Source organism: Channa argus, chromosome 9 (assembly GCF_033026475.1).
Source record: "Channa argus isolate prfri chromosome 9, Channa argus male v1.0, whole genome shotgun sequence".
NCBI classification, from domain to species: domain Eukaryota; kingdom Metazoa; phylum Chordata; class Actinopteri; order Anabantiformes; family Channidae; genus Channa; species Channa argus.
Window position 1 is genome coordinate 27071695 of NC_090205.1, and position 72089 is coordinate 27143783.

General features: G+C 41.4%; 2 protein-coding genes across 3 annotated transcripts; both read right to left on the reverse strand.

Annotated features, from left to right (window-relative positions):
• Positions 1-20658: 20658 nt before the first annotated feature.
• efnb2a (ephrin-B2a) lies at positions 20659-46855 on the reverse strand. Its single transcript, XM_067516046.1, has 5 exons — positions 45987-46855; positions 35432-35715; positions 28152-28244; positions 26485-26595; positions 20659-24694 (listed from the first exon to the last, which is right to left on the reverse strand). The coding sequence occupies exons 1-5, from the start codon at positions 46097-46099 to the stop codon at positions 24288-24290; spliced, it is 1008 nt and encodes a 335-aa protein (XP_067372147.1). The 5' UTR covers positions 46100-46855; the 3' UTR covers positions 20659-24287.
• A 3412-nt stretch (positions 46856-50267) lies between these two features.
• Positions 50268-58422, reverse strand: arglu1a (arginine and glutamate rich 1a). Of its 2 annotated transcripts, none has more exons than XM_067515612.1 (4): positions 57855-58422; positions 55363-55588; positions 52433-52516; positions 50268-51718 (listed from the first exon to the last, which is right to left on the reverse strand). In XM_067515612.1, exons 1-4 carry the CDS (start codon positions 58184-58186, stop codon positions 51554-51556), a joined length of 807 nt encoding a protein of 268 aa, XP_067371713.1. In that variant the 5' UTR covers positions 58187-58422; the 3' UTR covers positions 50268-51553. The 2 variants fall into 2 exon arrangements, with proteins under 2 accessions (XP_067371713.1, XP_067371712.1); XM_067515611.1 differs by having other exon boundaries at positions 55363-55609.
• Between the last annotated feature and the right edge of the window lie 13667 nt (positions 58423-72089).

A 72089-nucleotide genomic window follows, 5' to 3' on the forward strand; every position in this document is an offset into this window, starting at 1 on the left:
GTATGAGTGTACACAACCGGGTCACATTGCACCTCCCAGAGAGCCTATTGAAATTTTAAGTAGGTTATACTGGGCTAATATCTGCAAAAATGCCACTATGAGCAATGATCTCACTTATGATCTCCTAAGACACATCTATTAAAAGAAAGGAAGAAAGAAGAGAACAAAACAAAAACACTTTGTTCGGGGATTTGCATGTCTCTGTTTTCACCAGCTTTCTATGCTCGTGTGTATATCAAAGTTATTGCAGGAATGTTTTCATTCTACATTCAAGTAACACAATGCAGATGTTAATGCTGGAGTCCATCACAGCTCATAAAAAGATCTATATTCTCTCTACTGGAAGAGCATCTGAAGTGAAGTGTTGAATGCCAGGATCAGCAAATGAAAAAACTTTTAAACACACTCAAATTGAATAATCTTGCTTTGATCTCATTTCGTGTGAATTATTTATTCTATAACTCGGTTTCTATTTAATGGCTGGTGTTTTACTGTCTGTAAATGAATATAATGTCGGCTGGGGAAATATAAGAGTCTCATTATGTTAATAGTGACCTCTGTGTGCCCTGGCAAACTGCTGTTTACATATCACACATGTACAAACTGCAGCCTTGGCACTAAGAACATTAAGACACCTCACGTCAATCGATAAATAACATACCAGAACATAAATATTGGCTTTTTTTAACCACATTGTACCAGCTCAACATTAACTCAACCTTAACTCAACATTACCTCTTTGCACTTGAAACCTTGACTGAGATCATGGCAAACAAAACTACCAGCTACTATCTATCATTGGTTTTGCTAAATGGAAACTAAAAAAAGGCAAGTAGAGTCAAGTCGGTACCATGCAGTGGATAAACAACATACTAAACACTGGTTACAGAGTTTGAACAGGAACATCCCATCAAGGCACCTATGTTTCATCTAAACTGAGCTGTGTCTTTCACTAAGGAGCCCTTTCCAACATAAAAGATGGGGGAACCACTGTAAACACCTTCACCACTGCCAATACACACAAGCTAAAAGTGTTGCTTGCGATAATGATTTTTTTTTTTCATTCGACACACTGGAAATATTAGTTCCTGAGTTTGCTCCTGAGCTAAGTCCTGAGCTTGCAACAATGTTTTTGGCTACTATAAATTCTCAAGATGGAGTCAAACAAAGGTGAACTTTGACCTCTGACCTGTCAGAGTTGTCTGAGACATCACACAAAAACAAGAAACGTATTGTAAGTATTCTTAAGTTGGACATGCTTTGCTTTATGTGGATAGGATATTCAAATATTTGAACAATTTAAGTGAGAATCACCTTTGCTTGCTCTTTACTCAGGGTGTGATAATAAGACTGTGCTAATGGTCCAGTGTCCAGACTTTGGCTTCTCCAGGGTGATTGGCAGGTTTCTGATCCAGTTCCACAAGTGGAAAGTCAAGTCATTAGAGGTGAGGAGGTCTTGTAATCACGTTGGACTGTCCTTAAATTTAGACAGACAGCTCGCTGTCCAGCAAGCATACACACACACACACACCAATTATTTATCCATCCCACTACACGGTCTCAGTTGGAAAGGGTGCTTGCTATATGTGTCTCGCATAGATTAGATTGTGCCAGCGCTGGTCAGGAGTAGAGAGAGGAACAGTGGTGGAGCTCAGTCAGCCATAGCCACAGACTGTCAGACACAAACCTGTCAGACATTGGACGGATAAATTGGTGAATCAGAAAGTGGGGAAAGTTCCACCACACACAGAACACACACATAAAGTTTCATTGCATTTGCCATTTCCAGTCTTTTTCAGAATCCGCTGTGGCCAACAGCACAATTATTTCCTGTCGGGCACCATGAGAACTTGGGATCTGCTTGTAATAAGAAAAGAACATTTTCCTTATTCAATAAAATAACAAGAATAACACAGGTTCTCTCGTTCTATCTTATCATCTTAACTATTTTAAATACTTTCTTCTTGTCATGTTTTGCAGTTTGTTTACTTTCGAAGTGCCTTCTTTATTCCCTAGAGCTTTTTTCTCACACCAAATCCAGTTTGTAATGTTTCCTTCCCTTCTCTTTGCTTCTATGTGTGTGTTTGTGTAGGTTTGTGTCGCTGTCGTTCTAATAAAACATTTTCATAGAGTAAACTCAGTCTGGCATGACATTGCAACGAGAAACAGCCTAAACAAAGATGTGTTTTGTCCTGGAATGGAAAAAGGACAGGAACAGAAAGAAAGAGCTGTGTGTCATCAGCATAGAAACTGTAGGAAAAGCTATATAGGTGAATGATAGAACCAAGGGATGTGGTACAAACGGAGAAAAGAAGGGGACCATGAACTGACCCTGCAGCGCACCAGTGGAGAGGCAGTAAGATTTAGAAATTTGCCTTTGTCAAGAAACATTAAAGATTCGTCCAGATAAGTATGACCGAAGCCAGATAGACTGAGGCACAGGGATTCCACAACCATCAGGAGTGCCGCTCTGTAGAATGATCACTCCTCAAGCCGGACTGGTTGACATCAAGGAGATTTTTTAGAGAAAGAATATCTGACCTTTAATTGAAGACTTGAATGAAAAGAGAGACAGGTCTCCAATTTTCAAAAAGGGAGGGGGTAACTGGAGCCTGTTTAAATGTGGTGGTAAAGATGCCTGTTGTGAGAGCTGTATTATTGACTTGAGTAGTGGCTGGGATGTGTGTGGTTTTAGTTGCTTGTAAGAGAGTGGAGGGGATGGGATGCAGTGAATAGGTGCTAGGACAGTTTAAGGTGGATGTTTCATCCTCAGTCATAGTGGAGAACTGGAAGAGTAATGTGCAGTTTGATAAAGTAAGCAGGATGTCTCCATCTGGTTTGGAGAACTGTGAGCTAATAGCTGCCATCTTGTTAGTGAAGAAGCTGACAATGTCATCAGCAGTAACAGAGGTGTAGGGGAAGTTAGTTGGGGGTAGAGGACCAATTTCAAAGTGGAAAACAGCTTCCTGGTGTCAGTGGTGATGTTAACCTTGTCCAGGTAGCATTCCATTTTCGCCTTGGCGATGCTATGAGAAAAAGATGGGAAGGAAGGAAGATAAAGTTCTGTAAACCTCTAACGAGCTAGAGATTTCAATCCGGAAATAGGAGAAAATTGGTTGCATCACAAGATGGTGGAGACCACAACCAGAGCTAAAAGTCAGGAAACACTGAAGCAACATTTCTCAGGTGCCCAGAAACACATCTCCAAATCACTGCAAAAATGTATCTGTATATGCTTCATGAATAAACATGAGATTATTTGCTATCAAGTTTCCTGTAGAATTCATAAAGTGAAAATACGACAATGTTATATTTGGATTTTGTTCTTCTGCCCCAAAATAGCATCTGCTAATCCAACAACAAGTCTTATATTGGTAGTTCTGGAAGCTGTAATGCTGTCATAGTTTATAGAAGTTGGTTTATTGCAACCTGAGTTTGTTCACGGCTGTGTTACTGGTTGGTGCTATCCAAACCTCAACGTGCTGCACTCACAGTCAGTGAGATTTTTGCATTGCATTTCCCAGAAAGCATCTCTCATTAATTCAGGCACATTTAATGACTGGAATCTTTTAGATCCATAATAAAATATTTAACCTAATTTGGGGTAAACAACTTTTTTTTTCCTTTGTAAGCTCCAGTGGAAATTTTCCAGATTCAAAGAGCCAGTGCTTTTAAACACAAATGAGATTCTGAGTCACACAGTTTGTTTATTAGAGTTTTTCATAACCTGTCATCCTACCATAATTTGTCTTCTTTTACCCATTAGGCCTCACTTGTTTGGTGTTGTTTCTACTATTGGCTTGGAAAAAATCTCTGTTTTCCTGGAGGATAACTGAAAGCTGACTGGATCCGGTTATTTATGGGAGCGTTGGAGATTGAATAAACTCCAAATCCCCATATTTGGTGTAAATGTGGCATAACTCTCCAGTTTGTCTCCAAATTATTCTCAGTGGAGCATCTCACCATTTCATCTTATGGCTGACAACACAAATGAATTTTGGGTTCTGTGAACTCCAGCAAGAGAAGAAAGACTTGTTTGTGTACTTATTAAAAAAGGCCTAACTCAACAGAGTAATGTGTGCAAACCCAGCTATTTTCACTTCAAAGTTACAGCATGTTACATGTTTAAAACATTGTTTTGGGCAGAGATATTCTTCACGACTTATCCGTGTCCTGGATGGATTGATCTGGAGTCTCATGCTACAGCTAGATTGATTCCCATATGTAGAACATTCAGGGTTTGATCAGGGTTTGATTTGATTTTTATTAAGAGCAGTAATCTTGTTGTCTCCTCATAATTTTTAATAGGGTGGCGAAAACATTAGAACAGCGTCTTTTTATAATGCACTTCAGTAAAACTCAAATACCCACTTTGACCTTAATAATAAACACATAGTAGAATTATCACCATTCTGAAAGTTGTAACCCAAAAGCTGAGAGATTCTAACATTATTAAAGTAGAGTTGATGGCAGAGCTGCTGTATCGGTTTGCATTAAATTGCACATTTTTCTCAAATTGATATTGCTTATCGATAAGTGGCAGTGGTGTTGACCGCACCCTTGTTTAGTTTGACATCGTACTAGTTGCTTGTATCTGTCTAGAGTTCCTATCTTGGGCTACTAGATATTAAGACTGGCAGCCTGAGAAATGGCATCACTTTGGTGGGAGACCCTGGCTTACTTGATCAAGCTCTTGATCTGTTACGCCCCTGTCTAGGGGGTAGGGACGCAACATACAAAGATAAATAAGGCTGTTACCTCTACGGCCCCCAAACCAAAATCCAGGATCCAAATGTTCCAAAAGTACAAAATTTCTTTTCCTCAAAAGAAAATGTCATACAAACATGACACTATAACTCAGGGTGAACCACTGGCTAAAATAACCATCCAAATAAGCTATTTCGAAAAGAAAGTGCTAGTTGGCCTCTAGAAAGAAACAAACAAAAAGACAGTCACTAACCCTCAATCCCTAACGTGAAAACAAGAGATAACAGTCGAAAGAAAATGGCAGTTCACCCCTACAGCTTCAATACAATTTACAAGTATGTACAAGGTGGCAATGGTAAGGAGTAACACTATTTACAGAATATACAATAACGATACAAAGCCTAACAATCCAAAAACGCTCAAAAAGGTTTGGAGGCCAAGGACAGAGAACAGGTGCTGCTGCCAGAGAAGCCAGTGTGGCTGGTGGGAACCGTACTTTTTAAACTGCAGGAAGTGTAGGATAGACCAATCAGCTTCCGGTACTGCCCCCCAATCCAGCCAATCAGGCAGGGATCCTATAACTCAAACACACAGATCCACACAACAAGAAAAACCCTCACTCTAATTCAAAAACACGCAAAATAAAACTCAAAAGGAACAACAAATCCAACACATTCGGCCAGGGCCGTAACAGGTTGCCAGAACATTAGGACAGCGTCTTTTTATAATGCACTCCAGTAAAACTCAACTACCCACTTTGACCTTAATAATAAACACATAGTAGAATTATCACCATTCTGAAAGTTGTAACCCAAAAGCTGAGAGATTCTAACATTATTAAAGTAGAGCTGATGGCAGAGCTGCTGTATCGGTTTCCATTAAATTGCACATTTTTCTCAAATTGATATTGCTTATCGATAAGTGGCAGTGGTGTTGACCGCACCCTTCTTTAGTTTGACATCCGTACTAGTTGCTTGTATCTGTCTAGAGTTCCTATCTTGGGCTACTAGATATTAAGACTGGCAGCCTGAGAAATGGCATCACTTTGGTGGGAGACCCTGGCTTACTTGACTTGCTGTTTGCAAGAGCCTCATGAATTTTTTGTACTTCAACTAATGTTCTATTCACTTAAATGAAGAAAACTTCATCGGGTGTGTCCCTTGGATTATTTATTCCACCAGTGTTGTCATTTAATGCTGACAACTCAAACCATTTTAAAAAAACTGAACATGTTAATCAATTTGCTTTCAGAGCTGTTGAAAATGTGTATGAACGTTTTCCAAGCTCTTCATTCAATAAGAATTACCCACAGAGGTCTTGACCCAGGCAGCAATGACAACAAATAGTAGGTAGACTAGGAATGTGTTGAATACTTGACATAAAGAGTCTAATCGGAGCTAATTTTTATCATTTATTGTTATGTGTCATAATGTTAAGACGTTGGACTTTATTTACTTGATTTGTTTAATGGCTTCTGTGTTCAGTTGGTTATTCTAAGGTTTGATTCAAGTGTTAAACAATATTAACTGTGCATTTTTTATAATAAATTTTTTTATGAAAACACTGTATAAAAAATTGCTAACCAACACACAAACACATAATTGCTAAATTAGGTTAAAATATAAGGCTCCAAGTGATACTAAATTAGGAGCCATTAGGTAGCTGTCGGGACCTCCCATCACTGCTACAAACACTACTGGTGCACAAACAATATGCAAGTCAACCAAACTATTAATTCAAACGTTATTTGTATGAGACAGTATGAAAGCTGCTATATCAACAACAAAGTGCCTTACAGATGAGGCCTGGTGCCTCAATGGATAGAGCATCGGGTTAGGATGCAGAAGGCCACGGGATTGAATCCCGCCCGGCCAGGTGTAGCCCCGCCCATCCACCAAGCTGTTTGAAAGCTGTTTATTTTACAGATGATTGATAAGACAACAAATGTTAAAAATGTGACTAATACACTGAACACACAACAAAACAAACAAAACAGGAGAAAAATTAAAACACACATTGTGAACAAAAGAGACAATGACAAAGTGATAAGTGTTGGGTTCTAACAACCACAACAGCGCTGGTTACACCTGGAGATACAGTTCAACAACGGTGAAATAACAAAACGAGTCGACTTTTGTCGACACATGGTGTCACTAATGACATCATCAGTGCATAGACACATCACAAACATACATTACACACAGTTGGAAACAATTAACAAACCCTAACAATAAGAGATAATTAATTAAATACATAAGCAAATATTACAAAAACAATAAAACCACTGAATAAACAGCATGGAACAGATCCAAAGTAGTTTGTAAGTTTATTGTAGGTTTAAAACATGGACACTTTTAGCTGCAAGGCCCCGGAACATTCACGAACATGACTGGGAGAGAGACTAAAGCACCTTGTTGAGCCTGCTGTCATTACAACGCAGGAAAGACAATGGATGGATGGACAATAGGGGGGTGGGCAACAGTTGCTGTGGCTTCCCCTGAACAGTTAAGCTGTCTCTGATGGCACATTTTGAAGTCACAAGAAATTCCTCCTTCATGCTCAGATCTCTTCTCTTTTCTTTCCCAAATCAACCTTATCTCCCCTCTTTGTCATCCACCGTGTATCCTCTCATTATTCCACCATAATATACAATCCAGTCGTCCGCCATCCTGTTTGTGATTAGCACCGCATCCCGGCTCTCCCCTCATGTGTGCGCGCATTAGACACCTTATCATCAGCCAATCATACGGATCAGTGCAGATGATCCGGCTGGGCCGCAAGGCAAGAAAAGCAAGCTATTGTTTTTGGACTCGCTCCTCATTTCTCTATCTCCAACCACAATGGACCAAACCTGTCACTAAGGCTTTCGGTCTTTGAGCCCAAAGAGCTAATTCATCCATTTATATGTATGTATGCAAAACCCCATCCACTCTCCCATTAAAACAATGCAAATGAAATTGAGTCGCTTTGTTAATTTGTCTCTTTCATCATCCCCAAAAGCCTCATATAGACCTGGATGAGAACATTTGTGCTTTAGTCATGCACCACTGAATTTTAGGAAATAACCAAAATACTGATAAACGTGACTAAAAAACTCTTGACAGAGAGAAGTGACAAGTACAGCCAGAAATGGATCGGCTTAAAAAAAATGAATAATGTGACCTTGAAACCTGGACAACTAAATTGATTTTAGTCATGTGGAAAAGATTCTAAAACACAAATGTGACCGGGTGACGCTGACATCTCTAATGAGAGCGATGAGATCTTTTAAAACACAATGACTTCAATTATGAGTTTTTCCAACCTGTATCAACACCTGGAATTTTCCACTGTGACCTAATTAGGACATTGATTCAACACAATTTAACATTATGCAGTGTGTTAGTGTGCATGACAGAGCAGTAATAGAGATTTGCCTTATAATTTAACGATAACTGTATTTTTAAGGCCCTTAGCAGGACAGACACGAGGTACAGTCAAAAGTTAGTACCCCCCTATTTTTTACAAAAATAAAACCAAGCATTTCCCCCTCTACAACAGCTACATATGATTTATTACAAAACTATCTATTACAAATGTTTCTTTATTAAAGTAATTTTTCATTAATATCTTAAGCACAATGCAAAGTTTTGCACTTTTTTATTTTTATATACACTCCTTGACTTTTTTGATTTTTGATTGACATTTTTTGTAGTAGCCAAATATGCAACGTTATTGTGTTAAGTTTAGAGTTATATTTGCATGCCAATAACAATAGCGATTAAAAATATCGCAAAGCAATATAATCAAGCAGAAATAATTGAAATTCACCGATTGGTTTCTCAGAACTTTACAATAAAACTAAATACCTGTGCACTGCTACTAGGGCTCTTCTGTGAGTGTTAATGTGGAAAGGTGCAGTTCATGCCTCCTGTGAAGTATGGAACATATTTTTACTTTAAATAAGGTCTGTCAAGTTATTATAAAAAATCATTTATTTGATTACATGCTCTGTGATTAATGTGATTAAATTAACCTGATATATCAATTTTTGCTGTAACTTTTCTGAAAAAAAATTCAATTCAAATACATTTTGGCAGATGAGTGAATCAGTAAATAATTAAAATAGACATTAAAGTTCAGCATTTTGATTTCAGAATCAGAAAATTCTAATTTGCAATTATGGCATTAACAGTCATATAATTTATCTAATATGCTAAGAAAAAAAATTCAAAATCGCATCAGCATTTCATACGTTTTTCAAACACCACAGAACATTCCTTTTTTCCACATAAGGCTCCATCTGTGTCAAATCAACATATTTGACACAGATGGAGCCTTTTCCTGACACAACCCTCACCAATCTTCAACAGACCTGGGACCAGCACTCAGATGTGTGCTGCCTGCTCAGCCTCAGCAGCAGGGGATGGGTAGTTTAGGGGTTTCAGTGAAAGGGGTAGTTGGGCTGTGAACCACTGACCCTACAGTCACCAGGTGGCCAATATACTGAGCCCCCAGAATGTGTGATTAATCAGTTTTTAATTTTTAACTTGCTATTTTGTATGTGATTAATTATTAAAAATCTTAAAATTGATTAAATAAAGTGACATACTGTAGCTTTAGAAAGTGCTGATGTGTCTAACGTTTATTTATACAATCTCTATAAAAATCTGAACTTTAATTGTTGGCAGTTGAACCTGGATTGCACATGTTCTAGGGGCTTTCCAATGAAAAGCAACATGTGCTACACTGACTACTCTGTTCAGTGCAGAATAGGTAGTTTTCAAAACATCTAGCTGTATAGTCACTATATGTGAAACATCTTTTGTAATAATAAAATATGTGAATGAAAACTATAATTCTCATTACTTCAGTAAAACTTTAATAGGTCTGTAGGAGCTATACTCCACCTGACCTGCCTACCTTTGTACCTAAATGTGTTTCTGGGGTCCAGCTTCCTGCCAGAGTCTCTTTAGACTTGTCAAATCCTGGAATTCAGACATAGCTGGTTCTCAAAATTTTGATTTTCATGCCTGACTAGATTGTTCACTCCTACTGGCCCTGGGGTTATTATACAGCGTGCAGTGGTCAAAGTTTAACTAAACTGAACTTTGAACTCTGTGTGCACGAGGTTGCCAAGCGGTGCAATGTGCAGCTGGTGTATTTTGCCCGCTGGACACAACAAGTTGGAAATATTAGGTTTCAAAGCGCAGCGTGTTATTTCTGAAATCCTCACCTGTGTGAGTACAGACATACGAGTTCTAACAAAGTCCCCTTTTACTTGCTTTTACATCACGGCTGCCCTTCCTTCCTTTCCTGTGTACTTTTAGGTTGTTGCTTCTTGCACTTGGTTTACCCTGAATAAATTGGAGGTATAGTAAGATGCTGCTCAAAGGAGGCCAGGCACCAATCAACAATGGATTATTGATTAGCTTTGATCTATATTGTTTGTTGAATCCATTTTGCTCCAACCACCACAAATGGAAAACATTGTTTTGATGTTTTTTTGTCTCCCACCAATAAGAGAATGGCTCTGTGGTGCTGAACTGGAGTAAGAAGGTCAATCCACTTTTTGAAATGAGGGGAATTTGAGGCTACACGAAGCTGATTGGTGGGGTTGTGGTTCCAAAAGAATTCGTTTTCTCTTCATGCATGAGGTTTGGAACAGTGAAGGGCTGACTTTACAGTGCAATCCAAGCACAAGGTGTGATCAGTGGTCAGTGGTCTGTTCAATGAATGGGAATCAAAAACTGCACATTTCCACGTTCAGATACATTTTGGAGCATATTTCTGCCAAAGTTTTTAGCAAAAAAGTTATATACTCAAAGCAAGAGACAGCTGTTTACAGCTCGGCTAAGCTAAATTAAGTAAGTGTCACTCAGCTCAAGTTTTATATTTATTGGACAGATATAAGTGTGGTTTTGATTTCTGCATGTCACTCTCAGCAAGAAAGTAAAAGCTACATGATTTCAAAAATATCAAACCATCCCCTTAGGATCTTTTTAAGTATAGCTTAAAAATACACTTTTATTTCAATTGCAACCATTGGTCAAAACTGAAGTCAAACTGACAAAACTCTTCACACAGTCAGCAAAACAGAAGTCCGTGTGAAGCAAACTGTGAATCACCAAAATGTATGAACTCAGACACCATCCCATGCAAAACACTATACTTTTGCAGCACATTTTTCAAATGCTTACATACTTTGTTCAAAACAGTTAGAAACACAATCAAAACAGAATTATGGGAAAAAAAACATGGATTTCTGCTGCAGCCACATTGAAATCTATAGAAAATCATATCAAAAATATTGCAGAGTGCAGTCTACAGCTGAAAACCTACTGACGTGACCTGTGTTTGGCTCATTAGCAAGCAGATAAGGGGGAACGTGGGAAAGAACTGTCGATATGTCCAGGCAAGAGTGGTTCAATAAACAGAATAAATGGTAAATGTTCTGCACTTATGTAGCGCTTTTCTACCTATTGGCACTCAAAGCACTTTACACTGCTTCTTATTCACCCATTCACACTCACAATCACATTCATACACCCATGGGGCAGCTGCTATGCAGCTGGCCAACCTTCACCGGGAGCAAATAAGTTGGGGTTCAGTGTCTTGCGCAAGGACGCTTCAACATGTGACCGAAGGATCCAGGGATTGAACCAACAACTGTTAGATTGGTGGACAACCGCTCTACCTTCCTGCTCCACAGTCGCATAAACATATATAGCAATGCATAATGTGCCTTGATGTAGATTTACTTTATTTTAGATGGTAATAGAAATGGAGGTAGGTCCAACTCCACACATATCGATTTTGTAGAAGTCGGATTCAACCTGGCAAAAACACAGGAATGAAGAAATGTCAATGGGCAGTGGACGACTATGGATGTGCCAGGCCAGAGAGGAAGCAAACATTAGAACGTGTGCAGCCCTCTCCAATGATCCATTGCTATTTGTACAAACCACTCACTGGTCCCTACAACACAGAGAGGCATTAGCCTCTCTTGGATGACCTGCATAATCAACTTGTGTCAGTCAAGGGGAGAGGTCAAAGGGCAAGGAAGACAATATTGGTAGTTGTATGGCCTAATGTAAATGGTAAATGGTCGGAAATTATATAGCGCTTTTCTACCTATTGGCACTCACAGCACTTTACACTGCTTCTTATTCACCCATTCACAATCACACACTCACTCATACACCGATGGGGGAGCTGCTATGCAGCGCATGTGTGTGTGGCAAACGCTCAGAGCAATTCAGTTGGGGTTCAGTGTCTTGCTCAAGGACACTTCGACATGTGAACGGAGGAGCCGGGGACTGAACAACAACAACTGCAATTGGTGTACAACCGCTCTGCCTTCATGCACCACAGTCGCAATGTGACATTCCACCACTCTGCTGCAGTCACTGACTGGTTTGCTGCATATCCCAACATTTTTCTTACCTCCATACTCGCCCTTCCTGAACCCTATAGAAGAGTTTTTGACCACTCTCTACATGACCAGCTGTCCTTACTGGATGCTATGCATATTTCTCCTGAAGTCTGCCAGGGTTGGAATTGACAATGTAAAAGATTCTTCCCAAGATGCAATTGCCAGAGAAAACATAAGATGTGATGTTGACACAAACATGTGGCCAAATGCAGAAGAGAGGGTGTGAGTGTTTTGGATGCAGACTGTGTAAAGAGTGTTGAAAAAATGGTTTCAGTGTTGACCAGTGCTTGTTACCAATTAAAAAACTGTAACGGCATCACATGGTCACATTGCAAAGCCCCAAAGGAGTTGAAATCAAAGAGTAAAAACTTACATGGAGATTATGTGGCCAGTAATTTCAGCATAAGTGCAACTGTTTGGTTTCTAGGGTATTCATTAAACTGTCAGGTGGTCCAGCCATGTCTGTTCCATGCTGCTTGCACGTAAAAAAAAACAGAAAAAAAGACAACAAAATAAGCTGCTAATAATGTTAAAACGTGTTGGTATCTAGCTTTGCCTTGCGAGGAGTAAAGCAAAGACTGAGCTGTGTGTGTGTGTGTGTGTGTTTGCGCACACATGTTTTGGGGGCTGAGTCTCACCGTTGCAGCAGCAGCAGTGAACTTCAAACGATGCAGTGGCTCCTCAGGGGTCCAATATGGTGAGGACTGACATCCTTCTAATGATGCTGGTGTGACTCTGGTAACAAAGCTAGTTGAGCAGTTCAAGAGAAGGCTAGTCCCATGACAACAGGATGACTGACAGCCCCCGGGTCATCGTGGGCAGCAGGAGGGAGGGACACCTGCACTGATGCACCCCTTGATTTAGTGTCAGTGAGCTTGATTGACACGTGATGGTGACATGACGTTAGTTCTGCTCTTTTTAACCATCCATCTCAGAAAAGATCGTGTTTCTCAGAAGCACAATAGCATTAGATTGCTTCAGTGTTATAATATCGTTGAAGCAGAAATTGTACCCAATTATCAGCTTGTCTGTTATTACATGAACACATCACATCACAAATGCAGCACATAGTTTTTTTCCTTTTTACCCAAACAACATTTTATGGAACTTTAAGCAATTAGTTTTTCTTCATGTCAAAGGTAGGCAACCAGTTCTTATTCCCACGCCATCAAATGCAGACGCTTTGTCAAGACCTGTTGGAGGATTTTATAATAACGCTAGTGACTGCCAAAACCACTTTCTTATATGTAAATATTGATTTCCAGATTGCAAATACATGAATACTGGACCCATCAATTAAATGTTACTAGACAAAATAGTGACTTCAAACTATTTGCCTACTTTTAAGCAAAACCATAATTAGTGTTATCCAGTTATTGTAAAGTTAAATGGTAAATGTTCTGCACTTATACAGCACTTATCTACCTATTGGCACTTAAAGCACTTTACACTGCTTCTTATTCACCCATTCACACACTCACACACTGATGGGGGAGCTGCTATGCAGCTGGCCAACGCTCACCAGGAGCAACCAAGTTGGGGTTCAGTGTCTGGCTCAAGGACACTTCAACATGTGACCAGAGGAGCCGGGGATTGAACCAACAACTGTGAGATTGGTGGACAACCGCTCTACCTTCCTGCACCACAGTCACCCACGTGATGCCCACCATAGCACATGGTTCCTATTGTACTGGAAGCGTATCTACTCTGAAATAAGAGCTAAAAAAAAGACAGTTGTAAGCAAAATGAAAATGTTCCTTCGGCCTGAAAACGACAGAAGTGTAATTGTGGCTGTAGCGTAGTTGCATAGGAATGTAATTTTTAGAACCAAAGGTCAGCAACAGAAGCTGCAAACAGCCCCTATAGATATTGTAAAACAAGTTCCATATCGAGTAGTTGTAGGTCATATTTTAGTTGCAAATTGGCCTTTTCAGTTATAACTAATCATGTGGCCCTGGTCTTCAAAACTCAGCCAGTGAAGGGTTTTTATCAGCATATATTTCAGTTGTGTATTTTACTGATAGATGCTTCTTTATACCTGAGTGAGTCAGGATAAAAAACGTAATGCACGTCCTCTACTAGTAACACCTGATAACACTTAATAGCCGTGTAACACTATACAAATAATCACCAAAAGCAAATACTTCATCATCTTGCAGTCACTGGGGAGTGGTCCTTTAAGAAGAGTGTCACCATTTGACACACTGAAATGTCACCGAGGAGCTGAAACATAGATGCAAGAAGGATGATGATTTTGGGTTATGCTATTATAAAGAGAAAATTCACACATGAGCTACAGAGGGTAGGGAGGTAAAGCCGGTTACAGAGGAACGGTGAAGGGATTAAGTGATTTTAAAGCTGCTTCTTTTGTTCCTTTTTTTAACCTTTCATTCATCCACACAAAGAGAGGGGTGGAGCTGGGTGTCTGGATTGTCTGCACCATACCATATCAGAGCACCAGACGAGGGAGGCTCTCCGTGCAGGGAATGGAAACACATTTTTGAGACGTGTGTGTACACATGCGGTTGGGCTGCTCTCTGATTAGCCGAAGGTGTTGGCTGTATTTACATACCTCTGCGGCATGTCAACAAGGTCACCGCCCAAAAGTTCATGACTAAGAACAGCAGTCTTTGTTATGGTCCAACACATGATACTAAAACCAAAACTGTGTATGTATGGACTATAGTGATTCATGCACATCATCAGGACACTCCGACAACTAAAACGTACTTTCATACCTTTGTGAACTAACCTTAACCTCAGCTAAACTCTTTTTTTGCCATGGGATCATCTTCTGTAAATAGATTGATAGTCAAATTTCCCTATAGACAACAATTATCACAAAAGTCCAGTAATTGAGAGCAGCTTAAACCATCAGACCAGAAAAGTTGAAAGTCTTGACTCAACTAAGCATTTCTATCACAATTAGGATGAGGGTGGACCCAAGTGAGGAGACCGTGAGAGGGACTGAACTAACAAAAAGCGTTCATTGATAAGAACTTAATGGCAAACAGAAATAGCTCGTAGCAGGAAGGTACAAAGAAACAGACTAACACAAACTATCCACTTGACAGAACACTAGGGAAGTTAACTTAAAGAAAACAAGATGCCAAACAGAACTAACGTCGACAACGGGAGTGATACATAGTCAACCAAAATAATCACTACAAAAGGATCAGGAATAAAATAAGGATGTGAAACATAAACCTAAATGAACACATGGGAAAAGGCTAAAGAAACTAATAAACAGAAAAACCAAATGAAATAGGACACGGAGGTAAAACGTAAACTACTAAACCTGAATGAACACGCGGGAAACGGCTAAGAAACTAATAAACAGAAGCCGATACACAGGAGTCCGGATTTCTGCGATCAGGTAAACCAAGAGTTCAGAGCTTTAGCTGGGACTGAGATGATGAGGATCTGGCAGCGAAGTGTGGGGAAGGCTGGACCTAAATACTGAGGGGAACAGGGGCAAACAGTGAAGAGGGATAACGAAAGTTAAAGCTAAAGAACAGGACTAGGAACAGGAAGTGGGGAGGGACAGTCTCAGTCCCAGCTGGGCAGGTACAAGGTTGAATTTATAAAGCAGGGTCCACCCTGTACAGGTCTCCAGTCTATGTGAGGGCCAACACAGAGAGACATACACAGACAGACAACCATTCACACACATCTTTACACCTATGGGCAATTTAACGTTACTAATTATTTCGATTCAAACTGACTACAGCTATTCTTCCACATTTCTCCTACAGCAGGTTTAGGGGGAAAAGTTCAGATGTAATTCAGCTCCAAATAAACAAAAAGAGTGTGATTTACTTTTTAGGAGACGAAGGAAAGAGAACTGTGAAAAGCAGTGTTTCTCTGGATAAGCATTCCTCTACGACTGCTACTTGTTTTCTCTCTTTTTGGACTCATTTGTCATTGTGTATATTAACTGGCTTTAAATTGCATATGTCTCCTGTGCTGCCTGTTTGAAGATTAAGAACTACCATGTCGATGGATGAGTCACACAACAGGAATCAGGAGTTTCTGTGTGGATTATGGTCTTATTGTGAGAAGCTGATGCACCCTGATGACTTATTTGTTTACTCCCTCCATATATCAGAAACCAGGGTGACATTCCATACTCATCACACAAGTGTACTCATGACTGCGTAATTCATTCACTTAACCGAGCTTACCTGTGCGGATGAGTCCGTTGTTTGGCTCACGTTTCCCTCTGATTACCCACAAATGCTGCAGAGGAAATCACTGGTGATGGAAGAATTTTTTGTAATCGCACAGTATTTTGAAGTTGTGATGCTGATATGTGTTTCTCATAGACACCACAGTACACCAACAGGTTTATGTTCAAAGCAGCCTCTACAAAAATGTTATCTGACTCCAACTACTCCAAGTGAAGTCCCAGCGGCTATCTTCTGACCGAGAGCATAATCACTGTTGACACAGGGGCCTCCTGGGCATTTCAGACACTGGCCCTCTGCCTCTGAACAATGTTAAATTACAGACATGTGGAGAGAAAAACTGACAACTTCCTGTTGATAAACTCTTCAGCCTCCTCAAAATGAAAAACCTATTAAATACCCGCAACGCCTCGCCGCCTCCCTCCACAGTCCAAGCCATGAAAGCGAGGGAGATAAAATGGAAACGTTAAATAGGAAAAACATCAGAAAGTTTTCTTCCCTCCCTCCCTCCCACCTTCTCCCTCCTTTTCCTCATCAAAGTGTGTGAGTGAGATGCAAGGAGATGACAGACCACTAAGAGAGAGCAAGTGATGGGGAGGCTTACAGTTTGTTTTCTCTTTTTGCATCCGGCTTTTTTTTTTTTTTTCTATCTTGGCTTCTCAGGCAAATTTATTTATTTATTTTTTGGATAAACAGAAGAGCTGAGCTCCAGTGCCGTGAAGATATTTTCATTTTCGGCTGCTGCCTCATAAACAGAGAGCTGGGGAAGACAATGTGGTTAGGAATGATGAATATATAGCCAGTGGCTTTAATATCTTTAATACTTACTGTGGCAGAGAATAGAACACTATATTGGGTAATGATGAGAAGGAAGAAAAAACATGGTGGGTACTTTTCACCTCTAAGGTTTTGGTTTCCATTAGGATTTTTACAGCTGGTTTGCACGTAATGTTTTCCTTAACACCAACAAACCTTTATACAGGCAGGGTATCTTAGTTTTGAGGCACTTGATGTGACGTACTGGGCTAACAGAAGGAATGTCCACTTAACTCTATCCTCTCATGTATTAAGTGAAGTAGATGAGTAGAAGTGAAGCAACTTCCAGGTGAGGATGTGAACAATGGCGTTACATAAAAAGAGAGGAGGCCTCTCAGTTAATCGACTCTGAATCATAAACAATAAAAAAAAAAAAGAAAAGAAATGTTGTTTTTACCAAGAACTCTCGACTGTGATCACTGCTGGCAGTATGGTCGATTCTCAAAACTTGATAGATCACTTCAAAAGTTAAATTACATGAGAAACTCATTAAGAATAGTTTGTGTAAAGTGGGCCAGACTATTTGGGAATTCGGACAGTCAGCGTGGAGGATGTAGCTCAGTCTTGAAACTAGCGTGAATAAGCACGTTAACAACATTTCTATCTTTTTTTTTTTAGATGCACAGTTCAGATGTGTTGTTAAAAACAACTGTTTCCCCCAAACTGGTTTTTCTATCATGTTGTGTCTTTTGCATGCGCTGACCCCCCTCTGAAATCATCCATGAGATGTTTCTGTGACTAGGACAATTTCCCGCTGTGTGTTCCAGACATCGTCCGGAGCTCGTGTGTAAAAGAGGCTTTAATTATTCAGTAAAACATTTATGTATGTTACAGAATAAAGTCAGGTAGTTTAGTATGGGACAAAACTGGTAACAACTTTTGTTCTGTTCAAAATAATCACACAAGACATAGTGTTAAATAAGTGAGCTTTAAAGGTCGCAGCATGCAAATTTTGAAACCATCCACCGTGGTCAGGTCAGCTGTTTCCTCCTGTTTCTGGTCTTGATGCTAATTAAGCTGCTGGCTGCAGCTTCACAGTTATCACAGAGGCCTGTTAAGCTCAATCTGCTCATCTATCGAAAAGGCAAATTTCCCCAAATGCCAAATGATTTTATTGTGGCCAAGGTATGTTTGATACAACAGTGTGAATCATTTAGTGTCAGTTGTCAGAGACGTGTATCAGGAAGTGGTTTAAGATTTTGTCCGGTAAAGCCAACGGGCACTTTGGCATGTGTATGATACAGTCACTTTACACCGGTTGTATTTATTGCAGAACTTCTTGTTTCTGTTATTTTGTTGGCACGTGGCTCAAGGTTCAGTTTATTCATCCATGAAATCAGGGAAATTACAGTGCTCCTATCCTAATCAACCACAGCTGATTACAGCCATGGGCAGTAAATAGGAGAGTGGCCTGGCATGATGTTCGAGGTTAAAACCAAAGAATACTTATTAAAAAGACACCAAAATACTTTCTAGTCACAATATAAGAAGCCTCTGTTGAAATCTTTATAAATTCAACCTTGTAGCAAGGTTATAATCTTAAATTTCGAAAGCAGATAAACACCCCACTGACCTAGTGTTGATGCTAAAATAAAGCTGAGGATCTGACCACCTTAATCTGGACTTGGACAAGGAATTTGGATAACTGGCTGGTTGGCTGTAACAGCTATAATCTTGCCTGTTGCTTGATACCCTGGCCCGCAGGCTTCTTGGCTGCACAGACAGTGCTGGTGGGCTATATGAGCTGATGTGGTGTCTGGCTCCCTGCTACCGATCGGCTATAGTAGATGGGATGTCTGGCTCGCTGTGGCTCTCTCTTTGCCTGGCTGGAATTCTGGCAGGTTCCAATTCTGACTCAGTGGCAGCATGGCTGGTTATACAGGCTAGTTGCCTGGATATACTGGCCGTCAAAATAAAACGACTGACTCATCGGCTTACTTACAATTTGGCTATATGCTGGTTCTGATTCAGACAGCCACCACCTTCCCACTAATGAGAAACAGAATTCCTTAATCACAGCCTTTGTATTGTTACAACAAAGAGCGGGTCACCCAACACACAGCAGACACACCTTTACAGCTCAGCGTCTTCGATACCATGTTAATCACCTGTGTTGCACAATACGTGGCCACCACCATCTGCTTCCATGGTCTAAAGTTGTTTGTCATTGTTTGGTCTGAGCCTTTTGTTGTAATCTTGATGTTATCACGGTCGGGCTTTTCACTTCAGGAACTTACTGTACCTACCCAGAAGTGAACCTCCCCCATTCAGGTTGTTCTTTTATGTCCACTGTCCTTGGTCTACTTTGGAGACAGGTTCTATCAACACCCCTTTAGGAGAGTATTAATACCATGTCTTGTTGACTAGTCCAGTACGCCAAGACAGTTCAACCATCACAAACTCAATGGTTTGCCATTGTTAGCATTATATAACAGCACATTATGAAAAGTACTGCATTCACAAATAGACCTTGTTCACAGATTGACATTTGCCAGTATATGTGTGTACTGAGATGCTAATAAGACAGAAGTGCTAAAATAAACAATATACTTCCTCAGCTTTAACAATTGCTAATGCATATAGCAGCCATCTTGGATTTTGATCTAGGTTGAGGAGGGTGAAGTTCCTCTCACATTGGGAGTCAGAAGTCCAATTTCAGGGAGTTCATAAATCAAGGTCCAGAAACATTGTCTCGGGGGATAAAAAATTCAAACCACATGACAAGCAGATCTACGACTTCAAATTTGTATTCAATTTAAACTGGTAGATGCTTTAAATGTAATTTAAGAGCATCAATTCAACCGAGTTACTGATAAAAACAGCATGTAAACACTACTGTAATGTAAACTTGATGCTGTTGATAACATGAAAGTCTAGCCTAGACTTGTTCCACATGTGCCTCATGCATAAACGTTTTTGCAGAAATCTAAAATATTCAGGTCTTGTTAAATATCATTCACGTTCAGTTAAGGAGTAATCCTGTATTTTGACCCTTTAGTAGCAGTAACAAAAAGCCAATGTTTGGGGGGATACACACCAGAGAAACATCCTGAATGAACTGAGAAACAGTTGACTCACTATATATCTGAGCTGTCAACTGCAAAAACATTGCAAGAAAATGAAACGTATGGTAAAGAAATAAAAACTATGGACACAGATTGGTGTTACTGAGGAGAAGGTGGTGTGGAAGGAAAACTGCAGGGGGTGAAGGTGGAGCTGATTTTACCTACTTTATGTAATGACAGCTGCTTCGTCCATAACAATACATCAGCATTTATTTGTTTCTTACATTTGTTTTAAGAATCTAAAACTATTAAGTGTAATAAAAATCAAATATTTCAACTTTAATTCTAGTGAAGTAAAAGTAAAGCAAAACAACTTTATTAATTTAATTTCTAATTAAACACAGTACTTCAGCAAATGTAACCCTCAGCTGTAGGAACCCTTTCACTGTCACACTGTGTGAAACAGCAGAACATAGGTAATGATTTATTATCATTAAGCATCATTAACAGAACACAGCCAGACAGCGCGTCCATAGGAAAAACATTTTATTGAAAAACATTTTCAGTTTGTAACAGACTGGTGGAATGTGTGTAATTTATCCTCACTTTGAAACTGCTTGGAATTTTTGAATGTTAAAATCATTTATTACAGCCTGGCCATCTCATACTGCAAAGAAGAGGTGGAGGAGGGGGGGTTGGGGGGAGAGGGGGGCTACAGCCACCCAGTCACCATGACGTGAGTAAAGAAAACCAGGGGCAGACAAAAAAAACAATGCAAATATAATACTGTGTTACTTACAAACTGGACTGAAATTAAATCATAAACCAAACAGAAAAAGGAAAAAAAAAAAACTAATTCAATAAATATTTATGGTACACACTTATGGCACAAATATGCAGCAGTCGGTTTGGCAACTTTTCTCTCATTTTTGTAACCAAATTACCATGGAAACAGTGCAGAAGGGGAGGGAGCGGGGACACGGACATGGGCTTTTCCATCGAGCGCTAGCTAAAATACATAGCAAAAAATTCAAATTTTATACAAAACATCTTACTTTAAGAGTTTATAAAAATGTTTTATTGGGTTCTGGTCAATATTTACATAAGCTATTTACCAAAAAAGTAGTATGCTCTGTTTTACTGAAGTGAATTCCTTTTTTTTTTCTGTACTTTTTTTTTACCTAAAAAGGTGAATAAGGCTATTGTAACAACCCAGGATCCATATACAATACAAACATTAAGGTATTTACAGTTTCTTACCTACAGAAGTACGGTGCAAATTTACTGAGTCAAGTGACCAAGGGCTGACCATACGAGCAAGGCATTTTACAGTAGCCTGAGGTGCTTCTCCTAGCCCATGTGCTAAGACTCTCACAGCATCACTACCACGTTTTTTTTTTTTTAAAAACAGGCCGAACTGATCCTGGTCCATGTTGGGAGAGTGTTAGTTATGTGGCAGCTAAGAAAAGGGCGTCAGATTAAAAGAAACTAAGATTGTCATATTTTGCCGCAGACAAAACAGCAACTAAACAGCCATTTCTTTGTTGTGTAAGTGTGTCTTTATTCACCTCTTCTCAAATACCTGTTCAGGTGGGATATATACGCTTTTTAATGGTTTTCATAGTTCACAGTTTACCTTAGTACTACGGCACATACTTCAAACAGAAAAGGTTCAAATAATACTACAAATAATACAGGAAAAAACTAACAGCAGGCTTGTGTGACGTACTTTTGCTAGTTTTGTGTCGTTTGTTTGTTGTTACATCTTTCATTGGTTAAGAACACTTTCCATAGGTGTGTTTTTTTTTTTCTCAGAATTGATTAAAAAAATAAATAAGAATTGCATATTTGCAGATTTTGTGGCCTCTTAGAGGCACAAACCTCAGGTCATACAAGGCTTGGCTTTTCGGTGAAGTTTGACCATGAACACATGATGATGACAGTGATGGGCTGACAGATGCACGGGGAAAGCCTAAGTCACCCTTCTGATCCTAAGCCAAACATATTAAAGGATGGGAAGTCACTTCAAAATAAACTTGGTCAACTTGCACACACGCACGTACACACATGCACAGAAGATATGATAAATGGGGTGATTTGGGGAGGGGGCCACTGGTTGATTATAAGATTTATCCTTTGGGTGATGCTACATTGAGTGAGTGTGGGCGACACAGCTACTCTGCCTTTGTGTACACCAATGTGAGCTCTTTTGGGTTGTAAAAGTCTACGGTCCTCAGGCACGGGGGGGGGGGGGGTGTACAACGGGGGCTCGGGACCGAGCCCCAAGTCTGTGGACGCTGGCTCATGAAGAACGGGACTTAGTGGGTCATGGGATAGCAAATGATCGAAAACCTAGATTGCATAATGTGCACTTACACCATAATATATTAACATTACTTCTTTTTCTTCTCCATACTGCCTGACAACACCTGTGCTCTATGTGTCTATCATAAATAGATTCTTCTTTTTATTTCCTTTTCTCTAGTTTTCATCTATGTACTGTCCTTTTTTTTAAATGAACATCTATTCTGCACTGAAAAAAAGGAAGCAAAACCAAAAACTCGCTATAAAGAAATGCAAATGGAAAACTGCGACTCTGTGGTCACTGTATAGATGTAGATGTCCCTGTGCTTTCATTTTAAATGAGACTAGGAGAGCACCAGTCGCGCTGATTTTCGGCCTGTAGGGCAAACCGTTTGCCCCGTCGGGGGTAAACATGACAGTACCTAGAGCTGTTTTAGTCAGCTAACATCGATTAGGCCTCTTCATTATCTGATGCGAGGGGAACTAAATGCAGCAGTAAGGCGAACTGGATTTCTTATTGCCCCTAACACTTTCCTGTGTAAAAAGCCCAGGTTCTAAAGGAACGGAGGTGAGCGCTTGCTACAGCCACTCTCCCATCTCCAACCAAATTGTGTGTCTCTCTCTGTCTTTCTCTCTGTGGACTGCTCTGAAGAGAGTGGAGGTACTGAGAATGGGATGTAAAAGTGCTGCACTAGTTATACGAAAGTCCTCCCCTCTACCCACGTGCCCCCTGGGCAAACCTGACATCTCTGCTCTCTCTCAAGGAGGTGGGGACAGGGTGCAAAAGTGAAAAGAAAAAAAACATTTACTGCCTTTCACGCTCTTGCCACTCCTTGCAACTGCTAGGACACTTGATCGTCACGTTTGACAAAAGGAAAAGAAAACAAGATACGACCTAAGACAAGCTAGGACATGTTGACACAACCCAAAAAACAGAATAATAATAATAATAATAATAATAATAACAATAATGGGAGGGAATCTACTTCTTTACTTCAAGTAACATGTGGAAGATTTGCAGAAAACTGGGGACCAAGAGAAACGGTGGAACCCACACTGAAACCCAAACAGTTCACATTGACTGGTGAGACAGTGTGTCTGTGCGAGTGGGTGAATGTGTGTATGTGATGGTGAGCATGTAGGTGGTAGCGTGAATGAGTGATCTCCAAGAGTCAGTCAGTAAAGTTCCACATCAGTGAGAGAATCTTTCCTCTTCCCCCCCCCCATCTGGCTGGTAAATCCACAGTCTCTCTTGTCTAGTGACCGTCAAGGGAGGGCAGCCATTTTGTGAGTTCATGGTCAGCCCATTTGCTCTTCTACCTGTTCTCCTCATATATTTTTTGTTTGTTTTTTCCCTCCCTTTTCCTAAGCAATAGTCTCTCTAACGGTGAGGTTAAAAACTCCTCCTCTTGCCCAGTCAACGTCCATACATCCAGGCGTCCCTCAACAGCACTCAGTTCCCGCACAAAATTGCTGGCCGCAGTGAACAAAACAAAACTGGAAGCAACACTGGGGAAAGAAGAGATTGTCCTCTCTGCTTCCAAAAAGCCCCAGAGAGCAGCAGCAGCAGCAGCAGTGGCAGCAGCAGCAGTGACATCTCTTCAGCCCTCCAACCCAATACCATCCGCACCGACTGTGACCAAACCAGAGGACAAGGTGTCACTGTAACTTTGAAGAAGGGAAAGAAATTGACAAAACATCAGAGGAGAGGAGTCTACAGAGTGGGAGAGAGAACAAGAGAGAGAAGTGAGAGTTTGCAAAGGCAGGGAGGGGTTTTGACGCCGGTGCCAGCCAAATCCGAAGTCCCGCTCTACCAGTGGGCTGTTCCAGTTAATCTCTTTTTAAAGCTCCACCTCAGACTTTGTAATAAATGTTGGCCGGACTCTGAGGCGGCATCTCCTGGACTATGTAGACTGGGTGGCCGTAATCGCCGCTGACCTTCTCGTAATGTGGGCAGAAGACGCTGTCAGCAGTCCTGAGCGGGATGATGATGTCGCTGGGCTCTGAGCCGTTATTGTTCCCGCTGCCGCCGCTCCGCTTGGGCGTGGCCAAAGTGCTTAGAGACAGCGTTGCTGCGTGTTGTGGTGAGTGTTTGCGATGCCGCCGTCGATACTTTAGCAGCAGCAGCACCAGCATGATGATGATGATGATAAAGATGACGCTGCCGGAGGCGATGCCCACAAAGATGGCCACCTCTGAGCCAATGATGCTGGAGGACTTGTCGCCGTTTTCACTGTCGTTGCTTTCTCTAGGCGATACATCTGTGAAACAGAGAAAAGGAAAGTTAGTACCGTGATAGACTGATTTTTTATTTAAAATCCAAGCTTCCTGACTGGCTTCATAAAACCTTCATGAGGCTTTATGAACTGTTTCCAACTCGTCTGTGGAGTTTCCTTCTCAATATTTCGGAGCGAGGCTCAGCCTTCTTACCAAACAGAAGATCAAACCCTGTACATCCCAGGCTAATGTGAAAGGACTCATTGTGCATATCTAAGACAACACAGGTTTTGAAAGAAAAAGAGCTGAAGAAGAGCCACTGCATAACAGCGAATTAAAGAAACATCAGCAAATTTTGGAATTGTAAATAGTCAAAACCTAATTCAGAAATGCCGAATATGGCCTCCAAGAAGAACAATGGCAGTCGAAGTTGTGTCTTTTTCTGCATTTTCTTTTGATTCTTCTCAATCATCATGTCACAGCAAATGTGCAAGAACCAGGCCAGCAGCACAGTGACTGAGAGGGAAGCCTGCCTATAGAGGGCTTTTTAAAAAAAAGGTCACACTCGATCAGTGGCTATTCAAATTCAGCCAGTGAAGACTGCAACCTTGAAACTAGGACAAGCACAGCCTGATAAGAGATACAACGGCTGGGGAGACACAAGCAAATGGCACTTAGATAAATTGCATTTTGAAAGACATAAAAAGTAACTTCATTTTCTAACTAACAGCCCCACAGGGAAGAGAATAAGGAGGAAATATTTGATGTCATTGTGAGGCATCAATTATGAAAGCCAAGCTGCGCTCTGTCTCCTAGCAATGGACACTTCTGGTTCCCATCCAACACTCAAGGCGGGTGTGTTCTGTTCTCCCCGGGACAGGAGCGTGTTCTGCGAGCAGGCAGGAATACTGTGTCTCCCTGTCTGACGCTGTTCTCATGAGGGCCTAAAAGTGCTTTTGCTGTGGATAGGCGATGGCAGGCGGCCCGAAACAAGGATCCTTTCGTTGTTTTACAAGGGGATTATGCTGCCTCAGCTGCTCTGCCCATAGTACTCTGTTGCCCATATGCTCCTGCTAATGGTCAGGATAGAGAGATGGGACATAAAAACGTGTGACAGACGACACAAAACGAAGAGCACTGTTGCCGCGTGGATGTAAAGGCTGATCAACACGTTCGAAGTGGGACTGAAAATAGAAAACTGTCAGGTGAGGCCACACCTTCAGTGAACCAACAGAAAGAGGGACAGGCCTGAGAACTGTTTATGTAGGTCAGCCTGCTTTTTGTTCTGTGGCCCTTCCTGTTTTTTTCTTTACACACAGCTCACTCCGGAAACTGCAAGTCTGATTTTGTTCTTAGGAGATTTTTAACTGCAATATAATAGCAGAGATAAGAGCAGTCTGCACGTAGTCGGCACGTCGGTCCGAGCTGTAATTCAAGGCCCGAAACAAGTGTGTGTCTTTATCGAGAACAGGTTGTTAAAAAGATGGCACACAGCGATCGGACCATTTTCCTGAAAATGTCACTTAAGCTGCGGGTCAAGGTTGGAATGGAACCAGCTTGGAGATACCTTGCAAGTCCTTGAGAGGCCGGAGATGCCTATCAGTTTTATGGGCAACATTCAATTACTGGCTGATGAATCGCTGACCTTTCTTTCCTTCACTTTCCACACACACACACGCACCTTGGTGCCTCTAGCAAACACACACACGCTTACTTAGCGCTATCTGCTCCTAGCTGGCTGAACAATTGTGCGCCCAAATGCCAACTTGTTACAATAAATCCTGCACTCAATTACAACTTTCCCAGCATTTAAGGTCAGGATAATTGACCTCACCTGACTTCTCCAGCACATCGTTAGGGTTGTAGGTCTCCTTCCCATCTGAGTGCTTGGGAAAGAAGGGTGCTCTGGTGGGGGTGTCTTTGGGTGAAATAGGGTCAGAGGGATCTGGGAAAAAAGCAAAGACAGAGGAATTAATAGATGTGTCTGTGTGTGAATTACTGATGGACCTAAGGGTGCAGGTCCAGAGCTCCAAAGACCCTTTATTTCATAATTCAGTCATGTTTTTTTGCTGCATAGGACTGGACCTGAACGTTTGACCTTTCAAAGATATGTATTAGTTTTCAAATTGCAGATATTCTCATTTTTTCCTAAAAGTGCAACGAATGACTCCAAAGCACATTTTGTCTGCACATTCTTGTCACATATTTATGCTTTTCTAAATTAAATTGTTGAAATATGTTGACCTGCTGAATGATTTTGTCTTCCAACTTTCTGTTGGCTACATGTCAATTCGTGTAAATTGACATCTGCTGCTTCTGATAACCTTGCACAGAAAGTAAGTACGTTTCATAATCCAATGGACAGGTTAAGGTGACTGCTACGGCTGGAGGATCATGAAAGGCTTAAGAGAGAATGACCAGCATCTACCACCAGTTTACACGGTGGGGCTATTTCCATCAGGTACAGTCCACACAGCAACATAATCAGCGGTCCATCATGCTGACAGTCATTCTAATCCGAATTTGCTCATGATGTTTGTCAGTAATATGCATTCAACGTCCTTCCCCCACCCCGATTGAATGTTTTAGTCCAAAGCTCCAGGGCGCAAAAAGCGGATGGTTACAATTCTGCTGTGGGTCCATATGTTTGTAACTGCTGCTGACATGTGTACTGATTCATCTTTTTGGTTCTAAAGCTGCGCAGACTCCAACATAGTTGGCTGAACGGTGAAGTCACTCATTGAGCATCTGCTGCTAAAATCACCAGTGCTCTCAGGTTGTGAGAGCAATCACAGTGATCGTACATTTCATGTGACAAATCCACTGATTTGTGTGCATCTCCTCAACACTGGGGCTGATTTTCAGCACTACAAAGTGTTAGATACCGTTCAACACCTGCTCTGTTCCTCCTCAGAGTGCTGCAGCTTTGATTAATTCCTTGACCTTCAGGGATTCTCAATAGCACTGAAGCTGGTGTTGACAAGAAGGCCAACCCCAGGAAATTACCACTCTGGGTGGCAAGTGTGCAACTGATTTATGAATAATTATCACTATAATTAAGAATAGGGCTTAGTATGTCTGCAGTGTGTGTGAGTGTGTGCGTGTTTATTTCAGAGGCAGTGTGTAGACACTCAGAGACGGTGGGAGACCAGGTTCCGATCATGTGATTACGTGTTTACGTGCATCTAAATTAAATTTGCATGTGTACAAGGTCTTGTAGTCGCTTTCTGTGCATCTGTGCATGCAAGCATTCAAAACTCTGTGTGTGTGTGTGTGTGTGTGTCTGTCAGTGCATTAGACGCTAGATTACATCTCCTGGCCCCTCTCAGCCCCAGGTGTCATGGAGACGATGGAGTTGCGTGGAGCTGTACAGCCTCCTATGACCTCATTAGGGCACTTTCAGAGTCTCACATGATTTTGTGCAATACACGGGCGCTGCATTATGGCTGCCGCACTTGCCCCAGCAGGCATACAGCCGTAATTCAATAATACAATACTCACTTTGTCCCACTTTCATGGTTATCTTCATGGACTTGGTCTTGCACACTCCCCCTTCCTGGTTGTCAATGCCCTCCATGGTGCCGTTAGATGTAGCTGCAGCAGACAAGAGAGAGGGGAGCAGGGTTAGAATGAGCTGTCACTGTGAGCATCTGCTGCAAAAAGAAATGTGGCTATATGCCTTTAAGCCTATCTCAGAAAAACAGCCACTTCCTAAAGATGACAGAGACATGGCAAGGAGGAGGGATATGAATCAAACCCGCATTAATATATTCACAATTCACTCGTTCATCACCTCCACACTGTCTAAATTCTGTGGAATATTTCACATCCACAAAGTCAATTAGCTTGAGTAATTGTGACTGTGATATCTCTGACCGTGCTGAAGGAGGCAGTTAAGGGAGGTGATGAGAGGCGAGGGAGACAATGTGGCCGTGCTGGCAAGCCGAGTAAAATTCTTGGACTTCTCATGCATTAGTGCTAACGACACACCACAGACCGGTAGCCAGTTATTAAAGAACACACTTTTGGATTTTAAAAGGGCCTCAAACACTTAGATCTAAAAGCCAAATTTGCTGCCATGTTTACCAAACCAGATTTTGCCTACAATATGAAAAAACAAAAATATTCAGGGATGTAAACAGAAGGCATTTGAAAAAAAAAAAAAAGGGGGCACTTTTCCAAGAGAGGTAGTGAGAAGAAGGGGAAACAGAGGGAGGGAAGTAAAGCCTCAATGGCCTTTAGATGAAAAGAGCTTAAGGGATCTTTAAAAGGTGTTTCAACAGCAGAAGTGCACTGCTAAACACTATGTTTAAGGGCCAGCAGCATATGTTGGGAGAGGAATCTGGTGGGGTGGTGCAAGGCATCCTGTATCTGACAACAGATGCTTTGAGGAGCTTTTTTTGAACAGTAAACTGCAGGTTTGTTAGGACAGAAATCGAACATGTCCAGATGTGGCCCACAGCACGCTGGCCTGCCAAAGGCATCAACAGCTGGATGCTTCCAAGCCCATAATAACTGCTCCTCTGCTTTTATCTGTGCTGCCCCTGGAGACCACTGGGCAGCACTGCAGTATGCTCCCATCGTGAGTGGGACAGCCGGCAGGCGAAGGGGGGGTGTTGAACAAGAGCCGGTGGGGTAGGAGGCCTTGTGGTCTATCAGGTCAGTAACACAGAGGCTAACGAGCTGCCAGGGCTTAGCGGCTTGGCTCCCCACCAGCGCTCAGTGGCCCGCATTAACTAAACCTGCCCCCCACCCCTCCTCCTCTTTTTCTTCTTCTCCTCCTCCAGCTCTCTCCTCCTCTTTTTCCCCTTTCTTGAACAGCACCCCATCATCTCCACTTCTCTCTCCTCTACCTCTTCCTTCAAGCCCCTTTCACCCCTGTAGTCGCTTCCCCATCCTGCTGCACACACCCTGTGCCATCCCTGCTGCACTGTTTTCTATCTAGTTCAACGGAATTGAAAGGCAGGTGCCTCTGCAGAGATCCCGATTGAAATAGCTTTGAGAAATTAAGCCGTGCATAGCTCGCCACTTTCTCCTTCTCCCTGTCACTTTTTTTTTTCTTTTTTTTGTTTTTGCTTTGCCTCCCTCCCAGCTACCAATCATTTTGGTCCCAATCCTATTGCACCAATGAGACGGTGATGGGAGTGGACACAAAGAGCATGTTAACAAGGACTCCCTCCCTCTGTGTCGCCTCCTCTCTTCCCCTGTCTCCTTCTCTAGCTGACCTATGGCTTTCCAGTGAAGACCCGAAAAGCACATTACAGACAAAGCTCCTTAAAGGCTTGTGCTGCTGTGCCTCTATGTGAATGTGTTTATTTTCTAAACCTGTCAGCCCAACAATCCTGCAGCATGCCCTCAACCATCCTAATACAGTTTAGCGACCGATTTGTGCAGTTCGAGCTACATGAATTCTTGAGGTGCACGTGTTTTCAAATGTACTTGTATCGTTCTCTCTATCAACACCTCTCCACAGTGAAGACGACTACTTTTTTAAGCTTGCTTGTAACATTTCATCACATTTTACTGACTTCTCAAAAAAAGAAATAACATTCAATCCTGATTGATTTTAACCTATTTAAATCCTTCTTCCACTTTAAATGCAGAGTAAACATCCACTCTCGATGCCAAGGCTGCGGACCCGGCAAGCCTGACTTGGATTTAAACAGAATTTAATTGTCGAATCAGCTCAGGCCGCCTGAATGACTTGGCCTTCCTCAGCCCAGCCAGACAAGGCTGCGAGACTAGCTGGCTGGCGTTAACCAGCTAATCCCTAATGCTGAGGGGAAGACGGTAGGAGGAGAGGTGGGACAGACCTGGTTCATACAAGACCCTCACAATTCGATTTAGTCACAATTACTGGAGGCATTACAGCAGCCAGATAAGACTCCCAGGCAGGGAGGGGAAGATGGAGAGGGGAACGGGAGCAGGAAGAAAACGAAAAAAAACGGTGAAAAAGATTAACCCACTAGTGCAGCAAGCAAGGAGGAAGGAAAAGAAAAGCTACTATCACCATTCAGTCTATATGAGCCATGAATTGCAGTCTATTATCATACCGTTGGCCAAGTGGCCATGTGGGGTGTAACAGAAACACACACACACCTTCAGCCACACATGGTCTCAAACAAATGGGAAAGCACCAAATGGTGTCTACCTGTGAAATTGAACACAATGAGCATGTACTCCAAATCCCACCCCCCCCGACATTACACACAGACACTGCAAGTCACCCCACCCTTACCCTCCTTAACTTAATTTAGCCTCCTTAACTTAATTTCCTCCTGTTTATGTGGATTGCAGCTCACAATTGAGTGTCTGGTTAAACACGGGGTGATTTTCTACTCTCTTAATTTGATAAAGACTGTGAGCCTTTAACTCCTCTTCCTCCTTTCCCCTAATGAAACAAGCAAACGCATGAATTTTTGCTGTACGCTAATGTTCGAGCTTCATTTGACAGTGTCATCTGCTTTGAAATTGTAGATTTGACCATTGTTACTATAACTACTTATATAACTCATAACACAGCAAAATATGTGGAGTCCAGTTCAGTTCTGCTTCACTAACACTGCCAAGTTCTGTGGGTATAATTAATACACAATGCAGAGCTGAAACACAATGCTGGACTGCTCATAAATAGTGGAACAGAGCAAAGGCATGGCAACCAGAGAGCAACAGGAAAGCAAGTGTCGTTCACAGAGAGAGAAAGAGAAGAAGTGGAGTTTAGGGCAGCTATGATCTAAACTGTGAGCATAATTGCCATCCATTGTGTTGCCGTGGAGCATGAAGCCGTCATCACAGTGCTGGTGTTGCGAGGCTTAATCCTCATCACAACCATGTGCCTTAATCGCTTGTGACAGGGCGCCTTCTCATTTAGAGACTCCGGTGACCCTCAGACAGAGGCAGGGGGCAAAGCTGGGTCACCTTCAAATACCAAAACCATAATAAGCACCACCACTACTAATCACAACTGCGTGCTTGCTCCAGAGCATTAAAAAATCCATTATTTAGATCCACTTAAGGTTTATAATTAACTCTCAATTATTAGAGCAGTGAGAAGTGGGCTCATTGCAACTTTGCGTTTAAAAAGTTTGACCGAAACAAAACACATCCTCTGTTTTTTAGCATCTTCCCACACGTAGTCACACATTAAGCAGCGACTATTGCTGATTAATCCTTTCGCCCATTTTCATAATGTGATAATAATGCCACCGGCAATTTAATACTCTGAACTTTGCAGGACGGGAGTGAACAAAGAATCAAACTGAGACCTGAAAGCACATTTTAAAATCACCTCATAGGGGGTTGTGTTTTCTGTTGTGAATGAAGCTGAAGGTGATTAAAAACTCTTGAGAAAATTTTGTTTGTCTGCTCTGACTGCACCCTTGTCCTTCTCCTGCCCTCTCTAAACTCTCTAGCTCCTTCGGTCCCTTTAGCTCCATCTCTTCTCTCTCTCTAAAGCTCTCCTTTGCTTTCATCACTCTTTCTGCCCCCTTTCCCTCCTTATTCATGTCTCTCTCTCTCTCTCTCTCTCTCTCTCTTTAGCTCATGTAATCATCTAGCTCACTAGGTTCTCGGCTGCAGGCCATGCTGCCGCAAACAATCACATCAAACTCATCTGCTTTCAACTGGAGCAGCATTGTGCGCCAGCCACTTTAAAAATGAACACACACACACACACACACACACACACACACACCAAAACACACACATTTGTATGCCCAAATAAGACGCGAATATGCACATATACAACAGTACTTTCTTAGCATGCGAGCAGATTCATCACATGAAAAGCTGTGCACAAACACACACGAGCAGACAATAACACAATACACAGATTTGAACAACTGTCTTTGCTACAGGATGTCACAATCAAATCCTGAGCACTGAGGTCACTGTTGTTTGAATATAAAAGGGTGGTATTGGAATTTGGGGTGGGATCCAGCATGTCCCTCTAATCTAGGTCTAGCCTTGGCACAATTCACAACACAAGGCAGGTCTAATCCAATTGGTTGACACTCAGATCTGTAGTATTGATGTGGGGGTCTTGGCAATTGTGAGAAGAAATGACGGATTAAATGCTGGTTAATTAATTACGTATCGAGTGTTTACTCCAAAAGACTAATGAAATCCTCATCCTCAGACAGTATTATGCTCAATACACTGATGGCCACTCACGCACAAAGAGCAAAATGCTTTCATGCAGAGGTACACAAGGGCATGTTAAGTGTCCTTTGTAATTATACAGCACCATGAGGTAAATTCAACCATGGCTCTGACCACACCTACACTCACCTTTCTCTGACTGTTTGTTCTGCTTTGCAGCTGCTTTGTATTCATGCTATGATGGAGGCTTTCAAACTGTCCGGTTCCCGATTCAATACCTCAAAAAGGAACGGCACTAAGTGTACAACATGGCACCACAATGCAACTGCAGCAGGCTGTAAAAAAGTTGCAAAATAGGGACCAGAGCTAGCCAAGAGAAGGCAATTAACAGCAAAACATGACACACTCCAATGCAGAAGCAGCTCCCCTCTCTCCCCTCTTCAGGCTACACATTAGCATTTTGGCGGGATGGCGGCAGCAAGGGGGGTGGGGGGGTGGGGGGGGGGGGGTGGAGGGGAATTTGCAAAAACTGCAAAATTGGATTTTTCCGACCCCTCTTTAAAAGTTCTAAATTGAACTTTCCCACCACTCTCTCTGTTCCAACTTGTCGACTCGGCAGGCTGATGGAGAGCAGGGGCTTTAGCATGAGACGGGGGGAGAATTGAATATTCTTGTCTGCAGAGAGCCAGATAAAGTCAGGAGGACTGTTGTGTGTGGAAGTATAGCTATGTCTGCACAGAATCACTCCAAGCTGCAACTCCAGCCTCATGATAGACAGCGCCCCTCTTCGAATATCACCCCATGTGCCTCTTTTGCCCTCACATGCATGTATCTCTGTCTGTGCCACTTGTCCCCCTATATGTACCTGAAGTGGACCATGCTACACTCTCTCCCATGTCTTCCATTAACCTCAACTTAACCCTGTCTTCCAGATTCCGTTCGCTACAACGCGATCACATTGAGCGGCAGGAGCGCAGGCAGAGAGCTGGGAAAAGCGGGGTAAGCAAACACCAGCAACTGCTCATCAATAATTAACTGCAGCGTTTGGATGGAAGGAGCTGAGGAGGACCGGAGAGGGGAGGGTGATCATGTCTCTGTGTGTCTTCAGACAGAAGCCTTTGTAGTTCTCTGGTCTGGTCCTCTTCCTCTGGTTATATTTGCGTGCGCATCCACACCTGTCAGGTTTTGTCATACAGCTTATTTGCCACCGAACCAAGGTAAAAAAACTAACAAGCGTATGTTCTCCATTGAATGTATCACCTGCAAGACCACATATTTACCTGTTAGTCTCTAACAGAGCCAGACATGCCCCATCATGCAAATATCCTGCAGCTATGACACATTAGTGACAGAGAAGCCACCTTGGCCTGTTTGCTTTTCAACTAGCTTAAGTAAATGTGAATCAGTAAATTATGCCAGACAACCTGTTTTTCCTCAAACAGCTGCCTGACAGAACTCTCAGCAGGACTTCTGAGTAACGTGGAGCCGACCACTGCAGGCAGTGTGAAGCCGAATCTGTACAGTCGAGAGCAATGAGCTCTTCCTTTTCACATTTTATTTGCAAAATTAAGCTTCACCTACTACAATGCAAGATGGATAAGATGCCGTGTATCCTGCTCACTTTTCTTTTCCCCTTTTCCTTGTAGTCACTCAAATATGTGGCCTTCCCCTACTGTGACAGCTCACAGATGGCTGTGGCAGAGCCTCACAGATGGTCCTATCTGCGGCGCACCCCCCCATCAGCACCACACAGATGGTTCAGTCCACCTCCAATGTTTCCAACCAGGGGGCCGTCACTAAACCACATCAGAACTTCCTCCCAGGATGGCGTTAGTACATCACGGGCAATCAGCAGAAAGGAGTGGCACACCGTGCACTGCGGGACTGGATGGTGAATCACTTCGAAGCCAAAAAGATATGAGCTGCAAAGTGTCTCACACCTTAGGATCTTTACGGGTTCTGTGTGCTTCAGCCGAAGTTGTTAAGCTGCATCGTCTACAAACCAGTGCTGGAAAGGTGCAGGGTGATTTCGGAGGCTGTTTATGGTTTAAGCATTCTTAATCTCTTTAAACATCAGAACTACTCATCGCTCCAATATCTTTGAATGGTTTGGCTTTATGATACCCATGCTGGATCTTGCCAGAGGCTTGATTTATACTGGAATCAAATCCCAAAGGCTGAATCGTTACAGACCCCCTTTGAACTGTATTTTAGCATAACTTCAAACGGTTCTCAAATGTTTACCATGCACTTATATCAGTAAGATCTCTAGAAAAAAAAGCTTATTTTTGGATCTTGTCAGTGTGGAATGATCCAGAACCCCCCAAACCGCCCCTTCAATCCCAGCTTCATTTTCTTGAGTGTGTTTCCTGTATTTCCCAGAATGTCCATTAATAACCTTTAGGGAAAATGTATGAAGTCACCTTCAACTGGATGTTACACATTGAGAGAGGAGCTGTGAATGTAACATTGTCTCCAAAAGTATGAGCATGTGACTGATGGCAAAAAAAAAAAAAAAAATGGCAAGTTTTAACAGTACCAAACTGTTGTACCCCTTACTGACCAGAACAAGACAGATCTAAAACCACAGAATGAAAATCAAGTCCCCAGCAGGTGCTCCTTCAACACTGTCAAACTCTAATTTATCCTCCCCTCTAAGGAGGGAATGGACAAGTACTTACAGATGATGTAGTAGTCTTTCCCCCTGAAGAATTCTAGGCCCCACAGGTTGGGGCTGAACTCCTGAAACTTGAGGGTAAACTTAACGTCCTGGTCGGGCTTGACGCAGTTCAGGAGCGGTGTGTCAGCCTTGGTGATGGTGCAGCTCTCCAGCTGCTCCCTGGGCACCATGTACACCTTGTAATACTCTACACCATCACCCACGCCACCATCCACGCGGGGACACACGATGTCCAACTTATCCCCAATTTGGGGATATAATACCACGCCTTGGCCTGGCACAAATCTGAAAAAAGAGAGGCAGGGAAGGATTAGTTAGCTGCAGAAACACTGATGATTAGTCATTCATTATACATTGTAGACTGGAGTGTTTGCGATTGAGCCTCTCCATATCTCGCAAAAATGAGAAGTCTGCTTAATTATTGATGTATTAATTACTGATTGTGTCCATTAATTTTAGATGATGAAGGATAATGGTAGAATGTGTGGTGTGTGTGTGCGTGTGTGCGGCATTAAGACATTCTAATATCTGAAGATAAAATCACAGAGCTTTCTTCAGCATTGTGGCAGCGATGGAAGGAGCGAATAATTAACTGGATAGATGAGGAGCTTGCCGCATGCGAGGGAAATGGCAGAGCAGTGCTGGCATACAAAACAGAAAATTAAAAACCAATAAAAGCTCAGGTTGATGAGGCGAATTCACAACAGCGTGAACAGCAGCACAGACACGAACATGCACATAGCCAGGGAGCCTGGAGGGCTTTGTTTGGGAGGGTAGTTGAATTTCCCTAAATGATTCCCAAAAGTAAAATAATGTTGCCATTTAGTTTCCAAGTACTGAGAGGCCCTGCAACATTCCTGTGATTGCACACGCTCCCACACACACACAAACACACATTCACAGTTGGAGCTTGAATTAGAGGTGAAACCGTGTATTTATCTGCTAAACGAATTTGCCCCACACTTTGAATACAATTTAAAATGTTAACCGTAGACACCCAGGAGGCTTTTTATGGCACACTGTGAATACTGGTATGAGCAAACACAACAGGAATGCATTGCGAATACTGACTAATGTAGATGATGGAAACATCATAGTGGGGCCTAACACTGTAGGTTTAACATGTCAACTATATTCTCTTGTGATACAGTTTGGGACCAGTGGGTAATGATGGAGTTCCTGAGCCCATAACGCAGAGATGAAACTGGTGAAAATAAAAGTTAACATTTTTTAACCTTGGATAATCCTTATAGTTATAATAGACACTTTTTTTTTTCCACTATGACATTCACCAAACCTAAGATTACAGAGAAAAGCACATGCAAATGCATTTGAGCTTATAATACAAATTCACAGGTCCTGGTGCTGCAAAATGTATTATTTTGTAATTTATTTTGTGACAGTGTCACATGCCTCATAATGCCTAAATGTTCTATTACGCATAATAGTCTATAAAGAAAAGAACCATAAATTAAACGCTGCAGTGATCGAAACAGAAAGATTCAACGTGTTTTCTTGAATCATCAGAATTTATTGGTAATTTTTACTTTTGTTCCTGGAACCACTCAATCATATTTGTACAGAGTATACTGTAAATACAAGGATATATACTATAAACACTGATGCCTCTAAGTGGACAGGCCCACATGTTATTCTTGAATGAAAGTGCATGAGAGTCATAAGCATTGGCTCATTTCAAAGGCAATGAGACCGAAAATAACACAGTCTTTTAATCTATCAGTGAGGACGTAAAGGTCTTTACTGTTTTTTTTTTTTTTTTCACACAATAAAGACAGAGGCTGGTACAGAAGCCTTCCCATAGGGGACATGGATTTATTATTAACAGGTCACTCACTGAAATAGCAAGAAGGAAATTCAATGCAGACGTGGATTAACAGGTACAGTTTATAGATTTGCATTTATATATTTTCTCTCTGTGTACTCTGTCACATTCACAGGTTTTGTCTGTCCTACGTCGAGATACAGACGCACAATATGTCTCCGTCCCTCTCGAACAGCCTGCACATGCGTATAACACACAGGGACACAAACACATGTGTGCCCACACACAGCAGCTAACTAGGCCGTGCAAATATTTTCTTGTGCCCTCAGGGAACACACTCAGTGGTGGTACAGTGAATCCAGTGAGGGACACAGCAAGCGAGACAGAGAGGACCGTTATGTACGTCTATGCATTGCAGTTGCAGCACCATCTGGAATCATCGGTCTGTGTGTGTGTGTGTGTGTGTGTGGGGGGGGGGGGGGGGGGGGGGGGGAGTGGGGGTAGTAAGAAGTGGAGCACGGAGATCAAGAGGGACAGAGAGGAAAGGTCATTAGAAAAGCCACTTCTACAAAAATACTATGGAGTTGTACATAAGAAGCACTCATGCATGTGTGCAAGTGGTCTAGTGAATTTATAGGTGAAAACCTGCATGTGCTTAATTTAAATTGACGTGTGTGTGTGTGTGTGTGTGGACATGGCCATGGCTGTATGTAGCATAGACTGTGGTGGAGGTGCTTGAATACTGTGTCTCCGTAAAGACAATACTAAGAGATAAGCAGCAGATCCCTGTCCAGCATCTCCACGTCCTCACTGCCTTGGTCCATCACGCTTGACTTGCCAGGAACCATGTGGAGGAGCATTCGAGATTCCCTTCACATCTTAGAAACCAGGGCTCTCAGGTTATGAAGCTCCAAGTTTGGATGAGAGACTACATTTAATGCTACAGTTCAGCAATTTGTTACGTACTTCTGTTCCCACACTCCAATACTGATATCAACATTATATTTGTGTGTTCAAAGTTACAGTCACAACAGGCTTAATTGGGCCTTAGCATCACAATGCTAGGTACAGGCTAATAGCTAGCCTGATTTATCCAGTGTCCAAACACACTATTCATTAATATTCTGTTGTTACTCACACCTTGTTAAAAGTTAAAAGAAATGTAGAAATGTGTGGTTTGTAGTGAAAGGCATCAGATGGAACTACATACTAGTCCATAAGTGTGGCCTAAAGGTAACGTTTTGTACATTTTTTTTAAACCACACACAATAAGAAATGTAGAATCTATCATTTTAGGGGAAGTAGAGTTGACATATGGGATAAAGTGATGCTTGTATGTGTTGAGAAGGTTCCTTTACACAAACATGAGAATATTATTTAATCTTATTTAATTAAATTATGAAAGTGTTACAACAAGACCTTCACACACACACCCTGTGTGAATACAGGCCCACACCTACTGCACCTTTTCATACCAATATGTAAAGCAGGGAAATAACTCTTTCTCTGAAAACTACTCCCAACCTGGATTTCATGCTGTGTTTGCACCAGTGCTACAGTTAGCAACTAGCAAGAGGTCAAACACAAGTTCCCCTACACATGGAGAGCTACCGTATATACTGTAACCCACAGGAGAACATGGCGCTTCTTTTTGCACACAAACACATAGTGGGTGTGTGCGATTCAGTATCATAATGGCCGTATCCGGTTCTTTCAGTGTCTGAACAATTCAAAAATTTAGATCTGCCTTTGCCAGGGGACTAACACACTCCATCCTCTCTATTTCACACTTGGATTTTAGCCAGCTGGTTTACAGTGCTCTATAATGAAAGCGTTCAATAAATGCCGATGCAAAAAATACAAAGAGGAATAAAAACAGTTCGAATGTGGGTTTAAAGATAAGCTGCCAAAATGGCTGATTAAGAGCAAATATGAGCTATTGTGGATTGTCTCAGAAAGAAAAAAACACAAAGGGCTGAGGAAGCGATGAAGACAGAAACATTGTCAAGATGGACACGCATTCATTTGTTCGACACCTCCCTCCTGCGTTGGCTGTCTGGGGAAAAGTCTGTGTCGGAAAACAGACACCTGGCACACAACACCAGGTGACACAGACTGAGGCTGATGAGCCTGATACATCTACTGTGTTAGAAGGACCCAGTTCATGAAGGGGGTGGGGGGGGGGGGAGTTCGGGTGAAGAGGAGGGAAGCTTGTCCTGCCATCTCATGATTATAAATGCATTTGACTCCCACCCACAGGCCCCCCACCCTGCTTTAAGACACACTTGGCCTTTCACCCCTTTTTGTTTTCCAGCACTCCTCCTTAACTCTTCCTCCACCCCCACCCCTACTTCTACATACCCCCTGTCCCCCCATAAATATTCCTGACTGTAAGAGCTGAGAGAGCTTCCCATTAAATGCTGTTCAGTAACAATGGAAACAATAGTCTGTATGATAAAAGAAGGAAATACAGACTGGCATAGTATTAAACATGAGAAGTAGTATAAATATGATTTACATTCATTAGACTTAACTCATTTTACTCATGTGCATTTCTTAATTACATATTTGCCACCCACTGTTCTGCTCATGGGACAATTATGCAGAACATTTACGCTGCTAGTACTACAAAAAAAATAAATAAATAAATACATGAACAAACTATCACAAGAAGCTCACAACTGAAAAACAATAATTGTCTTTCAATTTAGGGGAGTAGATGTTCTTTGATATTTGTAGCAAAGTGAAACATTTGAATTATACAGGGGAAAGCGGGTTCAACTGTAACGCCTGTTACACTTGACCCGACCTTGTTTTTCGAGTTATGATAATACACACGTATTAAGCTTTTGAAAGAAAGAGATGAGTACGTTTAATTTCATTTTAATTGTATATTAGCATACATAACATATTTTTTTGCAACTTATTTACTCGTATGTTTTTGTTTGTAATACCTTGTATTATTACACTCAAAAGTAAAATCTGACATCAAATAAAGTCGCACCTTTTCTACAGAATATGACTAATTAATAAAATAAATTCTCAAACTCATGTAACTTTGACGAACAGATGTGGAGACTTTGAACTCCACTTTGGTTTTCACTAACACCGAAGTGTTACATTGGAGCCCACTCCCCTCCCACTTAGAGATAAATAACAGAAGCTCAGTTCGTGTTTGACGAGAACTCTGTGCTGTAATAATAACATAACATTTGGGTGCATAGATGTGAAAAAAGATCTACAGCTGAATCCTACAGTTTTGAATGGACCAAAAAACACTTTCTGACTCACAAATGTCAACAAGCTGTAATGTTCGTTCTACTGCAGCACCGAGCGGAAGATATTAGTCTGTTAATCCTTAAGCTGATAAGTAAGTACATTTTAATATTTCATTAACTGTTTAATCAAGCAAAAATCATAAATATTTGCTGACTTTACCTTCTTAAATTAAGGGATTTGCAGCTATTTTATGTTTATGCCAGTGTGCACTGAATATCTTCAGGATTTAAATAATTTGTGACAGAAGAAAATAAACGTTTCAGTTCAAACTGTTCAGGTCTCTGGTTGGCTTTTTCAGCGGTTTAATATAATAAACTCTTGAACGATCAATTAAAAGAAATTCCCTTTATATAAATTAATAAGGACAATAAAGTGAGTGCGGGAGTACTGTAGAATTTTTGTTCACTCTTATTCTAGTTTGCTGTCGTGTCGCGCACCATTTGTCCTGCCCCACAACGAGGGCGACACTTGTCGAAAAGTGTCACTCTGCAGAATTTCTAATCACAGGAGGTGACGAGAGCACGAGGGAGACAGAGACAGAGCGACACAATGCGCAGCAGTACACATCTTCATCGTGTTTCATCCATCATCCTCCTCCCCTTCTCTGCACACACAAACACACACACACACACACACACCAATTGCTCGAACAAAGCAGGGAGAAAAGTTAACAGAGACAGAAAGAGCCAGAGAGAGAGAGGCTGAACGTTCCTCTCATCTCTAACCACACTGCTGTCAGGCTGTTTGGTGGGAAGGTGAGAACAGCCACAGGTGCCTGAACTCTTTCCTCACCATCTCGATGTTCCTGTCACTTAGACAAAAAAAAAAGCTTTTTATAATTCCGAGAATATAATGAAATAGCAAAATCAGACAGCTGCAATTTTCCTCCAACAAAAAGCCTTCTTAGCTTGTCTCAGAGAGCATTTTTAACTTGTGCGTGTGATGGTTCTACAGTGGACGTCAGTACCTGCTCTGCTTTCATTGTGTTGACACTAAAAGTACGGATAATACACAGTCGAGCTTGCTTAAAAAAAAAAGGGAGAGAAAAATGTTTTTCTTATTTGCAAAATACAAGCTGTATATTATAAGTTAAAGTTGTTTTGTGAAAGTGAAATAGAAGCCATGTCTCTCCCCTAACGTGACAGACCCTGTGGATTCAGGCGCACAGGTGGGCTCACACACTCCCGGAGACTTGAAAGTGAATTTACCGAGCGGCATCTGCTCTTCTCATTTATCTTCTAACGGCCTTTTTTCACCTTTTTGTTTGGTGACGTTTTTAGTGTGTGTGTGTGTGTGTGTGTGTGTGAGTGAGAGAGAGAGAAAGTTTGTGTGGAGGGGGTTCAGGAGCAAATGGAGCATAGGAAAAAATATAATGAGGAGGAGGAGGAGGAGGTGTGGACCTACTTCCTGAAGTTACAACCACTGCATCTGTCGCCAGTAACACAAAAACTAACCAGACAAAATAAGCAGACATCTCAGCCTTTTTCTGTCTTTCCCTCTTTCATTCCTCGCTCTCAGACTATCTATTAAAACCACTGGGCAGCTGGATTTGTGTGTGACAAAACAAGAGCTGCAGTGGCCTTCATGGTGTAATCCCCCCCCTCTTCCTCCTCCTCCTGCTCCTCCTTCATTCTCTTCCTGTGGCTCTGAAGGTATGAGGTAAACAAAGTGAAGCGAGCGGCAGCGTAGATATTTACTGCTGATCAAGAGCAACTGTTTGAATCCCAGCTGCAAGGCCAGGATTGATTCTAGCTGCAGACAAAGGAGGAGGGGGGGGGGGGGGGGGGGGTTTAGTGAGGGTTAATCCACACATGGTTCTCCGCGGTTCCCCGGCTTTCGCCCTCAGTCGGCCAGGGTGGACCGAGGTCTTCACACTGACTGTCACCCTGTCCTCTCTGCGCTCTGTGCCTTTGGCCCTACCTTTCATCTACTAATCCAGGCCTATGGGATTTGAGCAGGCATAGACGTAATTACCCTCCTCGCCCCAAGGGGCCCCCGACGCTTTCTTCTTTTGCTCTCTGATTCATTTGTCTCGCCATCTTTCCATTCTTTCTTCTCCATGTTATTTTATTACACAATTCTAATCACAGACTCTTCTCTTGACAGTAATTATATAAAAAAAAAAAGCCACCTCGTGTAGGGTGGCAAGGATGGCTTCACTCTCGCTGCTGCTTGACAGAGCTAAAATTCTAATCTTTTTCTTTCTGCGCTCCAAAAACAAAAGGAGAAAGAAAAAGGGGAGAAAAAGCAAAATTAGACGCACTGCAGGGGTTTTCGGAAGGAAGACGGAGGGAATGGTTATGACGATGTCAGTCATTCATGATGGACCTGCCACACACGCACAATCATAAAAAGACCCACTGAGGTGCCCCCGTCACTGCCCGGTCACAAAGGGCCTCTGGGCTTCTATGTAATCTGTTAATGAACTGCAGTTGGGTTGAGGGAGCGCTCCTTTTACATAAACCATGTAAAGCAGGCCCCTCTTTTGTTTCTCCCTCCCAACTACAAAATGGATTACCAGGAGAAGGAGGTGTGTGTCTTTGTGTGTGTGTGTGTGTGTGTGTGTGTGTGGAGGCTGTAGGGTCATTCCTTTTTTTTTCCTTTGGAGGTTCATACATGAGGGCTGTAAAGTAGTAAAGCGCAAGCAACAATGAGGTTTAATCGACACAGCCGTGGGCTCTGTATAAGGATAGATGCACGCACACACACACACACACACACAAAGACTAGCTGTTGCTTTATCCTCTCCCCCAGCCCACACACACAAAAGGCATTAGACTGGCCCCGGTCCTTCACATTTCCAACGTTCATCCTAACACAAACTCAAAGAGAGACGCAGAGGCAGGGACGGCTCAGCCTGTTGAGCACACTGCTGACCTCCTGAAGAAAGATCCTCTGTTTCACAGAGAAGGAATAACTGATGCACACAGAGCCAGAGGTCTAAAACGAGGGCTAATACAAGTTTGGGTTTTTCGTTACTCAGCCCACACTTCTTCAGAGTTATGTTTTTGTCTCACAGTTAGGACATTCACACAAACGTGTCCCTTCTTCTTCATCAACACCTCCTGCTTGAGAGTGAACAATAAGAGGAATCAATAGTTGGGGGGGGGGGTTTAACAACTGGAGAACTTCACCCACATTGAGCTGGAGTTCTTCTGTCAGAGGTGTCTGGGATCTTGATAATGATATCACTCCCTGGCCTTCTACCTCTGAACTCCTCACCCAGACAGAACGCAAAGAATGTGCACGGGCGCGGCTAACTCCACAGAATGCCCCCTGTATTTGTGGCAGCCCCAGGCCTGTACCCGCCTCAGAGGGTGGACGGCGCACTTTTTCTTCTTCTTCTTTTTCGAATCAAAAGTGACACGACAGCTGAAATGACATACTAATTTCTGAGGATTGCAGCACCAAAATGGAGAAGGTTTCATGTTCTGGCTCTGTGAGAAAGTTATTTTTCAAGTCCTAAATGACTTGCTGGGTGAACCTTCTATAGAAACAAAGGTTTAGTGAAAATGTTGTTTGTGAAAATGGTCTAATATTGTAAAAGAAAAGGCACCGTTTGCAGTTTTTTTAATTGAATGTTGATCCGGCACTTTACAAGTGTCCTTAAAGCAAATGTCTCCTAAAACTAGTTGTGTTTGTTCGTGTGGCCACAGCCTGTCTCAACAGCAACATTTTGAATCAAATGGAGGTGTCCACAGTGAGAGCTCAACCAACAGTAACCATTTTCAAATGCCTTTTTTTTTCTATCTGAAAATGTGCTAAAAGTACAATTTGGTGCACAGCATGGACCCAGATGGCCACGGCAGTCTGAGGAGGCTAGAAGGCCGAGGGTGCTGCGTATAGAAGAGCAAAACAACGCAGCAACTCCTGTCTGCGACACGCACGGTTCGACAAGACTCACGTTCATTTTCACCAGCTACTATTATGACGCATCAGACACCTGTTACTGGAGACGTTCTGATGGGCTGAAAGACAAAAAGCGAGGGACAGGGACCGGAGCCAAAAGCTGAATTATTGAGTGACTTGGGGATTTTGGCCGTGACGAAACGGCCACAAAGAGGGGCGCCCCCCGCTGGGCTGAGTCCAGGGGTGTGAAGGGAAAGACACATTTTTTTTTTTTAGTATTTGAATAAAAGCGTTTAAGCGTTTGTTGAACTGTGAGTATACGTATTAGACAAATGGAGCGTCAAGATTTTTTAGACTGTCCATTTGGGAGCGAAATGAGAATAAAGGCACAGGGGCCTTTTTCTTCAAATGATCACCTGCACGAGGTCACCACTACTGCACCATTAGAACAAAAACAAAAATCATACACTCTGTGTCGGACAATCTAAAGTTGCACATCCTAAAGCGGCCCCCTCTCTACCGCCGTGACGCTTCACGTCCACATTTTGACCCACTGGAGTGCCGCTGCTTGCAGGCGCAATAAGATCCATTAGAAATTCACATCTCACCAACTATATTTCTAACTAACCACTTTAATTACTGGATGATTTGGAGAGAGCGCGGAGGCCCGGCCGAGAGTCCCACCAGCTCCGCAAAGCCTCTGCCTCGTCTTGTTCAAGCACAACTCGGAATCACCTCTCCTCCATTTCTCTCATTAATATTATCTCCATTATAGTTATGACTGTTCCTAACCACAACCGTGGGGAAATAAACGGGCCTGCTAATGAGCTCAACACGGCTTCAAATGTTTTTTTTTAAACGACCTCGGACCTGTTACAGTCAAATCTGAATTATAATACACAGAGCGGAAGTGATTATGTGCCGACGAGGCGACGCAAAACGCTACATTTCAAACTCACATTACCTTACATGCGCTGCGCGCGACCTAGATGAGCGACACATCTAGCAGATTCTACATAAATATGTCCATAAACACGCACACACTGCTGAGCTGTTTTCTTTCTGTGGCACCGTGGCGCACACGGCCGAGCGAGCCGTCACTGTCCACTGCGCGTAAATATTAATTCCCAATGCTGACAAGACACAAGCAGTAATCACTTCAAAACTAAACTAATGAGACAAGAGAAATCATCCTGAACTGGTGAGTATGCGGTTCTCATTTTTAACATATTATCCCGTGTGTTTAACGCCGATGTTTGTCAGAAACCACAAACAAAACTCGGCACAAAAACTGCTGGAGCTACGCCAAAGGATTATTATGAATGCTTAATTATACACACGCGCGCCTGCACGTGCGCGAACAGCCAGCTTTTATTCATTTTTGACCAAATCCGATTTTCAGACGCGACTCCAACAATCGCCGCGGTTTATTGTAGCGGAAAAGAACTGTGTGAATTAGACTCTTTGTTCTGATCACTGTGTGGTTAAGTGAGGAGCCGCGTACAAAACTGCCCGATATTAACTCTTGTTATTTACGCACAGAAGCCAATAAGAAATTCCTAGATTTTCGAACGGACTCTGGCCCACGGGAGAGCGTACTGCACTATATGGGGCCAGTTGTCAGCGCGGCTTGTGCTCCACTTACTTGGTATTTGTTGTATTCCAGTAGATGGACTCCAGGATGAGCGCCCGGCACACGTCCACTTTGAAGGCAATAAGCAAAACTCCAAAATAATATCTCCGCACCGAGTCCCCCATTGTTAGCCTGCGAGCCTCTCGTCGGGTGACCAATCCGTCTCAAAATGACCAAATGTGTATGTCCACAAAACAAAAACAGGAAACTAAGAAAAAAAAATCAAACAGAGGATAAAGGCTCCACAAATGGCTGACCGTGGCAAAAGCTTCACCTTATATCCCGATCCAGTGCGCACGGGCCACAAAGCCCTATCAGAGCATCTCCAGATGAAAGACTTCCAAAAACCAAAGGCGCACGGCTGTAGTTCATTCAGCAGACAGTGCGTTAATATTCTCCTCTGTTCAGAGCGCACACTTCAACCCGTTGTAATACATCCCTCAGAGAGAAAAAGTGGTGGTGTCCGCTGTGGAGCGGGTGGCGAGAGGAAATCAATACAAATATAAATCCCCCTGCATTATAGTCCAGCAGTGCACGCAGAAATCCAGAGCAGCAGCAGTGAAAAGGACAGTGATGGCTGGGTGGTGGAATGGAAAGATATTCCCCTTTCAGCTGGTGGTTGTGAGCAACAAACTGTGGGTGGCAACAGCAGAAAAATGAGAAGGGCGAGACAACGAGGTCGGATGGTCAAAATGAAGAAAATGATCAAATATGAAAATGAAAGAAATCAAAGGAGCTGGAATGGAAGTTCTCATACTAGAGGTCCCAGAAGCAAGTGCTGCGGCTCAATCCTGCAGATCCGTCCCGAAACGCCCGCAGACCAAACGCAGGGATGTTGCCACAGCGCTGCTCCGAAACCTGGATGGAAAGTAACTGCAAAGGAGCGCGACTGGGAATATTTGGTGGAGCTGGTTTTGCTCAGACCCCGCCCCTCGCCGACGCTGATTGGTCCCTCGGCGTTGAAGTCAAAAGGAGCGCTGCTGTCAGTCAAAGCGGGGCAACTGGTTCACTGTGGTGACTAGTGGTGAGCAAAATGGGGAGAAATTAAAGTGGAGTTTTGTTTCTCCGCAGACTGGTGGACGGATCAGGATATGACCCGACTAGATGGTTTACAATAATTGCCTACAGAAAAAAATACAATAATGGTGAATAAAAAAAACAAATGATCAGTTACAAGCCCTCTACTGTTAAACAGCAGGAAAACTACACACACGTCATGTAAATTCTGCGCGTTTTAAACGCATCTTTCAAACAACAAGAACCGCCTGTTTAAAGGCTCATATTTAAAACAAAGACAAGACATTTGCTCCCATACGGCTCATACACAGGACTGCGCGCGCGTGCGCGTGTATTAGTGTGTTCACTGAGTGAGCTTTGGTGCAGGTCAAGTTCTTTCGAAAGGCAAGAGCACCCACTAGCGGAAATTCCGGTTCAGGGTTGGCTGAGGAAAGTCCCACAGTCAAATTATGTTTTATTTCACACTAAATTACACTTAGAATAATACAAAGCGAAAAAAAAAAAAAGTCTATTAAATTTTAGCAAACACATACACAATATAAAATCAAATTTAAAGGCAAAGATACATTCGGAATGTTTTCACATATTTTAATATTTTCTTTTTAGTCACATTTCCCCTAATAAACTACATTAACGAAAGCCTTCCTAGTTATTCATCATTATTATTAATATTATCCTTTATTTAATTCGACCTGCTCCTATGCTGTATAATGGCCCCAAACATTAGTTTAACCCAACACTCAAGCTCCTTCAAAGCCTAATTGGGATGGTACACATTCACACTTTCTTCAAACACTGAATTTTTAGCTAATGGTCTCTAATTCAACGAGCACACACACACACACACACACACTTAGCTGAACATCGCAGCTTTGCGACTGTAGTGTGTGAAGTTTTGACACTTATGAACGACTTAATTCGATCAGGTGGCTGATTGTGGATTGTGTCTGTTTGCTAATAATCAGGCTGATGTGACAGCGAGCAGATAATTGACGAGCGGGACGCTTCTTGTCTCCGTGGCTGCGCTGTGGAATAAACACACCGAGGAGGCGCGCGCGCGCACACACACAAACACACAGACACAGCCACGATGTTTATTGCAGCTGCGAGGACGTTTCATTTAAAGCCTGTTTAGGACTAAGCAGTATATTAGATTAGCAGGACGGACATGATGTATTGGATGTGTGGGCTCCACGGGCCGCTGAGAAACTTTCTCTAAATATTTCAGTGTTTTGGTTTCTTCACTGCCCGGAGAGCAGGGACATCCCTGATAGACGACTACAGATAAACTACCATTCAAATCTAGCAGAAAAAGTATTAACATTTCTTTATCTACATTCACTCATAAAATTAAGTAAATAAATGTATTTTTACAGTTTCTACCAAAGCACAAAAAAACGTTTAACCCAAAAACAAACTTGCAGACAGCTGGACATGACGGTCTCAGCTATGCCTCCCGAATCCAATGAATGCAGTTGGGCCTATTACACGTTGTGGTGTAAGTGTAATAACTGCAGTGTAATTGTGGGGATCTTGGCGCAGACTTTCTTTATTTTTTACACCTCTTACTTCCTGCGTCTGAACGCGTCTGTCGGTCACCGCGGCTAATTGCTGCAAAGAGCTTTCCTCTGCAAGATCAGCCCGGCTGACACAACAATGGGGAAATAAAATAAAACACACACACAAACCCAACCATGAATCTTTGAGCCCGACATTTGCAAACAGGAAGCAATCTGAACAGGACTTTAACTGTTGTTGTTGCTACGGTGTTAAAGGAAAACGTAGATAAAATGAAAAGTCTCCTGAGTACAGTCTTTATCATGTTACTTATCAGAGGTGTTAGTGCACCAGCTCAAAACACAAAATTAGTAATAAGATCAACTGCTGTGGGCTGAAGAACTTTAAATGGAAGACTAACGTAAGTACAGCCCACGCTACTAAGGAAACCATTTTCATGCTGTTTTGTCCAGATTTGTTTTAAAAATAAATTAGAGTGAAAAATATTTAATAAAATAAATATAAAGATATTTTATGAAGATTTACAGTGGAGCTACTTTATTGTTTTGTAACCACTTTATGTTGACTGATCCAAATGAACACATCAGTATTTTTGTAGTATTTTGTATTAAAGAAATTTTATGTACAGAATTTTTCTTCAAACTGTAATTGAGTAAAAGTAACAAAATGTACAGTAATATGCTTACAGTACTTGAGTAATGTATTTAATTAACATACTATTCATCTCCTTAATAACAATGAAAATAGGCCGAGTAATTAGGGCTACTAGTTTTAAAGAATTTATTTAATAATTGCATATCATAATAGGGGAAATTCAAATTCGACACATTAGCTTTGATTTAAAAATAATAAAAAGTATTTTTTTTATTAGTTTTCCAACACCTAACTCTGTAAAGTTGATTGTAGGGAAGTCTTTCCAGCCAGCTGTATCCTTCCTCCCCCCTCGTCACCTAAAATTCCTCGGGGACGCAGGGCGGCGTTTCTTCGGCAGCGCGCCGGAGCGGCCCGGGCACCTCGGAGTCCCCGGGAGCGGGACTTCCAACTTCCACATGTCCTGGATGCTGCTGACGGACTGTGGCTGGCTGATGAACTTCATATGCTTGTCAGGAGTGTTGACACAGGAGTCATATTCGTTATGAACCAGTGCGCGTTATTCTGATGATCGGAGCTGAATAATTCACATTAATCAAGCATTAGACTAATATGTTCATTCATCACAAATTCCCTTGCACTTCTAAATGCAGACGACAGTTATAATAGGACTCATTCGTGCACAGTCTTGTTAAAGGCACTACAGTAGTGAAATTTGAGTGTAGGCTGTATTTTCTGAGGTAGTTTGTCATCGGCTTTAATCCGGTGGAAAGCAAAAACGGGACCGTGGCTGCTCGGCTCACGGTCGGTTTCCAATGATCTCAGTCTTTGTCAGCCTCCACATGCTGGAAACAAACCAGCGACTGTAGAAGGCTCAAACCGGAGCTGCCAACTCATTAGACGGTGTTATTACAAGGGCTGCGGTAACCTGACGTTGATGTATTGGCTCCGCACGGCTCAGGGGGTAGAAAACTGGTCACGCGGTGCAGGTACCTGGGCCAGACAGGTCTGTCATGGAGCAGGTAAAACGTGTTAAAACGACTGTGTGAAGGGGCTTCAATCTGAAATAATCTGTTACCTAGTTCCGTTTGTCACCACTTACGGAGGATTTCCTGTGCACTCATACAAAATGTCTAAGTGCTGTTAAATAACATCATCACACGTCAGTGTAGGCATTCGATGGATTTATTCAACTGTTAAGTCCTTTGACAACTGGGGGAGGGGAATATTACATGACAAAGTCAAAACTCCATAACAAAAAGCATACCCACCTGAGGTCAGGCTCTCAGTCTCACTCACTCATGCACATACACACACGCGCACGCACGCACGCACGCACACACACACACACACTTGAACTGACCTCAACCCTTATCTTACCTGAACTTGTCCGTCCACTACGAATCAAGACTTACCAAGTGAGAGGCACGCTGCCATGTTCATTTACTACAAAATAGGCTCAATGATAGAATGGGGTTCTCGTGCAATTTACCTTTTCCCCCAGAGACTCGGGAAAAAACCCTTTCAAATATTTAGCATTGCTGTACATTTGAATCAATTTCATAACTCAATCTGAACTTGGGGAGGACAAGGGATTGGAAGTCAGCACATCACAGCGAGGCTAATACCATTACATCATACAGGAAGCATCCTTTTTGTCCTGTTGCCCACAGGCCTCCCTTATCATTGACGTGACACACATCCAGTTAAAGGTTTGTCATTTAGTCATGAGCAGCTTGGGAGTCGAGCCCGAGTTCACCTGGTTTTGCATGCTGCTTAAAAAAAAAAAATGCTCTGTGAGCAAAGCTGAGTGGAAGACAGAGCTGTGAACTGGACGGGAAGTTAATTGTGCTTGTAAAGGCCGAGCTGTAATTTGTTACGACTGCTTCAGCCACTTTAGGAATCTTATTTTGAAAGAAATAAAAACAGGAAAACCCACACAGCGAACTCCCAGGCGGCACATGAGCTATTGTACAGTATACTGAGCTAGACAAAGTCACACATATGCTTCTCTATCAGGAACTGGAGTTCTATTGTGGTTGGCTGGCTGTGGAGACATGTAACAAGAGCACGGGCACACAGTTGCTTTCTGTCACACCAGAGTTAAGACTTTCAGGCCAGGGGAAACGTTTTAGCATTCTACATCAAAAGTTCAAGTTCCCTAAAAATAAAAAATAAAAGCAAACAAGAGTCATTTGTGAGTTGTGGAGATGGGAAGGGTGGAGGGAGCAGTCAGGTCCTTCAAGGGAGAAGAGCTGCCTCCTCTTCAAGGCCAGGAAGGGGACAAGGGCCTTCACGGGGACTAACGAGTTAACTTTCCTTGGCCTTCCCTCAGCACTTCCAAAACGAAGCGAGTGTTCCAGAGAGGAGGAGTGAGGGTCAAATGATGAGGAGGGAGAGCTGGACAGGGGAAGAAGGCAGGGAATGACACGGGGAAGGACGAGGGAGCAGTCTCATTCGGTGGCCTTGAGGGAGAAGGAGAGCTTGGGCCTGGACTTGCCCTTGCCGAGGATGATTTTCTGCTCCTCTTTCTGCTGCCTCTGACGGTCCTGCTCCAGCTTCATGCGTTCCTCATGAATCTTTCTCTGCTCCTCCACAATACGCAACTGTTCCTCAGCCTGGCCCAGAAAACAAGCACAAACAGTGAGGTCAGACAAGGGTAGGAGACGACATCCTTCAAAACCACTCAGTAGAAGAGGATCTTGCCAAAGAGCCATTAGGTTATTTCGTCATGTTGTGGTGTGGTAAAAGCCTTGAGGACTCAATCAGCGCAGGACAGATTGTTGTCGTTAAAAAGTACCAGACATTGATGTGTCCATTTTTCTTACTGCGCTTTATTCGGCCGGTCAACATTGATCAGGGTATTTTATAGTCTCCCAAAATTGTAAGAATAAATTGATCATGTGACAATTTACAAACCACAACAACAAAAGAGAAAACAACATTTCAGATTACAAAACTGCCTGTTTTGGATTGGAAAGAACCAAAGTCAGACTATCTAATAAGAAGCCTACAGTATTGTCTACCTGTTCTTTAATCTGAATATTTTGTCAAATTGTGTTTTTTCTTTTGTCTTCGTTTTGTTAAATGTGTTAAGTGTGCATTTTGAAGTGTTGTAATCTCTGCTGTGGTTTTCTTTTTGCCGTTTTGTTAAATTTAAGTGAAATTTTTTTTTTTTCTGAATTAGCTTTTTGGATCTTGTGAAATGTTTTGGGCCACCATAAAAAAAAAAAAAAAAAGTTGTTAGTCATGTTAGCATGCAAATGAAAGGGGTTTTAAAACGTGATAAGGGTGAAATGTCTCCAAAGAGAGACAGAGAGAGCAGGGCGTACCAGCTTTGCTTGAGCCTCAGCGATCTTGCGGTTATTCTCCTCCAGGATTTTTTCCAGCTCCTCCCGTTTTGATTTTTCTTCCTCCTACATAGGTGACACGGTGCAATGTTAGCGTACGAACAGGCTCCAGCCACAAAGAACTTTTAAGACCATACATACATACACAGGCTTGCCCTCTAAATGTCACATGCTCACCACCAGCACGCGCGCGCACACACACACACACACACGCACACCATTACACCACAGAGAAGTTTGTTCAGCCTCTCGCACATGACCACACTGTGGCATTCTTTGCAGTCAGCCTCAATTGTTTTAAAAATACACAAAAGGTGCAAAAACCAGAAACAAACTGTGGGGAAAAAATGAACCCGCTACTTTTTAAAATTTTTTCCCTCCCTCTTCTTCCATTAATGCCCCGCTAAGACAAATTAGGAGCTAAGCCACACCTAGGGCAAATTTAAGCAAGAATTCAAAAAGGGGGAAACCCACTCATCACACTCAGAAATAGAGACAGATAAAAACACAGACAATACAATCTAGAAGAAAATACAACTGCTGTGTTTTAAACATCATTATATGTAATAGAAAAGAGATACAAATAAAGGAGGGAATAGTTTTGGCTCACCAATGCACGTATACCTACGCATTTTCCTTGCCTGTGTACCTACACAACTGGTGAAAGCATTCGGCATTAAACGGTTGAATATTTACTGTCTCGTCCCGACTGTGCGGCCCCTGCAGAGACAGAGAAGCGCTCCTGGGGTGGGTGGGTAGGTACGGGGGGATTCTGCCATACCGCGTCCGCGGCATTCCTCTTTATAACTGATCTCTGTATTGCTTAGCCTGCGCCTGCAGCCACAGCTCACATTGTGTTTTTTTTTATTGTTCCTTGTCTTTATAGTCGCTCAGTCCCCACTGAGAGGATAGCAGAGTGAAGGACAACGTGATGTCTGTGTGTGTTCGAGGAAGACCGCACCACGGTAAACTTACAGTACAGGACACAAGTCACGGCTGAGCTGAAAGGCTGCAGGCCAGCTCAGGTCAAAGTGCTAGTTAGGAAGCTGGTGAGTTGTGTTTTCAAAATAAAGACAACACAAATGTATTGACAAATAACAATATCAAACTTAGCAGCAGCCCTACAGAAGAAGCAAGTTATGAGTAAAAAAAAAAACAGTACATTATTTTATTCCTTGGAAGAAAAAGCTCTTTGTAAATAGTGGGAAAAAAAAATAAATAAATATATATATATATATATATATATTAATATATTAAAAGATAAAGGTCACACCAAAGATATTTAACCTTGTCGTACAGGAAACAGGAAATGTAGTGGTCCATCATTATGTATCCCAGAGCAGATGGCATCTAACAGATGATTCTCAGAATAAGCATTGTTAAAGACAAGATGGGGCGTGTAAACAAAACCTGTACAGGACAAATTGGGATTAACATTTCTACACAAAAAATTGGAATATGAGAGGAACAGAGACAGAAAATCTCCACTCGTGTTGGTTAAGATGTAAGGAATCTAGCCATCCAACCAACCAAAAAGCTGAAGGCTGAGCTTGAACCTTTCAGATATAGACCTAGCTTTACTAAAGCTACCACTACTGTTGGTAAAAGTGTATGAAGGGGAGATTCAGAGCAGAGCAATGGCACAAAGCGTAAGGCAGGGGGGGAGTGACCACATAAGTCCTGAAATATGTAAAGGAAGCTCGCTAAAGCTACATTTTTCACCCTATTAGTACCGAACCACTGACTGCTCCCTGCACATCTCGGGGTCACTACGCTTTAGATGTCCCTCTCATTCACAATACTTTTCACTGTAGTGTAAATAAACCCTCTGCTCGTAATTATGCTGGCGAGGTGGGGGCACAGGGTCTGGCAGACATACGTCAACTTCTATTTTCTAAAAGAAATGTGGAAAAAGGACCTAACCCTAAATTACTCTCTTAATATTGTTCTATAAGGGTGTCACAGGATCAGGCTTCTTGTTAGAAATCTACTGGCTGTGTAATGCAACACAAAGGAACTTATTACTATGATTCATTTCTGCAACTTCATCTAGTTACAAGTTTTGTGGGCATTTGGGAAATGTTTAAATAGTGACAGAGAGAGTGCCTACGAAACTGACTGTTTCCTCTTATAAAAAGAGCCTTTTATTACAGACGTGAACAGAGATACTGACAAATATGACATTAAATAAATAAATAAATAAAAACTGAACCAGGAAAAGAGGAGAAAGAATGAAAAGTCAGTCCATTTTGTAACCCTGCCATGGCAAAACTCTCACCAGCAAGTTAGGGAATCCCCTCGGGAAGCCAAAATGCACTGGGGAGTCACCATTGAGTGGGAAAAACTTCTAGCAATGCCCCTGCTGGTGAAAACTTTCCAAAATTCTAATTTGTCTATGCAAAACCTTCTATTTACTAAGGTGGTTTAAATGTCCCACCCAGCAAAAAACAAGAGCACATCAGTTCCTGCACAATGTTTCTAATCTGACATTTTAGAAATGTTTAGAAATAACTACATATCCACAGAGTTACACTCAGATTTTGTAATTACCCAACACTAATGCAAAGATCAATTTCTACACCCAGACACTCCTTAGAAACAAACTACTATACTTCCACTTGTTTGACAGAATATGTTCATGTCATGTGCAAACACTTTGGCAATATTTTTTATTCTGCAAATAGATACACACTTCACCTTCCCTGCAATGAAACTTGTACCATGGCTGGGTTACGTTCTGACAAGTAAACAAGAAGAGGTGGGGGTCCCTCCACCTCCACCGTCCCTGTATGTCCCGTAGAAAGGCACCAGTCAGAGTAGGTGACTGGGGGGGGAGAATGAGACAGGGAGGTGGAGGGTTGGGTAGGTATGAAGGGGAGGAAGGGGCTGCGTTCCAAACGACCGAGCGTTACCTCTCTGGCTTTCTGCGCCGCTAACTCAGCCTGCCGCTGCCGCTCCAACTCCTCTAGCAGCTGTCGCTCCATGATGCGCTTGGCTTCCTCAACTCGACGCAGCACCTCACGCTCAATCTCGTCTTTCCTCTTCTCCAGCTCCTCCTCCACCCGCTTGGCCACCAGCTCCTCCACTCGCCGCGCCGTCTCCTCCTCGATCAGCTTCTCCTCTATCTCCTGCTGCCGGCTGGAGAAAGCAACAGCTGTACTAAATACATGTAAGAAATTTGTGAATAACCTATAAACTTTAGAGTGACACAGTGCTGCAGGTAAACTGTGACTTCTGTCACAAAGACTGAAGCTACATTTTGTCTCTACTATCAACATGTCTGACATTGGTCTACAGTGGGTACAGTTATTTCACTGGTTGAATACAGTCATATGCATTTCCACAACACCATCACAGCAGGGCTGACCACAGGACCATAATGTTTGGGGCCACTGTGGTCACTCCCCATCATTAGACCCTGTGCAGCAGAAGTGCCCAGGCCACATTTGTCCTCAAGACAAACTCCCTGGTTCAGTGTGTGGTTCAATGTGCCGTGAACTCAACAGAAAAATAAATGTTTTAACATTCCCTGTTGAGCTGCCAATAGTTCTGGGGCTTCTTTGTAAAAATTATGTTCCATTAGAGTTTTATTCACTCTTGCATGTTTGTTCTTGGTTTCAACTATGTGCCGAATTTTTTCTCCTTTTCTTTTCTGTGCCATCAGTGGTGTAGTTAAATCTGCTGCTGGATTGTGGATATCACCTTATATCTAAACTAGGATTACAGTGCTATAACTTTATCTGCACAAATGCACCTTTTGTGTCAGCACCTGGGATTGACCAACCCCTGTCAAACCTAAAACTAACTCCATCTAGGTGAGCTGTCTCAGGCATAAAATACTACGCAGGCATTATTCTATACAGGTTTAGAGTATGTCATGCATTCATTGTGGAAAAAGTCTGCCTCATGCAAAATCTGGTAAATGTCTGATTGTATGGTTGACATAATCTGTTGTTTCCAAATGCACTTATAACATTGAGATGATAATTAGCTACAAGAAATCAAACAGTAAGCAATAAAATAAGTTGCAGATTGGTTTGACTTTAATCAGTGCATGCATCATGACTGTGGGGGGGAACTATCAAGAGGCAATTCTATAAAGTACATCGTTTGTACCTTTAAAATTGAACATTGGCAATGTCTAATGTTGAAAATGCACATATGGCAAAATAAAATGCAGGTTTGATAAAGATCTGCAGAGGACACATGGCTTGTGTAGACTTAATCCCTTGTCCTAACTACACAACAGCTTTCCCTAATTAATTTTTTAATTTTAGTTATTAATGAATGCTATAAGTTGGACTTATGCCGGTCAACTAGCCCTTTAACAGACAATGACCACGTCCATTCAGCAGCTGACTGAAGTATTCATGTATAGTCAACTGTCATAATGTTAGCTGCACCCTGTAAAGACAACTATAAAAAGTTGAGGTGTGCTGACAAAAGCCCTTATAACACAAATTTAAAACACACAAACTGCCCTCCCTAGATTTTATTTCATCCCGTCAGCCACTGGGAATGTCATCCAAATCCATGCCCCAACTCCTTTCAGGTTCTTTATGTTTACATAGGTATGGCCTTTAGCTGTTGGGCAGTACAATAAGATTCACTTAGGCAGCCAGGTATGGGTTAGTGACTCAAAACGTTTGAGTCTGTCAGCCTCTGGCAACCACAGAGATCTTTACAATAGACGTTTTCCTGTCCAACAGATAAAAGCTACCAAAAGACCACATTAGATGCCGATGTCTATGTGTGGCAACTAGTGAAGCATTTTAAAATGCAGATTAGTGACTGCGCTCTGGTTTTATTGGCATCTTCAATAGCAACTATATTACCACTGTAGCAGGTTCTCCAACCTGTGCTGCAGAGAAAGAAGTTTGCCATTAGAACCTTAGAATAAGCACAACATTTAAAAGGATAATAAAAAACGTGGACTTATACATGGCCGAGTAAATGCCTACATTATATAAACTTTAAACTTATTGACCTTTTTGTAGTTTTAGACAAAAACTACACAACTGTAATTAAAAATCATTGTTTACAATGAGATCATCAAAATGTTTGTCATTAAACGTATAAATAATAATTAATTTACCATAGTTGTGTCATCTGTTAAGCTTATATTTATATTTTGATCTAACTTCAGTCGTCATTTAAAATCATAATCCAAACTACGAGAAGCATTTAGATCTATAGGTTGATATGCTGTGCTTTCACAGGTGGTCATGAATTCTCTATATCAGCAGGGCCGCACAGAGCCTGACGCTAGCTGGTGTTAGCATGTTATGGTGGCTAGCTTGTTAGCAATTAGCTTGCTAGTTCAAAGAGCTATGCAGCGTTTACAAACGGCTAGCGTTTTGACACAACGTTACAAGAACCGAGCGGTTGTTTAAATTATACTCACATCTTCCTTTGTCTCTCCATTTCTGCTTTTCTTTCCTCCTCCTCCTTCCTCTGCTTCTCGTCCAGAGCATTTCTCTTGCTCAGTGTCCTGCCGAAGATGTCAATGCGTTCGGGTGGCGAGGCTGCTCTTTCTCTGCGGGACGAGGCTGTGGTAGACCGGGAACGGGAACGCGACTCTCTTCGCCGGTTCCTTTTCGATTCTCTGGACTTGGACCGCTTCTTTGACCTTTCCCTGTCTCTAGACCGCGACCGAGACCGACTCCGTTTCTTACTGTGCTTGCTACTTTTGGAGTGTTTGGAGCGGGACGAGCTACGGCTCCGAGAGCGGCCCATGTTGACCACCTTCACTTGTCGACCGCTTACGAAACTGCTGCCTTTATATCTACAGATATGCACAATTCCTAGGATTCTATCTCAAGCTGACCCGCTTGTTATTTTCAACAACTGTTAAAATAGGAATTTCCCCAATAGATCTGTTTAGGAGAAATACGCATTCGAAAGTGGTTGCTATGTTGCCCTAATAACTCGCTGTAAAGAAAGATGGCGGTTTCTCGAGTTTGTAGTTTCCCATCAGGCAACGCGACTTTCGTTATTTTCCGACAGTCTTCGGTTGCAGTCGCGCAACCTGTACATGTATGTTAAACCCTCAAAAACTATATATAATTATTTAACTACTATAAGTATTTATACAATAGTTATTATTTATACAATATTATTTATACTATTTATACAATAGTTATATTGTATAGAGGTCATTTTCCTAAACATTTCTTACAATAGAACTATTGTATAACCCCTTTACACACCTTTCATAATTCTACCTACTGCAGGCCTGGTTGTTTTTTTAATAGGATAATCCAATGTTACAAGTTTGCCCCAAAAGATATTCTATTGTTTACTAAGAGATGTGCCTTTGTTGGCTTGTACATACTTGTACATACTATAGCTTTATTTATTTAGCTTTATGCTAAGCTTGCACTCGATATTTGCTGTACATATAAATCCTCCTGACCATGCAGGAGTTACCAAGGGATAAAAGCCTAACTAATAACTTATCTATGAGCTTAAATTAATATATTGTGCTTACAAAATTGTGCACAAAGTATATAATTTGTGTATATAATTTGTGTTCATATTCTGCAAAGTGGATAAAATTATTAACACCAAACAACAATTGACATTTTGTCATGTATTCAAGTCTGACCAAAGATAACACAATATTTGGCGAAGTGTAGCAATAATTACTGAACTTTAAGTTATTGTGTGTGGAGTAATCTAAAAAGCCATGTAAGAATGTATAAAATGAACTGTATATCTTATCTTCTTGTCTCTTATATGTATATAATGTATATCTTATCTTATATATCCTTACCATTTATCATGACAGGGGTCATGAAGGGCTGTGGGCTATCCCAGCTGCCAATCTATGTCAGGGCCAACACAGGAGAGATGCATACAGATAGACAAGCATTTAGAAACACATTTATACCTAAAGCCAATTTAGAGTCACCAATTAATCTCACTTGCATGTCGTTGGACTGTGGGAGGAGACCAGGTACCCAGAGGAAACCCATGCCTGTTACCCAAATGGAAAATGTTATTCTTAGTTAATTCCACTTAGGATGTGTAGTTTTCATTGAAACCACATCAGAACCACTTCAGAAAAAATAGGAGTTGCTCTGACTTTGGACCTTTTGACTGCAAATCATAAAATGAATAAATGAAGTTTATTAAAGTTTTTAAAGAAACAAAAATAGCAGACTTCTAAGCATGCATTGTTTTACAGAGTTTAAACTCTGTAAAGACTCTTTGTGTATTTTAAAGAACCCATTCATGAGGGAAACTAAACTTAACACATGTTACAATAGTATAGAATAGAATGGAATAGAATAGAATGCCTTTGTTGTTATTGTTCAAGTACAACAAAATTGAAATTGAATTGGTAAATGAAGTCATAGTTGTTTCTTTGTGATATTAATAGAAATGATGCAAACCATGGCCAGGGTCAGTGTTGAAATTAGTCCCTAACTCTATACACTTTGAATTAATCTGCTACCGTCGCAGACCTTGTCTACATGGTTTAGATAAAAGCAAACAAGGATATACTATAACTTCATTTAGATCTAGCCTGTAAATTTAATTTATTGATTGTGCAAAACAATTGAAACTCACACTAGAAGTTGAGCAAATAGGACTTCTCTCTCTTCGTCTACTCACCCTAATCCATATCCAGCTTGGACACCATATGTCCTGTATTTAGTGAAAAAAATAGAAAATCAAAATAAAAAGATATTATTTTAAATACAAACATTTTATATAAAAACTATAGTGATCAAAAAGTCTTATCATTTCATGTGTTATTGAACCCTAAAACTGATCCACCTCTTATGCTGCTGAGTAAGATGAACGTTGCTAGTGTAAATGTAGTGATGTGCTGCTATGCTGTTTTTATGACATCAGCTTTACACTGATTTCAATCCTTGTGTCATTTGACCTGTATTTAACTTTGCCCATGTCCATTTGAAATATTGTTTTATTGCAGTATCAGGGGCTAAAATATACTTTTATCTAAGGTTGTAAATATAGCAACAAGGGCCTCAGATAACCATGCAACAGACAAAACAGAGGAGAAAAAAGAAGCATAACTTGACAATGACATGATCGTGCATGAACAGACCGCCATCCAGCTTTGGCAAAATGAGGCCATTGTGATAATTCTCCCTGGAGCAGTGTACTCGAAATAAACTGGCATTACTATATTTGAAAACACTCAAAAGCCTAGTGAATCAACTTTTTAAAAAAGGTCACACCACTGAAAGCTAAAAAATGAAAGTCCTCCAGTCTCTGAGGGACTTTATTGTCACTTGGTTTCTTCTAATTACTTGCAGCTTTCAGCACCTCACAGTTTAATTTTAGTAGAAAGAAATAATTTGTTCACATGGAGTTGTACTGTGTGCAGCTTTAGTTGTAGATCAAGCATACTTTGAGTTGTTGTGAACTGATATCAGTTGTCAGAGGAGTCACTTTTGTAGTCACACAGATGAGAAGGGCTTTTGTGTTGAGTAACTCTGCATTCATCCATGAGTCTGCATTGTCAGATTGAGTGTGACAACCTCCGCAGAACTATTTCCAAAGAATTAAAGCACCAGATTTGAGAGGAATTACTTCTTTTTTAGTGACACAAACTGGGGGTAAGCCTTGGCTCATCCATTCAGGAACACCTTGCCCTGTTTTGCCCTTCTTCGCACTGTTTATTATTCCTTTGCTCAAAGATAAAGGATAATTTTTTTCTTGTGGTTGACTGGTTGAGTTAACATGTGGTTGTGTTGTAGTTTAATAATTCATGAACCATGTTCCCAAAAATGAGAGGACTTGGCATTAAAGAGCTAGAGATGTGTTGTTTTTCATTTGCGTAACAGGAAGTGAGAGGTGCTTAAAGTTCCCTTTTGATGAAAAATAGAACATTTTTCGTGGAGGTTGAGAGGAAAAAGGAAGCCATGTTGGAAAGGCAGTGGATGTGTAAATGAAAGAATTTGCCTCTAATTAGTACTGGGGAAAGGATGAGAAAACCCACAATTGCTTTGAAGACTGGGTAAAAATTATAAAATCAGAGACCAAGGCACATGATGTTCACCCCAACTCCTCTAGAAAACTGTTGATTCATCTTAAAGCCTTGACTTGAAAGGTGTAGTAGACTACTGATTGATGGTTGGTAGCCCTCCAGACTTAGACCTTTAACCTGAATGGTTAAAATGAGGCTGGTTGATAACCAGTTCACTCTCTGCATGGCTGCCAGGCTGTTTAATGAGTCTGGTTCAGAGCAGCATTGGATGCACCCAACTCGGAAGAAATATTGCCATGCAATGGGCTGTTATTAGTTTTTACAGTATGGTATACAGCACCTCACAATCCACCGTCTAATAGGTTTAGTAGGTTTTTATCATATTATATAGCACTTTAATCGATTGACTAGGTTCAGTAAAAGTCAAGGTATAATTCACTGTAAATGCAAACTGTAAAACTTAGTAGCAATATCTAAGGAAATTTGCAAGATTCTTTTCGAAAATGTTGAGTAAACACTCTCTGGGGTATTGTCAATTTCATTAATTATTACTCAAAAGGTCTGAGTTGAATAATTATATAGTCTTATTATACATTATTGAGGAGATCTACGGTTACTAAAAGCATATACCTGTCAGAGGTTTGAACTAATATGTTAATATCTTTATATTTTCAGCTTATTCAAGCATTAGTTTTGCTGACTTGAATTGTTTTTACTTGCTTGCCATGCTTTGGTCGTCAGTTCTCCTCACATCAAGGCAAAATCTTAAGTCTGTTGCAAATTTAATAATTCCGCGATTAAATATGTATTGTGTGTTCATCAGTTTAATATTTTCACTTTTAAGAAATCTATTTTTTGCTGTCAGTGTTAATGGGAGAAAGCAGCAATATGAGCTGTACAACAGCGCTGTGGATGTGCATGGTTCCGGCTTTGAGCTGTTCCACATGGCTCTGCTGAACTCCACCAGTCAGTCACAAGGTGGTAAGGATATTTAATGAGAAATGATGGGATAATTGATGATCTAAAGTTCCAAAATAGTTCTAAATGTACCAGGCCTAAGCAATAATAAAATTATTTGAAAATATCAAAATCAATAATTTTATCAGACAATAGACAATGATACAGTGCAGTTATATTGAATATTTCATAATGAAATTAGCTTATTATTACTTTTAAAAATCAGAGAAAAAAAATCGAAGCAATTGAACAATATTGGGAAATTGTCCCCTCTTTGTACTTGCCTATGCTTTATTTCGAATATATGTGCTTTGAATTTTATTCACTTCTTGGTGTTTCCAACGGTAAATCTCAGATTTAAATTCCCGCTAATTGATGAAAGCCTCTTTACATGGGAGCAGGCCAAGTCCTGTTACGTAATACAGTATCTGTCCAGGACGGTAGATGGTAAATTCCTACAATCCTCTACCAAACTGTTTGTAATACCAAAAAACTAAACATCATATACATTTACTGAATGAAGATTATAAAAAATAAACAGTACATTTCTCTCTAGAAATGCTATCACTTTAATGCCTGAAGTATGTAGAACTTAGTAGGATTGGAAATCCAGAGGTCCGCAGACTGAAACATGGACATTTCACATACAGTGAGCTTGTGAACACATATTCACCTTAAGTTTAAGATCCTTTTGACATCCAGATATACAGAAGTAGAATTATTACACCAGATCACTCTTTTATGGATAACAAACAGCCTTCTGTAATGGTTACTGTGATCATTGGATGTTATTTCACTGTCACACCAGCAAACTGCAACACCATATTTATGGGCTGATATGAACTCATAACACCTCACTGAAGGTTGACAACAGTCAAGTTAGCTGGAAACTAGTGTTGACAAAGACCATCTGCTGTGTTGGATTTGTCGCTTTTGTCTGGGACAACAAGTGGTGCTTGAACAAAATCACAAAGACGAGGGCCGACTAGCATGTAGTGCTGCACGTTCTGTGCTTGTATGACCTGGGACTGGATATCTACAAACTGTAGCCAAAGCAGCAGTAGTTTACCATTTCCACACCGCTCTCACTCACTACTTTTAATTAACAATGTGACAAGGTTGTGGTTAATACCATGGTCTCTTCTCATGCACAGATTCACTAAGGTAAACAGCCAATGAGAGTGTGCTCTTTCACCGACAGGGCATCGCCAAACCACAAAAAGCAACCAACTTTGGTCCATCTAGCAATGACGGTGCAGGACACATCACAATGACTAAACCATCAGATGCTCCCCAGGCAACTATTGGCTTTGAGTGTCGCGATGCTTAACAGATGCTTACTCACTTCGTTACCACGAACATTGTGGTCACAGAAACCACAATGTCACAAATTGCTCCTTTATCTTTCATAAGTAGGCCCTTATTTATGATATCTGATAATTAGCACAATTGACAAACATTGTGGTCATAGAGGCCACAAATGTTTTCCAAAGTTTACACAACAAGAGGGAAATGGTGCTCTTTTTGCGAACTATTGCTGCATATGTGTGTATTTGTGAAGTAGGGTGGTGTATGTAAGATTGAGACAAAAATATAGCTACAGGCTTTGATAATGGGGTAAAAAGATTTTACCCAGTCAAACAAAATGTTTTTTCTGATGGATCTTAAAAGAACATTCATAGGCTGGTCAACAATAAGCTTCATTGTTGACCAGCCTATGAATGTTCTTCAGGGCAAAATAGTAAATGTGCACAACGCCGATTCAAAGTATAAGCTGTATTTGAAATATTTATATGGTTGCTAATTTCATCGTAAACTATTCAACAGGATTACACCACTTAATGTACATGCATCCACTACTGCAACATTGGAAAGAGTACTTTCAGAGAACATGTATCTTTGCTCTTTCTAAATGGAGCTGCTGCTGATCCCTCTGAACTGAGATAAACCATGGTAATCTCACCAGACAACATCATTTCAAACTGCACACTGTGACTCAAAAGCCCTTTCTGAGTCTGGAAAGTAGTATAGTTCCACCACATACGGCTGAAAACACTTTATGAGTGTTTTCAGCATATTTCAAGTCATTCCTGGTAAAACTCTTTTACTTGTTTAAAAGTTTTATTTTGATGAATTATAGCTTGTCTTTATAGCCTAGATTTGTCATAAGTGCCCTGCACATCATTGAAGGAACCAGGAGCCAGCCCTCTTGGCTCAAGTTAATCAAAAAGTCTATCCCTTTGAGATTGTGTGATCAAAGTCTTCTTTCATGCACACTTTTCAGGTCCTCTGACCCTGCACTGTGGTTGCTCTTCAGGGTGAAAAACACTTAACAAACACAGGATCTCGTTTAAAAAGCCCTGCCACATTGTCATGTTGATGGCCCAGGAGTCCTGCCATAAAGAGTCATGGGAGGAGGTCGGGGGGGGACTGAAAGCGAGCTTTTCCCCTCTTTGGCCCTGAATGAGAAAAGTTCTTTCACCTCAGGCTGGATACGGGAAGAAGTGAAGAGCAAAGGGAGACAAAGAAGGAGGGTGGTGGAGGTGGAGACTTTAGGAGAGCAAAGAGAGGATGGGAGGTGGGCTGCAGTACTCATTTTTTCAATGCCTGCTCAAGGCAGGATTGTGGTGGCATTTTGCCGTCACACCATCCTCTATAAAAGGTACAAAATTAGAGGGGGGGGGGGGGGGGGGCTTGTTGGCCCTGCACTATGCTAGCAGTAAAGTAGATAAAATTGCAGCTTGATATATGTGTAAATGAGGAGAACCTTGGGGGCAATGTGGGTGGAATAGTCTTTGGTTAAATTTGGCCAACTGCTTCCACATCATAGGTTTCAGAAATCCAGATACTTAGCATTTCTGCTTATAGTCCCAGTGTGCACATTGTGCTAGTGCTATGGGAGGCTGCCTGTTTCTCCTCTTCCATCTATTTTATTCATTTGTCTTCTTGCACTAACATGTTGTTCACAACAATCTGTGATCCTAACCATTAACATGTTGTACACAATACAGGAACTGGGATGCTGGAAAGTCTGATTTTGTTTTAAAATATTTGATGATGATATAAATCTGATTTAAACGCAGCACAGGACTCTGGGATACTAATAATTTATTTAGAGCATGAAGTTAATCAAATTATTCATTAATTATTTCCCCAAATTTCAGTTGTTTTAGAAGCACAATGGTGGAAGATGAAGCAATCACATTGCACAGTTATCAATGTATGTGTATGATTTTTGCTACAGTTTTCTCTAAACTAAAACTGTATGGGAACAGGAATTTGATTTAGGTAATAGGTCTGTGGCTTGTTGTTAGAGGTATTCACAGGTTTACGTGTTTCCTAGACAAGACCCCCAACCCAGGATTCAATCTGGGCTGATCCCAAATAATGAGTCCTACTGTGGTGGCAGTATTTGGTGTCTCTCTTTATTTTGAAACATTTCAAACATGACGAGTTTGGGTACTTTTTCCCTAGTCCTGGTTTGAAAAGTTTCAAACACTAAACAATACTCAATATCAAAATGATATTTGTATTATAATTTTACGTGGGAAGAGATGTGAAGTAAGTAAGTAAGTACACTTCCTTAACCGCACTTCAGTTCAATTGTAAGGTAATTGTACTTTTCTCGAGTATTTCAATTTTATGTTACTTTTACTTTTACTCCACTACATTTAATTAACAGCTTTAGTTGATTTTACATGTGTAGATTCTTATTAAAATATAATCAACTAATAAATGATTGGTCCTGATCAGTACTTCACGTATAAAATACATGAAGTTCATAGAACTAAAGACACACACATTTTACTTTTGTGACTTTTGTTTCCCCATTGTAAAGTGCTTAATGATTTTCTTCACCTTAACCAGCTGTCTTGTTTTTTGTCCACAGTTGCTAGGTAAAAGGATATTTTTGACCTTTATGTTTTTTAATAGTGGAGTACTTGTACTTTTGTACAATGTACATTTTAAGGCATTTTGTCTACTTATTATGTCAACCCGAGGAAAGACAATGTCGTAAAGTGGATGCACCTTTGCCTGATAATTGAGTTTTGATTCTTGTAGCACCTCTGTTTAAATATTTAGCAAGGCCAATATTATAATTTGACCAAAATGCTTAAAAAATCTGTAGTGTTAGTGATTTTAATTAGGACATGTTCTTAGCAATTACAGCCACATAATGTCATTCTTTCCAAAAAATTCACAACACTGCATTAACTCTATGAAACTTCTACATAGAGAACACTGATATTGTTGCAAGAAATAATTCCAAATAAAACAGCAATGTTAGTTTTCTCAATCTGTTCATAGATCATTTTTGAAAGAAAGCTTCCTGTATTAAGTCCAATCAAGACTTGATGAAATTGAGCAAAAAGTCAAGTGCAGTGTTTTATAGTAACATGTGCACTGACAAATTTTCCATCATTGTTACCTACTTTCTGCTACCATGTGACTCTGACAACCTTCGCTGAACCACCGAGCAGCCATCCAGCCTCCGAATAAACATTACTCAAGATCAGCCATCATGACAACAAACTCCATTCAAACTCACTAACCCTTAAAAGAGCTCCCCATTCTCTACCAACACCATATGCAAAAGGTCTTCCTCCCAACCATTTGTTTGTGTCGAGGCCGCCGAAGAGCTTGAATTCATCTTGCATCTGACAGCCATGTTTCTTTCCTCTAAAGAGAAGTAATTAAGTATAAGGGGAGGATCAGAGATGACCTCTGTGACAAAAGACTCAGAGGGTACTTGGATGTCATCACCACAGACATATGACAGGCGATGGTCAGTGTAGAGGATCATCTTTCTCAAGGGGGCCTGACGTTAAGAGAGAAGGGAGGACAGGTGATTCTCACAGCCAAACTGGGAGGTCAAGGGTCAGGTTTGAAGTACTGGCTGGCAGGGAAGCTGATCTGTTAAGCTCTTGTCTCGATCTTCATCTGAGACCACCAGTCTATGCAGCACTCTGGAGGTCCCTCCCTCCAGGTTCCTGCCATTCAAAAGTAAAATGACCAAAGCAATTATCAGCTGAAATTAAAGGCACTGAGTGAGCTTGGAGGGGTAGGTCTGTGCTTGCTCAATTGAAAAGATGAGTGAGAGGGCAAAGGACCGAGAGTATGATGAGCAGCAATGTATGCAGGTGCACCACGCTGACTATGGAGGCCATAGTTTGATGTCAAAACAAGGGCAAAAATAGAATTCACTTGAAAGGCTCTGCAGAATTTTGTCTTTGTCTTATTCTTAGCTCTATGGGGAGTGATATTTAGTCCTTCAACTCTTTCATCTCTCTCCTCGCCCAGAAGAAAACATGGCAAAACAGCCATGTGAGAGAGCATGCGCGACTCCCAGCGTGCGCCTCGGAGCACTCCTGAGAAACTGAAAACAGGATGTGAGACACATCAATCACAAGGACAACCCGCCCCAATTAAACCGGGCCTCCTCTACCCACCATTCACACACACAAACACGCACGCACACACCCACACACACTAGATGAAACAATAGAGGTTTCCTGAAGACTGGGGTCATATTGACGTCGGTGTGTGAAAACTCAAGACACCAGTAAATAGGAAGGAGCCAAGGTCTTACTCAACATACACACATCAGTCAAAGGACACACAGCAAGTGAAGTACTATCATACCCACACACCATTTCCCCACTCAGCACTCACTATCATAGCATGATGCAAACATTTTACAGGGTTGCTGACTCAGTTTAATAGAAACAAGCAGATTTTTATTTATTCACAGGCCAGAAGCATTTCTCTCTCAGATATGGATTTTCTGGCTGCTTTTACTCTCAGGTTGGAGAAGGTATAATTATTCATACAGGGACAAAGTTGTCAGACTCAGTCTATTAGCTGGATGACCTTAGAACAACAACATCAGAGTGAACAAGGTGTCATTATAAGGTCACGTATCTGCATCAGCCGATAAGAAGCTGCTGTGTCATTCTTAGCACGGACAGATGTGATGTGATGGTAAGCGTGTATGGATGAGTCTGCTACTTCGCACTGATAGACCCACTCCCCTCTCCATCCTGTCTTTTTAACACTAATTTGACAGGATTGCATGCAGGGCAGATGTGTTTGAACATTCACATCGTGGCACTGTGTTAAATGTTATCTGGAACATGAATGTTAAAGGTTCTGTGTGTGTTTGTATCCTAGGATCACGTTCAGATAGACAAGCCTCCCCAGTTCAATTACTGTCCAGCTGCAAAATCCACAAGGGAGAGGAAATGTTCATAGACACAACTGAGTTTCTGAGAAATTTGGTGGCTTTTTCTCCCTGTATGTTTCCTCTCAGGCCATATGCAGCCTCTCCTGTGTTTGTCCTACACATGGATGTCCAACTCCAATTCCCAAAAGTCGGGAAGATGTAAAAACTTAAATTAAAATAAAATCCAATGATTTGGAAATCTCATTGGATCTCAACCCACATTTTACTCACATTCGTATTTGTTTTAATTTGATGGCAGCAACACATCTAAAAAACGTTGGTAAAACAAACAGGCTGGAAAAGTAATTGCCACAACTCAAAAACAAAAACAAATGGAGGAGCATTCGACAACTAATTAGTTTGATTGGCAACAGGTCAGTAACATGGCTGGTTATAAAAGGAGCATTTCAGAGAGGCAGGGCCTCTCTCCAATGTAAAGATGGGCAGAGGTTCACCATTCTGTGAAAAACTGCATCTACAAATTGTGGAACAATTTCCGAAAACTTTGAAGATCCCACCATCTACAGTGTGTAATATCATCAAAAGATTCAGAGAATTAGGCCGAAGATTAAAACCGGATTCATGTTATCTTTGGGCCCTCGGGCGACACTACAGTAAAAACAGCATGATTCTCTACTGGACATCACTGCCTGGGCTCAGGAACACTTCCAGAAATCACTGTCCATGAACACAGTTCACCGTGCAATCCACAAATGTAAGTTAAAGCTGTATAATGCAAAGAAGAAGCCATATGTGAACACAGTCCACAATAACACCGTGTCCTCTGAGGCAAAATGGATGCCGTGTCCTGTGGAACAAGAAGAGAGGGACCATCCAGCTTGTTATCAGCAGACAGTTTGAAAGCCTGCATCTCTGATGGGGGTAAGGGGGTACATTAGTGCCTATGAGGTGGGCAACTTACACATCAGCACATAGAGGTTTTATAGCATCCAGACCACGTCTCTTTCAGGGAAGACAAGAATGAGTCAACATTGTTCTCCTCAAACTCCAGCAACTGGTCTCCTCACTTCCCAGACATTTACAGACAGTAGTTAAAAGAAGAGGGGATGTTACAAAATGAGCTAATATTTTCCATGAAATTGTCAAATGTCTCTTCAGCATCTGATTTGTTGTTTGTGTTCTATTGTTAGTGAAACATGGGTTGATAAGATTTGCAAATCATTGCATTCCGTTTTTATTTACATTACATTTTTTTAAATGACTTTTTTTGAATTAGGTTTGTATTATGTGAACTGTATACTGGATTAAAACAAGGAACCCATTTAATTTCAGAAAAGATGGCCATTTAAAAAAAAAATAATAACTCATGATTCAATTTGAATTAATCAAATTGTGATAATTCTGAATAATTATTTTACAGCTTTACCATTTGCAATGATTCTTCCTGGTTTACCACAGTTTGTGCTCCTCACAGATTTCTCAAAACAAATATATCGCATGTGGTTTTGAGTGACTTATATTCACAACTATGGATTGGACTGCCATGAAACTGAATTCAGAGAATCATATTGTCCTCTTAAGAATCAACTGTAATCTCTTTGGTGATCCATTAACCTTTTAAAATGATCATCTGATCATTGGGTCAATATTACAGTTTATCTAATATATTTATGACCAAACACCCTATAAACCAATTACATCCTCACCACGTTTGCATTTGGTGCTAATTACCAATTGTTAGCACGCTAACACAACTGGTCATTAGCATACTAACGTAGTTTGCCGCAGTTTCCCAGAGCGGCAGCTGTTGTAAACATCAAACATCACAGCAGATCCCTCGTTCCTATGGTTATTTGTATCCGTAGTTCTCGATATTACAGTAGCCCTTAGCAAATGCAACCAGTTAATTTTCTTTGTGACCTCTTTCCTGTGTTAAGAGACGCCTGCAAGACCAGAGTCTTTACCACTTTAAATATATGGCATCCTCATTCCATCAACCCATAAAGATTCTCATCAGGGGTTAAACATGGTAATAAAAAGACTCTATCTTCCCCCTGCCCTCTCCTCTGACACCTCCTCCCAACTTCACCCCATCACCCCATCCCATCCATTTAAAGGCTGATGTCCTGATTAAATGGAGAGGGTGATTGATCTATAATATCCATCATGCTGCCTGTCCATGGCACAGTATGGTGTCATCCCCTTACTTCTTTGTGCAGAATTCCAACCTTTGTACTGCACACGTGTGTGTGTATAAGTGTGTGCATACATGTTTGTTCCCCATCTCCCATAAAGCACTTTTTATTCCCATGTGAGAGTGTGACAGATCTAATTTGGCCATCATCAACAGCCGTAACCTAATTTCTTTTGCATGTGTGTTTAAGTGTTTGGGGACACCATGTGTTTATTGTGCCAGAGCAAGTGAAGATGGGGGGATGTGCATTTTTGTGCTCACGTATCAAACACAGTCTAAGATGTCACCGGGCCTAAAAAGACTCTCCTTCCTTCTGTGTTTCCTCCCTCATCCATCTCACTGACAGTGGGAGAAACAGTAGCCTCCCTGACCGCACCTACAGGGCCCTCAGTTAACAGTAGGAGGCCATGGCTGCTATGTATGAAGTCCTTGTTCACTGGAGAAAGCCTGTTCACAGCTGGGCTAACTTGTTGAGGACACCCCACCATGCCTGGGTTCACCTATATAGATCTGAAATTAGTTGCTTGGTCCCAAACCTATTTCTTTACTGAATATTTTGACATCTGTAGCCCTTCAAGAGCTGTAAGTGATACTACTACAAATGGTATGAAATATCCATCCGGTGTGCTGTTAGAGTTCCCATAAACTATGAAACGTCACAGTCATTATGGGTTAATTATCTCTACAAGTCAGACACTGTAAACATTTTGTTTTCCAAATACACCCCCATTCATTTATTTAAAAAAAGCCAAATAACCAGCAGTGGTTACTTTATTGCAAACACATTGACGTACAGAGAACCCATTAAGAAACGTGAAATGTATCATTTCAAATCCTCAGTGATAGCGTACATCAACTTAAGGAATTGGATCCAAAAACTGCTCCCTTAATTGCATTTTGGATGTCGGCATACAGATTTAGGTTGTCCAGCTGTGGCCGTTTGTAATTTCTGTGGGTTTGCATGGATTTGTTCACAAATCAAAGACATGGACAAAGTGACATTTTGAACTGTTGGTGACAACTCACAAAAGAGTTATGACAGTTTAAACCTCGGGGGAACATCTGAACAGAAGTTCATGATAATTCATCAATGTGAAACATGTAACAGGGATTTAGTGCAATCAACTGAGCTTTACTACTTAACCTAATATAAGTTTTCAACTTAAAAGCTCTAATTTGAATTTTCTGAGAGGATCTAATTTGAGTCTGATCTTAAACAATGAGTTGAAAGAATCCAAGAGTTTAGACAACAGTGTAAACTGCAGGGTTCTTTTTTCAGTTTGAAGAAAATGATGGACACTGTAACACATTATGTAATGACATTAGTTTTCATAATAAC

Coding starts and splice junctions, on each gene's coding strand:
- arglu1a (XM_067515611.1), bottom strand. CDS start 58,186: ATGGGCCGCTCTCGGAGCCGTAGCTCGTCCCGCTCCAAACACTCCAAA. Junction 55,610..57,854: donor ATGGAGAGACAAAGGAAGAT/GTGAGTATAATT, acceptor ACATGTATTTAG/TACAGCTGTTGCTTTCTCCA. Junction 51,719..52,432: donor CTGAGGCTCAAGCAAAGCTG/GTACGCCCTGCT, acceptor TTTCTGGGCCAG/GCTGAGGAACAGTTGCGTAT.
- efnb2a (XM_067516046.1), bottom strand. CDS start 46,099: ATGGGGGACTCGGTGCGGAGATATTATTTTGGAGTTTTGCTTATTGCC. Junction 35,716..45,986: donor TGGAATACAACAAATACCAA/GTAAGTGGAGCA, acceptor CTCTTTTTTCAG/ATTTGTGCCAGGCCAAGGCG. Junction 24,695..26,484: donor CGATGTGCTGGAGAAGTCAG/GTGAGGTCAATT, acceptor TCTGTTTCACAG/ATGTATCGCCTAGAGAAAGC.